This window comes from Microcaecilia unicolor, chromosome 2 (genome assembly GCF_901765095.1).
Source record: "Microcaecilia unicolor chromosome 2, aMicUni1.1, whole genome shotgun sequence".
Classification (NCBI taxonomy): Eukaryota; Metazoa; Chordata; class Amphibia; order Gymnophiona; family Siphonopidae; genus Microcaecilia; species Microcaecilia unicolor.
In genome coordinates this window covers 341098240-341170328 of record NC_044032.1, presented here as the reverse complement: position 1 = coordinate 341170328, position 72089 = coordinate 341098240, and positions in this window count along the sequence as shown.

Sequence of the window (72089 nt, the reverse complement as noted above, 5' to 3'; positions counted from 1 at the left end):
TTCAACCCTATTCAATGTAATGCTGATTTCCCTGGCTGCGGCTCTTTCAAAACTCGGCCTTCATCCATTTATCTATGCAGACGATGTGACCATTTACATCCCATTTTGTACGAATTTTGCAGAGATTGCTGATGACATCAGCCTTGGACTAAATACCATGCTGGCGTGGGCCAATGCATTCAAGCTAAAACTTAATGCCGACAAAACTTACTGCCTTGTCCTTGCCTATCCCTTTAATAAGTTCAGGCCCACCAACTTATCCATGCCAGGTTTTACCTTGCCCATCTCTGAAAGCCTTCGAATACTAGGTGTCGTGGAGGGGCATAATCGAAAGGGCGTCCAAGTATGCAATAGGACGTCCTTACGAAAACGTCCAAAATCAGGCATGTATAATCGGAAAATAGTATGGGCGTTTTTCGATAATCGATTATCCCTGTAGCAAAACCACCAAATGAGGAGCGCATAAGCGTGACTAAATTGGGCGCCCTAACATGTTCGATTATCGCAGGTGCAAACGACCAAATCAGAAAGTGTGTAAAAGAATGTACATAGGTGTCCCGCAAGTACAGTACATGCTGTTCTGGACATCCAGGTACGGGAAAATATGAGGAACGTTTATACGCGTCAACTACAGAAAGATCATGCTGCTCCACCGAATATTCCTCATATGTGCCCTTTCTGGATGTCCGGAACTGCATGCAGCTATATGCATATTGTGTATATGTGAAAAGGGTCGGGTGCTTCATACTCAGCTATATAAGGCAAGTTCCGCACGCATAACAACCAGGCATGCACGTCAAAGACGTCTATGCTTACGACGGCGTCCACGTGCTGATAGGGCCATATATGGGATGGTCATCCATATATGGAGCTGTGGACGAAACGACGTCCATCACGCAAGGACGTCCCTATAAGGCACTTGTTTTCCCACACCTATTCTCACTGAAAAAATGGCGCATTTAAGGAGGGAGCCAAATTTCAGTGAGGAGGAGAGCCTGCTGCTAGTGCAGCTATGCCTTAGGCACCGGCACAGGCTCTTCATCACCCACCACCACCTGCCCCCCTGGCTCCAGGCCATGAGAGCCTGGTCCCACATCAGGGAGAGGCTGGAGAGGTAAGTGTTTGCCCCCCCTCCTGTACTTACACATATAACAGCTCCCTCCCTCATCAATGTAGCCAGTAACTGGAGTGTGCATGCAAGGATAATGAGTACTATGGGTACATACACAATCACTAATAAAATGTATGTTCTTGAAAGGACGACCATTCCCACATCCCTACAATAATGTATTTCCTTATTTAATTATTTCTTGCCTGTGAACGCCACATTTTCCCACCCCTCTTTGCAGGCTCTATGTGGCTTACAACACATTGGAATAGTGGAAACATTATACCAATTAAACGTATACTATACTTGATAACAGGGTAATGATAACACATATAAAGTAGTTTTACAAGCATAAATTATAATGCATACAAACGGTACTTTCTGGCCTCATGGCCACCTCTATGGCATCATCTGCATAGGAGCCAACTCAGTGGCTGCTGTGGGTGCTTGAGCACCCCCAATATAGAATAAATGCCTTGTATGGATCCAGGGAGGGGTGATCTCCACTGGAGGTAGCACCCCCAAAAATTGTACAAAGGTGGCTTCTATGAATGTGGACCAATGGAGGTGATCCCCCCCCCCAACAGTGTTGATCCTCTCTCTGCTATTTGAATAACAAATTAATGTGTGTGCAGAGGGCAAGAAGGACCATCCCCTGACTCCTGCTCTACAAACTTATATCTTACAGACGCTTCGGTGTTCACCGGGACATCGAGTCCCTACGGAGGAGGTTCCGCCGTGTGAGGCGGGAGAGGCCCGAGCTCATCCGGGCAGTGCGACGGCACCTCAGGGCTCGCTGTAAGTATTCAAAAACAGGACACCTGTACTGATTTGTAAATATATTTATTGATTAATGCAAATGTCCTGTACAATATGTGGCTAATAGCCAATAACATATTTATTGGTCCCAGATCAAAGATGCAGGTTGCAGGTGCCCTCCCATGACTGTGGCTGCAACTTCCAACGACCATCCCCCCCCCCCCCCCCCTCAGATGAATGAGATGACATGCCTCACTTTAGTCTCCCCCTTTCTGGGGTGGGTGGATAGTGTGTCCTGGTAGACCTGCCTGAGGCCCTACTTTTACTGGATGTCATGGCCTCCCTCACATAAAAGTAATGTGCTAAACACCCTTCCCACCGCCCCCCCCCCCCCTTAAAAACAGCAAAAACAGGTCACCAAACCCTCGTCGCATCTCACAATGCAAACATGCTGGTCCCCAATGAGTGTGGTCTGCCAACATGTCCTGTGTGTTTTGTGTCAGTGCAGCTTCCAGGGATCCCTGTCATGTCATCTGATGCATCTCAGTCCCCCATGGGTATAGGCCACGCCTCCTCACACCTTCCCCCATCCTATGGCTCAGGTCACCCAGCTACAGCACTATGCAAGCCATGTTGCATGTGCTCATCTCATCCATACTCTGTTTACATACACAGGGCTCCATCACCAGCAGGAGGAGCAGGCTGACGAGGAGGGCCACCTGCAGGAGGAGGAGCCAGGCCAGGGGGAGGAGGAGGAGGCAGGCCAGGAGGAGGAGGAGGAGGCAGGCCAGGAGGGGCACCTGGAGGAGGAGGAGGAGGAGCCAGGCCAGGAGGCCCACCAGGAGGAGGAGGAGGACTCGGAGGAGGGGGTCCTCATCATTGATGAGGACATTCAGGAGGACCCCTCCCCACCTGTAGCTCCATCTGAGCCATCTCCCTCCCCTCGGCCATCTCCATCCCATGAGGCAGCTCCATCGCCTCAGGCAGCGCCATCGCCTGGGCCACCTCCATCCCCTGGGCCATCATCTGGGTTCCCTGGGCCACCTCCAGCCCTTGGCCCTGCGACTGTTGTGCGCCTCCTGCAGCACCTGGTAGATGGCCAGAACCAGGTGCTGCAGCACCTGGTAGATGGCCAGAACCAGGTGCTGCAGGAGCTACGACTCATACGGCAGGGTAATGAGCAGCTGCAGGGCCCACTTAGGGTGGTCCTGCTGCTGCTCATTACCCTGCTACAGAGGGCCTTGAGTAGAGGCCGTGGCCACCCATCCTAGACGGGGGGAAGGGGGAGGAGGGAGGGGAGGGGGTGACAGTGTGTATTTTGGGGGGTTGTTGGGTGGGTGGGGTTTTTGTATGTTGGGGGAGAGGAAATGTTGGAGGGGGGGTTGGGGGATATGTAGGGGTGTTGGGGAATTTTTGTGGGGGGGGGATTTGTAGGGGTGGGTGTGGGGGGAATATGTTGGGGTCTGTACATAAAGATTATTTTTCACATTTTAACTAACAGTGTGTGCGTTGTGCATTACATATAACCACATGGTGCTGTTGATGTGAGAGGAGGCAGGAATATGCATTGCATGAAATGTGAAGTGTGAATGAAAAAGCTGATGCATGTCTGTGCTAATGGTGCCCATACAGAAGGCCACCTGTTCATTCCAACCTCCATGGCCCTATGTGCAGGGGGGTGGGCCGCAGAGCCTGGATGGCTATTTACTGTTGAGGGACACAAATGGCCATCCAGCCTCTCTCCCTCCCATTTACCATACAGCCCCACAGCACAGAGTGGCATTCATAATAGATTTGTTGTCTAGCACTTGTGATCTGCCAAGTACACTCTTGCACACAACCCTAGGTAGCACATACATGATGTGTCCTCAGTGTGATCACCAGACACCCTTACCCACAAGCATACCAAATTGGTGGAGGGGGGGGGGGGGCACCAAGGACCTACAAACAGCTGCCTCATCTTTTCACATTCTATGCATCTGCAATGGTATATAGTGCTGAGGAGAAAAGGGAAAACAATGGCAAAACCATTAGATGGAGGCTTACTGCATCACAGTTGCAATATAATACAAGAGTTACAGAAGGGCACAAATAAATATGGTGTTCACTCACACCTTTTTTAAGTAGGAGGTCAAGGTGACCTACATTCCAGGTCTTTCCCTGTCCCAGGAGGACTGTAAGTTTGTACCTGAGCCAATGGAGAATTAAGTGGCTTGCTCTAGATCACAAGGGGCAGGAGTGGGAATTGAACCTACAACCTTGATGATTACAAGGCTGGTGATCTAACCACTAGGCCACAGCAGCCACCAGGTTATGGCTACCTGCAGGTAATTTGGGTTTGGACCTGTAACCACAAACTCTCTCCCTCACCATGTCTTAAGGGCTCAGTAGGCAGTACCTGTAGCCACCTTGAAACTAGTTTACAGCCTACATGTTAGAAATGTTGTTGTTCTAGAACTATGGAGGTTTGTAGGACTGTGTTCAATACTGTGCTAAAAACATGATTTGCCTATATAGTTCCCCCTCCCTCTCCTATCAAAAGTGAGAATGGGTGGCCATTTCATAAATGGGGACTGGGGTTCAGCACACAAACAAAGGATTGAACCTACCGGGAACCAATACAGCAGCTGCACCAGCTGGCCCACAGCATTGAGGACCTGGCAGAACCACACAGTACGGGGCTGATGGCCTCCAACCAGTGCACAGGAACCTGCTGAAAAGAAAGCTAAGACATGACTGCAGACTACATACAGTGAATACACACTCCTTGATAATGAGCAGAAAGAGAAGAGGTGGCAGAGAAATAAGAGCTTACCATGAACGTCTGTTTCTATCTTCTGGAACATTAGCTGGACATCTGCCTCAGTGAAATGACCCTTACCGAGGGAGGGGTGCCTGATTTGGCGCGATTGTAGCAATTTCTTAGCTCCCACAGACTGCCTGCTACAACCAGGCACAGAGAATGGGAGACAGGAAGAGGGCCAAAGGATGGATACGGAAGCGTTGTGGGCTGAGGGCAACCACAAATAACAACCCCCCATAATACACAGGTGTCCCGAAGCATACCTTGCCAAACACAAACCTTAATATAAATGTGGGTAACACGTGAGAACTCACGTGAATCAGAAGTCCCAGCGCATAAAATGGCGCTTTATATGGCAATCAAGAAGGGGAAGGCAGGTGGAGACGCCCATAGTTATCTACCCATAATCGAAATCAGGAGCGCCAAATCGTTATCTCAGCTGGGCACGTTTAGCAATTATGTGTATAATCGAAATTACAGCGTCCATATCAGACACGCCTATCCCCGACCAAAATGGGCGTTCCTGACGACGATATAAACGCCCACTCCATATTTTCGAAACCCCATTGGTACAATGCTGCCACGCCAGCCCCCAACCCGAAAGGGTAATTTCTCAGATGCCAAGGTGGAGCTCCTGATGCAGGAGAAACAGCAACGGCACACCAACCTGTTTGCTCCCACAGGGCAGAGACTGGCTGCGACCACCAAGCAGCGGGAATGGGAGGCGGTCCGTGACAGGGTGAATGCGGTCTTCTACTGTGCAAGGGATGTGGAGGATGTCAGCTATCGGTGCAAAGTTTAACCTATAAAATACCCTCACCCCTATAAGGCAGCTATGCACACACAAACACACTACTTTCCTTCCCATCTGATTTTTTTTAACTACTTTCTTCCCAGCATTTACATTTTTAATCTGGCATGGTAATTTGGTTTTCTTTTTTAACAGTCCCATCATCTACTTTGGAGCCACTCTAGTCTGGCAGGTTAATTTGAGCTTTGTATACCGGGCATCCTGGTACCAGTAGGCCTTAACCTCCCAAATGCCTGCATCCCTTATGCACTGTCCATTCTGCTCTAAGACGGGTAAGGTGGCATATTAAGGACTGCCCAACCTAAGACACGAGGTTTGGACTCATATTGGGATTTAAACATCTCACTACTGTGGAGATATGAATGAGCAGGAACAAATATAACTGGAGGTATGAGAACAGGAATAGTCTGTCACTACAGTGACAGATCAGATACCCAGGTTTGCTTCCATCTTGCCTCCCTGGAAAAAAAAAAAAAGAAAGAAAGTAAAAGAGGTGTGGAGATGTCAGGATTGCAGGAGGTCAAAATTATTGCTGGACATACTTATGAGGCAGCTTGGGCAGAGAAATCATATTTATTAATTTGGTGTTTAAAGTTTGGTTCAGTCCTGCAAGTGTCTTGATCTCATCTTCTCCTCCAACTGTTCACCTTCTAGTTTCCTTGCCTCTGATCATCCCTCCTCTGATCACCATCTTATAACTTTCACACTTAAATCTCCTCCCTCCCAGTCCCGTCCTATCCTATCTAATTTATCTAGGAATCTTCACGATATTGACCCTTCATCTCTATCCTCCCATGTTTCAAACCTCCTCTCTACTGTGGCACCATCCACGTCTGTCAACGAGGCTGTTTCTTCTTACAACAATACTCTATCCTCTGCCTTAGACACTCTTGCACCTTTGATGACCCGCCCTGTAAGGCGTACAAAACCCCAACCTTGGTTGACTTCTAATATCCGCTACCTACGTTCCTGTACCCGCTCCGCCGAACGCCTCTGGCGGAAATCTCGGGCCCTTGCTAATTTCTTACACTTTAAGTTCATGCTGACCTCCTTCCAATCTGCTCTTTTACGTGCCAAACAGGATTATTATATCCAACTGACCAACTCTCTTGGCTCTAATCCTCGACTTCTCTTCACCACATTGAACTCTCTCTTCAAGGTGCCCCCTCCCCCAACTCCCCCTTCATTATCTCCTCAGACCCTTGCTGAATTCTTTCACAACAAGGTTGAAAAGATAAACCTTGCTTTCTCTACCTCACCAGCTCTCCCTCCACTAGTCCGTTCCCCTCTCTCTCCTTCCCCTCATTCCCTTTCCTCCTTTCCTGAAGTTACTATTGAGGAAACTACACTTCTCCTTTCTTCCTCAAAATGTACCACCTGTTCCTCTGATCCCATTCCCACCCACCTTCTTATTGCCATCTCTCCTACTCTTATTCCTTTTATCTGTCACATTCTCAACCTCTCACTTTCCACTGCGACTGTCCCTGCTGCCTTTAAACATGCTGTGGTCACACCTCTCCTTAAGAAGCCTTCACTTGACCCTACATAAGTACATAAGTACATAAGTACATAAGTAGTGCCATACTGGGAAAGACCAAAGGTCCATCTAGCCCAGCATCCTGTCACCGACAGTGGCCAATCCAGGTCAAGGGCACCTGGCACGCTCCCCAAACGTAAAAACATTCCAGACAAGTTATACCTAAAAATGAGGAATTTTTCCAGTCCATTTAATAGCGGTCTATGGACTTGTCCTTTAGGAATCTATCTAACCCCTTTTTAAACTCCGTCAAGCTAACCGCCCGTACCACGTTCTCCGGCAATGAATTCCAGAGTCTAATTACACGTTGGGTGAAGAAAAATTTTCTCCGATTCGTTTTAAATTTACCACACTGTAGCTTCAACTCATGCCCTCTAGTCCTAGTATTTTTGGATAGCGTGAACAGTCGCTTCACATCCACCCGATCCATTCCACTCATTATTTTATACACTTCTATCATATCTCCCCTCAGCCGTCTCTTCTCCAAGCTGAAAAGCCCTAGCCTTCTCAGCCTCTCTTCATAGGAAAGTCGTCCCATCCCCACTATCATTTTCGTCGCCCTTCGCTGTACCTTTTCCAATTCTACTATATCTTTTTTGAGATACGGAGACCAGTACTGAACACAATACTCCAGGTGCGGTCGCACCATGGAGCGATACAACGGCATTATAACATCCGCACACCTGGACTCCATACCCTTCTTAATAACACCCAACATTCTATTCGCTTTCCTAGCCGCAGCAGCACACTGAGCAGAAGGTTTCAGCGTATCATCGACGACGACACCCAGATCCCTTTCTTGATCCGTAACTCCTAACGCGGAACCTTGCAAGACGTAGCTATAATTCGGGTTCCTCTTACCCACATGCATCACTTTGCACTTGTCAACATTGAACTTCATCTGCCACTTGCACGCCCATTCTCCCAGTCTCGCAAGGTCCTCCTGTAATCGTTCACATTCCTCCTGCGACTTGACGACCCTGAATAATTTTGTGTCATCGGCGAATTTAATTACCTCACTAGTTATTCCCATCTCTAGGTCATTTATAAATACATTAAAAAGCAACGGACCCAGCACAGACCCCTGCGGGACCCCACTAACTACCCTCCTCCACTGAGAATACTGGCCACGCAATCCTACTCTCTGCTTCCTATCTTTCAACCAGTTCTTAATCCATAATAATACCCTACCTCCGATTCCATGACTCTGCAATTTCTTCAGGAGTCTTTCGTGCGGCACTTTGTCAAACGCCTTCTGAAAATCCAGATATACAATATCAACCGGCTCCCCATTGTCCACATGTTTGCTTACCCCCTCAAAAAAATGCATTAGATTGGTGAGGCAAGACTTCCCTTCACTAAATCCGTGCTGACTTTGTCTCATCAGTCCATGTTTTTGTATATGCTCTGCAATTTTATTCTTAATAATAGCCTCCACCATCTTGCCCGGCACCGACGTCAGACTCACCGGTCTATAATTTCCCGGATCTCCTCTGGAACCTTTCTTAAAAATCGGAGTAACATTGGCTACCCTCCAGTCTTCCGGTATTACACTCGATTTTAGGGACAGATTGCATATTTCTAACAGTAGCTCCGCAAGTTCATTTTTTAGTTCTATTAATACTCTGGGATGAATACCATCAGGTCCCGGTGATTTACTACTCTTCAGCTTGCTGAACTGACCCATTACATCCTCCAAGGTTACAGAGAATTTGTTTAGTTTCTCCGACTCCCCCGCTTCAAATATTCTTTCCGGCACCGGTGTCCCCCCCAAATCCTCCTTGGTGAAGACCGAAGCAAAGAATTCATTTAATTTCTCCGCTACGGCTTTGTCCTCCTTGATCGCCCCTTTAACACCATTTTCGTCCAGCGGCCCAACCGACTCTTTGGCCGGTTTCCTGCTTTTAATGTATCTAAAAAAGTTTTTACTATGTATTTTTGCTTCCAACGCTAATTTCTTCTCAAAGTCCTTTTTTGCCCTCCTTATCTCCGCTTTGCATTTGGCTTGGCATTCCTTATGATCTATCCTGTTACTTTCAGTTGGTTCTCTTCTCCACTTTCTGAAGGATTGTTTTTTGGCTCTAATGATTTCCTTTATCTTACTGTTTAGCCACGCCGGCTGACGTTTAGTCTTTTTTCCCTTTTTTCTAATACGTGGAATATATTTGTCCTGAACCTCCAGGATGGTGTTTTTAAACAGCATCCACGCCTGATGCAAGTTTTTTACTCTGCGAGCTGCTCCTTTCAGTCTTTTTTTCACCATTTTTCTCATTTTGTCGTAATCACCTTTTCTATAGTTAAACGCTAGCGTACTTGATTTCCTAGTTTCACTTCCTTCAATGCCAATATCAAAACCGATCATATTATGATCACTTGTCCCTCTAATTACCGACCCATCTCCCTCCTTCCTTTTCTCTCCAAATTACTTGAGCGTGCTGTTCACCGCCGCTGCCTTGATTTTCTCTCCTCACATGCTATTCTTGACCCATTACAATCTGGTTTTCGCCCTCTCCACTCAACCGAAACTGCGCTTACTAAAGTCTCCAATGACCTATTACTGGCTAAATCCAGAGGTCAATATTCCATCCTCATTCTTCTTGATCTTTCCGCTGCTTTTGACACTGTCGATCACAGCATACTTCTCGATACCCTGTCCTCACTTGGATTCCAGGGCTCTGTCCTTTCCTGGTTCTCTTCCTACCTCTCCCTCCGCACCTTTAGTGTTCACTCTGGTGGATCCTCTTCTACTTCTATCCCTCTGCCTGTCGGCGTACCTCAGGGTTCTGTTCTTGGTCCCCTCCTCTTTTCTATCTACACTTCTTCCCTTGGTTCATTAATCTCATCCCATGGCTTTTCCTACCATCTCTATGCTGATGACTCCCAAATCTACCTTTCCACCCCTGATATCTCACCTTGCATCCAAACCAAAGTTTCAGCGTGCTTGTCTGACATTGCTGCCTGGATGTCTCAACGCCACCTGAAATTAAATATGACCAAAACCGAGCTTCTCATTTTCCCCCCCAAACCCACCTCCCCGCTCCCCCCGTTTTCTATTTCTGTTGATGGCTCTCTCATTCTCCCTGTCTCCTCAGCTCGAAACCTTGGGGTCATCTTTGACTCTTCTCTGCTCCTTCTCTGCTCATATCCAGCAGACCGCCAAGACCTGTCGTTTCTTTCTTTACAACATCCGTAAAATCCGCCCCTTTCTTTCCGAGCACTCTACCAAAACCCTCGTCCACACCCTTGTCACCTCTCGTTTAGACTACTGCAATCTGCTTCTTGCTGGCCTCCCACTTAGTCACCTCTCCCCTCTCCAGTCGGTTCAAAACTCTGCTGCCCGTCTCATCTTCCGCCAGGGTCGCTTTACTCATACTACTCCTCTCCTCAAGACCCTTCACTGGCTCCCTATCCGTTTTCGCATCCTGTTCAAACTTCTTCTACTAACCTATAAATGTATTCACTCTGGTGCTCCCCAGTATCTCTCCACACTCGTCCTTCCCTACACCCCTTCCCGTGCACTCCGCTCCATGGATAAATCCTTCTTATCTGTTCCCTTCTCCACTACTGCCAACTCCAGACTTCGCGCCTTCTGTCTCGCTGCACCCTACGCCTGGAATAAACTTCCTGAGCCCCTACGTCTTGCCCCATCCTTGGCCACCTTTAAATCTAGACTGAAAGCCCACCTCTTTAACATTGCTTTTGACTCGTAACCACTTGTAACCACTCGCCTCCACCTACCCTCCTCTCTTCCTTCCCGTTCACATTAATTGATTTGATTTGCTTACTTTATTTATTTTTTGTCTATTAGATTGTAAGCTCTTTGAGCAGGGACTGTCTTTCTTCTATGTTTGTGCAGCGCTGCGTATGCCTTGTAGCGCTATAGAAATGCTAAATAGTAATAGTAGTAGTAGTGATGGAAGAATGCCATCTGGTTTAGATTACTTAGAAGTCTAGCTTTTGCTAGACTAAAGGTTAGAAAGGTCAGAGAGAAGTAATTATTTACCACATCTGGATACCATTATAAGCAAGGTATATTGCAGGCAATTAAAAGGATTAGATTGAACGTTGTTTAGAAGGAGAAAGAATAAATAATTCTAGATGATTTAGAATTTGTCTTATAAGGAATTCTGATTTCTGCTTATTTTAGAATATGTTTTATTCTGTGTAATTAATAAGTTCTATTTCTATGTAGAATATCTTTTCAATTCAGTGTTACATCTTTGACTGACTTTTCAAGTGAAGCTTTGTCTGCAGTTTAAAGAGGTCATCATCTGGTTTGAATTATCCACAGTCCTAGCGAGTTCTGTGTATGAAACTAATAGGTGAAAGAGGTCAGGGAAAGTCTTGATTAATTATAGCTAAATGAAGGACTGGTTTTCTGAAAGTAATAAATATATGTGTGCCATTAAGCAAGACTGGCCCCTTGGCCCTTGACCCCTTAATGAATGCCAGAGTCCAGTTAGCAGTTAGTATGAAGTTAGCTGGGAACCTAAGAATTTAATAATAATAAAATGTAAGAGATAGGTGCCACATTGTCTAGTGTGAGAGGCCCCAGGTCATAGGTCAGTTTAGGAAATATCTCAAACCTATGTAACTGATATTTTGGAGTAAATGTATAGAGATAATTAGTTCAAGGCAGGGTAATCAATCTATTCTTTACCATCTGGTGAGAAAGGGGGGCTAGAGAGGTGTAGGACCCTATATAACTGAGAGCAGAAGCAGCTTACGTCAGAAGAAGAGAAGGAGCTGAGACAGAAGCCACAAGACACAGAGAGCTGAGAAAGAGAAGAAGAGACCTAGTGCTGATGTCCTACTTTGTTTGCTGGCAAATAAAGAAGATTTCTCTCTCATTCTGGTGTGTGGTGTTTGACTCCTGAAGTACCACAGATACTGCTAACAATAGTGGTAATTCCTGCAACACTTATATTAATATGAAATCAGTTTGACAATATTAAACCACCTTCTGACCTCTGATAAACTCTCCCCCCCTCTCCTGCAGGAACCATTGAGGATGAAATGGGCCAAATGGTGCTCAGAGAGGCCTGATAGCCCTTTGGTTTCTCAATTACTCTTGATTAACATATCTTTTGTTCCATCTGGGAGCAGGGCTTCAGAGCAACCAAAGCCAGACAGTGTGGCTCCAGGACAACCTGTGAAAGTTGTCACCTTTCCTGACTTCAGAAAGTATCTGGAGTTCTGTAAAGAAAATAACTGGGAAAAAGAAGTTTTTGATCTCTCGCTGCTCCTGTTCCCTCTCAGTTCTTATTAGGTATAAAGCAGAGCTCACTAGGGCTCTCCCTCTCTCTCTGTCTTTCTCTGTGCAGCAGAGCACAGAGCTCAGCTTGGGGTCTACTGCCCCCCCTTTCTCTGTCCCCGGGCACTTCTCTGTGTCCAGGGCACTAGGTCTCCCTCTTTCTTTCCTATGAAGAGAGGCTGAGAAGGCTAGGGCTTTTCAGCTTGGAGAAGAGACGGCTGAGGGGAGATATGATAGAAGTGTATAAAATAATGAGTGGAATGGATCGGGTGGATGTGAAGCGACTGTTCACGCTATCCAAAAATACTAGGACTAGAGGGCATGAGTTGAAGCTACAGTGTGGTAAATTTAAAACGAATCGGAGAAAATTTTTCTTCACCCAACGTGTAATTAGACTCTGGAATTCATTGCCGGAGAACGTGGTACGGGCGGTTAGCTTGACGGAGTTTAAAAAGGGGTTAGATAGATTCCTAAAGGACAAGTCCATAGACCGCTATTAAATGGACTGGAAAAATTCCTCATTTTTAGGTATAACTTGTCTGGAATGTTTTTACGTTTGGGGAGCGTGCCAGGTGCCCTTGACCTGGATTGGCCACTGTCGGTGACAGGATGCTGGGCTAGATGGACCTTTGGTCTTTCCCAGTATGGAACTACTTATGTACTTATGTACTTTCTCCCTGCAGCAGAGGGCACGGGACTCTGCTGGGCTGTCTTTGTTTCTTCTTCTTTCTCTGCACACCTCCATCTTTAGCCACCAGAGCACCTGGCTCTGCTCCCCCCCTTCTCAGACAGCCCTAGTCCAAGGTTTCTTTCTTCCTATGAACGAACACCCTATCCTTTCTTTCTCCCTCCCTCTAAACACACACCCCAAGACAGCTTGTACCCTTTTTCCTGTACTAAGTGCTGTGAGCCAATACATATATGCAAATATAATATACTTTATATATTCAAATCTGTGTGGATTGCATATTCTTTGGGAACCCACTGCCTCTGTGAAGTGGACCCCGGGACCAACCCTAGACAACGATAGCTGACATCTTGGGGAGCTCGTCTCGGTTTCAAAAAGAGGATCTCCAGCTGGGTAAGTAAGACATTGTTTTGCTTTCTGCATGTTTGCATATGTACTTCTAGGCTTGTTAAGGGGGATAGCTATCCCGCACCGCGGAGGACGCTGGCTCCCGCCCCCCCCCCCCCCCCCCCCGCGGCGGGAGAGCAGGTAGGAGCGCGGGACGCGACACTATCCTATGAGTGTGTGTAGGTTACTACTCTACTCTGTGGCACAACTTTGGGCCTCTTCCTTCCCTACTCCCTCCTATTTTCCTATTTCCCTGCCTATTTCCTTCTGTCACCTTTGTGCTCTAGTTAGTGTGAGCCACATGCGTGCAACTTAAGGAGCCTGTAATCGGGGTCATAAAGCAGTTCTAGGCAGTGTACCAAGTCAGTAGTAACACAAGACATGCTCAAATGTCCTTCACTTTAACTAATATACAACAAACAGCTTGTCCGGGTCCACAAAGTTGTGAGCGGTGTCCTTGTCTTGGCTGTCCGTCCACCAGCTGTATCCAGCTGCCTGTGGGGCTGTCGTTCACATGGGTCTCAAACCCAATTCTCCTCACCATCTCTTTGCAGTGTCATCAAGTGTGGGGCTATGTAGATGAATGCTGAAAGACAAAAGTGGGTTATTTTCACCAACACCCTTCCTCACCCTTGTGCTATACAGGTGATGACTCTGATGAGGCTGGCCCTAGTGGCCTCCAATCACAACAAAGGCCTACACCAGCAGGACAGCCTCAACCTCCACCGCCTGCAGCAGCAGTCCAGCCTCTACCACCACCACCACCACCTGCACCATTGCAGCCTCTACCTCCACCACCTGCACCAGAGCACCCTCTACCGCCACCACCTGCAGCAGCAGTCCAGCCTCTAACACCATCACCTGCATCAGTGCAGCCTCTACCTCCACCACCTGCAGCAGCAGAACCAGCACTAGAGGCCCAACCTCCACCAGCACCACCGGCAGAGGCGGCACCTCCACCACCGGTTGAGTTTTCTGATGCAGAGGATGCATATAGGGGGCCAGCTCCTCACCAGAGGCCCTCCAGCCAAAGGAGGCAACTCCTGTGGCTGGCCACTGATTTGCTGCGGCACAATGTGGGCTTGGAGGAGTACCGGCAACAAAAATTAGAGCTGCAGCGGGAAGCCCTGCAGGCGCAGCACCAAGCCCACCAGGAACTGCTCCAGACGCAGCGCCAAGCCCACCATGAGGTGCTCCAGCAACTGGAACAGCTGCAGCACTGCATTGAAGGCCTGCACCCTCAGGTCACAGCACCTACTCTACCAGTGGTGGTGCAGCAAGACCTGCCATCCACTTCCTCCTCCAGTGGGCAGCAACCACCACCAGCTAAGAGGTGGGCCTTGAGATCGGGCGCCTCCGCAGCCACTAGTGCAGCACCCACCAAACCAGCTCCCATTCTGGGTCCTGTGGCCAGGCTACAGCCAACAAGGTGGCCGGATTTCCACAGCGCAGCCGAAGCCGCAGGCTGCTGTGTGGATACGGAGGAGGACAGTGGGAGTAGCCCATCGGAGGAGTCTGAACAGACTTCCCCTGCAGCACCAGCTGCAAAGGAAGTCCGTGGGAGGGCTAAGAGGGGCCGGGGGAGGGGCCGGGGAAAGTGATGGCACATGCTGGAGGGTGAGGGTTGGTGGGTGGTGGTGGTGGTGGGTGTGATGTGATGGTAACACTTATGTGAGTATTACAAATAAATGTGCACTTACTTTCACACAAAACTTGTTTCTATGAGTCTTTGTCTGGCTCTGACGCCAAGCTGGTAAGCAGTGAGCTCTGCTCTGTGGGCTGGGGGTGGAGGGGGCTCCTCTTCCTGCTCATCTGGGGCCTCCTCTGGTGGCTGTGGCTCCTCTGGGAGGGCCTGTCCTCTGCGCTGGGCCAAATTGTGCAGCATGCAGCACGCCACAAAGATCTTGGCCACCTTTTCTGGATTGTAGAGCAGCTATCCTCCAGACCTGTCCAGACAGCGGAACCGGTTTTTCAAGAAGACAAAGGTCCGCTCAATAATCCCCCGGGTGCTCCGATGCCTCCTGTTGTAGGTTTCTTCTGCCCCTGGTTGTGGATGCACCACGGGGGTCATGAGCCATGTCCTCTGCGGGTAGCCTCGGTCACCTTTGGAGAGAAGCAGAATGAAATAGATGAGTGTGTATTGCTTGGAGCAGGTACAGGGGGGGAGGGGAGATTAGGATAGTGGGTTGTGGAGTGAGGTGGAGGAAGGCAGGGCGGAGGGTTGCCCAGTGGAGGAGATATAGTATGGGTACATCCATGTTGCACTTACCTAGTAGCCATCCACCGGTGAACTCCCCTCGCTCAAACCTGCGGAAGATGGCCGAGTGCTGTAGGATGTAGGCATCGTGGGTGGAACCGGGGTACCTGGCACACACGTCTAATATCTCCCCCTGGGCATCACACACAACTTGCATGTTCATGGAATGAAATGCCTTCCTGTTTCTGTAGGTGGCTTCGTGTGGCCGGGGGGGCCTGAGTGGGACGTGTGTGCAGTCAATCACACCTATGACCGAGGGGAATCTAGCAACAGCATAGAAGGCGGCCATGTTGTTGTGCAGGGCCTGGGGGGTGGTGGGGAAAGTGATGTAGTGAGAGGTGTGAGTTAGAAAGGCATCCAGGAACTGGGTGAGACAGTGTGAAATAGAAGCCTGGGTGAGCCCTGTGTTAGCAGCTAATATGGATTGGAAACTCCCAGTGGCCAGGACAGAGAGAGAGGCAGTGACTTTGAGGTGGACAGGGATGGGGTTATTCCTATGGGTCTGGGACTGAAGGAGGGGTTTCAGCTGCTCACAAAGCTGCACAATGGTCGCCTTATCAAACCTGAACCTTGTCAGACACTGCTGGTCAGTGAGTTGTAGGAAGGTGGTGCGGGGCCTGAACACTCGGGGCCGTGAATACCTCCTGCGGTGTGTGGCCTATTCCTCTAACATGGAAGCCACCAGTGAATTTAGTGCATCCATTTCCCCACCAGTGCAAGTATTAGTAGTAGTACTGGAACAACAGCAGCACACAGAATCTCACTCCGAACACACCCTCTGGCCAGTCACTCCCCAAACAGTACAGGGACCACAGAGACAAAGGGAAGTCAGGCAATACAATCTACACGTGGGAACAGTGAAGAGAGGGATAGGGGGAAGGGAAGGGGAAGGGACCGATAGAGCAAGGAGGAGGAGTAGGGAAAGGTCAAAAGGTAAGACACAAAAGAGGCAGGTGAGGGTGACAATGTTCCAACTAGGGCAGACAGACGAAAGTTACAGGTACTCCACACACTCAGCTTTCTCTGCAGCCACCAATTCAGCTCTCCCAACACCGATCAGGCCACTCTCCAACTGCACACAATCGCTATTGGGTCTAAAGACGATTTCCCCCTTGCTCTGGTCGCTTTTATTTTGGGTCTAAGCAATGACGCCCATGTTCGCGCCCACCCTAAGTCATTTCGCTATCCGTTATACGTTGTAGACGCCCACCTCGTAACACCGCCCTTAACATGCCCCCGACACGCCCCTTATTTGGGCGTTTGTATCTGAGCGTATGAGCGAAACGGACGCACTTAAAGTTTTGTTTCCATTATACTGACTTAATCGTTTTTATGAGATAAACGTCTATCTCCCAATTTAGGTCGCACTATAGGCGTTTTTCTCTTTCGAAAATAAGCAGGATTGTAGATCGGAACCTAACGCTGCTGGAACATACCATCTCAACCACCAAGAAAGCATTCTCCTCTCTATGGAAGCTAACGCGAGTGAAACCGGCATCTACACGGGGTGCACTAGCGTACTCTTAAAGAAGCTACAAACCGTCCAAAACACAGCAGCACGACTCATCTATGGTGTCTCCAAGTTCACAAGTTCCAGTCTACTCCGTGCGAAATTACATTGGCTCAGGATTGTTTGTGGGCTGCTAATATTGGAGTTTTACTGTCTGTCTATTAATTACGTTTGCTTTTGTGTAACCCACCCTGGACTTATTATAAAGATAAGACAAAAACCCAAATAAATTAATAAAACATAAATTAATGCAGTTGTTTCTGCTGGCATAAAATTTAGCAACAAGAACTACTGAGCTTTTCATTACTGTTCAAGAAAATCAATAGACTCGCATGTAGTTTAGCTGCCTGTATTTGTGGATTCTATTAAGCTAATTATGTAGCAAATATGCACTATTTTGGAGCAACATTTGAGTGGGACATGCCCAAAATGCAAGCAACATCTGCAGCCCTTGTGCTGAGGTATTGCTTGGAATCAGCACTAATGGAATTGTGCTATGGCCTTTCAACAGCTTTCCAAGCGGCAGAATGACTCCAGTTCAAAAGGTGGGATACCAGGTGAAGAGACTACACCTGTTTAGAATCCTTGCCAAATTTTTGGCAGAGAAGCACCAGAAAGTTTTGGTGCTTCTCCTGTCAGGATGACCCCAGAGTGAAGAGGTCAAGAGCACTGCACAAGAGCTACAAGAGATCCCATTTATTTACCTGGCAGCTGCCAAGGAGAATACATGCCTAGCAAGTAATTGGTGCAGAGCAGTGCTTCTCAACCCAGTCCTCAGGGCACAGAGCCAGTTGGGTTTTAGAATATCCAAAATGAATATAAATGAGATTTGCATATTGAGGAGGCAATGCATGCAAATCTAATGCCCCCAGGACTGGGATGAGAAGTACTTCAGTAGAGGGTATGTCTAAATGATCGTAGAACAGCCCTGGGAATTACTTCTTACAGGCTCAACATCATTCTGGGATGTTTCTTTGAGACAGTGGCGTAGCTACAGGTGGGCCTGGGTGGGCACAGGCCCACCCAGCGGCAGCATCTCACATCAATATCTCTCCTCCACGACATCCCGACATCTTCCTGCCCATCGCTGAACCCCTCTCTCCCTGGTGTACCGTACAGGCATCCCTGGCGCCTGCAGTGATTCATTATTGCTGCCTGCGCCGGCCCTGCAGACTTCCATCGACTGGCGCTTTCGTCATTTACTGTCTGGCATGCACACCCGGGGGGGGTTCTTTCGCGGGAGGTCGCGCTGCACCCCGGGGAGTTATTTCACTTGGGGGGGGGGGGTCGTGCTGTTCCGGGGGGGGGGGGGGGGCACTGCGCATCGGCGATCCGCCCCAGGTGTCAGCGCCCCTAGGAACGCCACTGGTGCTCATTATTGCTTGTTAAGTGCTGTTAGCAGAGCTCAAGTTGCATGCATTTGTATAGAATCTTTGCAGATTTTGGCACGGATCTCTAGGTGCACTATATAGAATTCAGGGGTTAGCAGCTAACCAGTTTTATCACATGATATAACTAGCTATCCACGAATATTCAGCTTTGGCCGCTGGAAACTTAAACCAGCCAGCGTTGAACATTAACGTAGCTGGTTTATAATGGCCAACCACCCCCCCCCCCCCCCCCCCCCAGATATTCATTGCTGGTCATCAGAAATGGCCTGGCATTGTATATCCGTGCTCAGTGCTGTCCATGAAACTTGGCCAGCCTGCTTCTGGTGGGATGAATATTGGCCTCACTGTCTCTGTTGTGTCCTTTGTGTCAGTCTTAAAGTGCTGGATCACTCCAATTTCAAACCTGTTCTGTTCCTGAAGTTTCCTTTAAGCACCTTTATTGTACAGTTATTAAGAAATACATAAGTATTGCCATATGGGACAGACCAAAGGTCTATCAAGCCCAGCATCCTGTTTCCAACAGTGGCCAATCCAGGTCACAAGTACCTGGCAAGATCCCCAAAAAAGTACCTTTTATACAGCTTATCCTAGAAATAAGCAGTGGATTTTTCCCAAGTCCATTTTAATAATGGTCTAAGGACTTTTCCTTTAGAAAGCCACCCAAACCCTTTTTTTAAACCCCGCTAAGCTAACTGCTTTTACTATATTCTCTGGCAACAGATTTTTCGCCGATTCATTTTAAATTTACTACTTTGTAGCGTCCCCCCTAGTCCAAGTATTTTTGGAAAGAGTAAACAAGTGATTCACATCTACCTGTTCCACTCCACTCGTTATTTTATAGACCTCTATAATATCTCCCCTCAGCCGTCTTTTCTTTTTTGAGATGCGGTGACCAGAACTGAACACAGTATTCAAGGCAGAGCTAAGACACATGCAAAGGCAGTCTGAAGCGCCGCTCAACTTCACTGTGGACACCGTACCCCAAGGTAAGAATTTTTAAAATACAGTCAGCACTTAGGAAGGTGAGGGGCTGTTGGAGGACAGGTCATGCTTGGAAGGCAGAGAGAGAGAGGGGGAGGGAGGCGCGGGGAAAGTTAGAGGAGAGGGGAGCGTGGACCTCGGAGGGAGGGAGGGGCATCCTACAAGTCGAAAAGGAGGGGAAGGGGGTCCTGGAACTCGAAGGGGAGGGAGGGGGTCCTGGAACTCAAAGGGGAGGAAGGAGGGGGCCTGGAACTCAGAGGGGAGCGAGATGGAGGGAGGGAGGCCCTGGATATGGGTGGATGGAGGAGAGGCCAGGGGAGAATGCAGAATTGATGCACATGTAGGGGAGGAGGGCAAGGGACAGAGGAGAACTGCTGCACCACGATGGATGGAGGGGGCAGGGGAGAGATGCTACACATGGATGGATGAAGGGGGCAGGGCACAGAGGACGTTTGCTGCATATGGATGAATGCAGGGGAGAGAGCATAATTGGTGCACATGGGACACACACTACACTCTCTCACCCAGCAGACACACACATTCTGTCTCTGAATCACACACTCTTTCTCTCTCTCTGACACATACTCACTCTCACACATACTCTTTCCTAACAGTTCCCTTAAAAACATAATTGCCATTAGAGGACAACCTTGCTAGCGCCCGTTTCATTTCTTTCAGAAATGTCCTTTTTTACTAATATATATATATATTTTTTTTCTCAGTCTTCTCCCCACTTCAGTAATTAATCAGCACTCTTCCCCCTAGAACCAACCCAGTATACACCACCCTCCATAATCTTAGCATGCTCTCACTTCTCCCCTCTCTGACCCCAGCACTCATTCCCTTACTAGGCATGGGAACATCTCACTCAGCAGTTTAGTGGTTTTCTGTTTCCTTCAGCCTGTGAGACAGTATGCAGGGAGTAACAAGAGAAGGGGTGAGACCAAGGTTTGAGCAGATAGAGAAGAGCCACTCTGCTTAATAACCCAGCTTTCTCTTTTCTCTCCTCTGCAGTGGTGCAGAGGGGAGGTTGAAGTGGACAGATCAGAGCAAAGAAGATCTCAGTTGCATGCTCTTTCATACCCTCTTCTTTTTCCCCCCAATTCCCTGGCAACCTGCAAGGAACAGGCGGCGAAGGGCCACCATCCAGAGAGTTCATGGAAATTCCTGAATCTCCTTCACCCAGAAAATTCCCAGATATGGAGAAAAGGGGGAATCTGGGGATAGAGGGTTGAAAATATACAGATTGTATATGGGGCTTTCGAGGCAATGTGAAAGACAGGTATTATTTTGGAGCTGTCAGAGCATAGGGAAAGAAGGGATTTTGGGTAAGGTGGTACCTTGCTGTTTGGGTTTCCAGGGATGACATTGTGTAAAAGAAGAGGCAGCAGCCTGAATGGCTGCTGATATTACCTACTAGTGAACACAGTGTAAGCAAGTGCCACTGGGGAGTTTTAGAGAGAGAGAGTAGAGTGGGGTGGGGTGGGGTGGGGGTGGGGAGTGCTTGAGAGAGAGAGAAAGTGTTGTGGAGGTTATATGTGAGAGGGAGTGTTTGAAAGAGAATGTGTTTACGTGAGAAGGAGATGTTGGGGATGGGGGAATGAGAGAGAGTGTGTGTGTAGAGCAAGAGTGGGGGAGTATTGACAAAAACAAAAGAGGTTGAGAGAGAAGAGCAATGGAGACTAGGTGGGAACTAGGTACAGCCCAGCGATGAATATCCAGGTACTGCATTCAAAGTTGTTAAATCACAAAAGGATTGTGAAGAATTGCAAGAGAGCCATACGAGATTGGAAGACCAGGCATCCAAATGGCAGATGGTGTGAAGTGATGCATGTCGGAAAGAGGAATCTGAACTATAGCTAGGTGATGTAAAGTTCCACATTAGGAGTCACCAACCATGGAAAGGATCAACAAGACAGAATATTGTAATGCCTTTGTATCGTTTCATGATGCAACTGCACCTTGAATATTATATGCAATTTCAGTCACCACATCTCAAAAAAGATATAGTGGGATTAGAAAAGGTACAGGGAAGGGCAATAAAAATGAAAAGAGGATGGGACTACTTCCATATATGGAAAGGCTAAAGTGGCTAAGACTCTTCAGCTTGGAGAAGAGACAACTGAGGGAAGTTATGATAGAGATTTATAAAATACTGTGTGAAGTGGAATGGGTAGACATCAATCGCTTGTTTATTCTTTCCAAAAATATAAGGACTAGGGAGCAGACAATGAGGATACTAAGTAGTACATTTTAATAAATTGAAAAAAATATTTCTTCACTCAACAAGTAATTAAACTCTGAAATTCATTGGTACAAGCAGTTAGCTTAACAGGGTTTAAAAAAGGGTTGGCAAGTTCTAAAAGAAAGGTCCATAAGCCATAATTAAGATGGTCTTGGGAAAGTCCACTACTTATTCCTAGGATAAGCAGCATAAATCTATTTTACTCTTTTGGGATCTTGTCGGGTATTTCTTGTCTCCTGGATTGGCCACTGTTGGAAACAGGATATTTGATGGACCTTCGGTCTGTCCCAGTATGTCAATGCTTATGTTCTTATGTAAAATCATAGTGGCCAGCATATAGAAAGCTCTCCAAGGACAAGCAGGCCAGTTGTATTCTCACATGTGGGTGACATATTGCCAGTGGTGTGCTGGTAAATGTTTAACAACAGGCTCTCTCCCCGGTCCCCCTCTGCACCACCACCCCCTGTCCTCCTCTGCGCCCCCCCCCCCCCCCTCCACAAATTGCAGAGCTGGCTATAGCCGGGGAGAGAGCCTGGTGGGGGGGTGGCAATGCATTACTCCAGGAAAAAAAAATTAAATGATCCCAGGTTCCAATCTAATTTATGTTTAATGTGCAATAAAATGCCATAAATAAGTAAATAAATATAAACTTTTAATGTTGAGCACCTGATTCTCAAAGTGAACATATTCCAAACACTATAATGAAAATAAAATGATTTTTTTCTACCTTTGTTGTCTGGTGACTGTTTTTCTGATCATGCTGGCCCAGTATCCGATTCTGCTGCTATCTGTCCTCTTAACTCCGTTTCCAGGGCTTCCTTTCCATTTATTTCTTTCCTCCTTTCTTCTTCATTTCTGGTCCTCAGCTTCTGCCTATTTTCTTCATTCATGTGCAGTTTTTCTCCTCTCTTCCTTTTCCCTCATCTCATCTCCTTCCTCACTCTTCTCTCCCCTCCATCCATGTCCAGCGTTTCTTCTCTCTCCCCTCCTCTCCCCTGCCCTGCATGCACCCATGTCCAGCAGTGACCCTCCTCTCCCCTGCCCTGCATGCACCCATACCCAGCGACCCTCGTCTGCCCTGCCCTGCATGCACCCAGATGTCCAGCAGTGACCCTTCTCTCCCCTGCATGCACCCATGTCCAGCGACTCCCTTCTTTCCCCTGCCACCCCTCCCAAGTTGTTCACCAGCGACTTCTCCTCCCTCCCTCTGGATCCGTCCCTCACCGACCTGTCCTTTGAATTCTTCGGGGCAGGCAATCTTGCCTGCCTGCTACCAGCGCTGACTTTCCCCTCCCGGTTCGCGCTTCAAAATGGCCACCAAGACCAGCAGAAGTCTCATGAGGCCGCCTCTGGAAGTCTTGGCGGCCATTTTTAAAGCGCAAACCAGCAGGGGAGAGTCAGCGCTGGTAGCGGGCAGGCAAGAATGCCTGCCCCGAAGAATTAGAAGAGTAAGGCCGGTGATGTGAGGGACCGGATCTGGCGATCGATCGATCAGGCGGGGCGGGCGGGAGGGAGGAGAGCCAGCTTGCACTAGGGAACAACCGGCTCGCAAGTCGGTACAAAATTTAACAACTGGCTCTTGCGAGCCGGTGTGAGCCGGCTCCAGCACACCATTGCATATTGCTAAAAGAAATTCTAGATGTGTCCCACCATGCATGTGTAGGTGCCTTCCCGCCCAACATATGAGCATGAGTCCATCAGTCTCTTCTTTTCCATGGAGTAAAGAGTGCCTTCCTGTGCGGATTACACTCCTTTCTACTTATTTTTCTCAACATTTTATTTTCTATACTTTTCCCTGTTAGATCTTAGATATTTTCAGCCCTTCAAGGTTTCTTTCTTTTTTTCAGGTTCACTAGCCTTAATTTGAGTTTAGCCCCTTTTCACTCTCAAAATTGAGGAGTTTAATTTGACCGCAATTCTTTTCTTGAAGTCTAAGAAGACCTCCAATGGCTTCACAAGGTGCACCCAATGTACTCTCTGTCATGGACCCATACAATTGGTGCATCGGGTGCCTAGGGCCTAACCACTATGCTTACTATTTTGTTTTTCTGTTTAAAAATGCAAAAGAAATGTGTAATCCTGTCGCTTGCCCCTGGGGAGGGAAAAACACTTCAGCCCTAGGGGCTGGAATAAGAGAGACAATCAGACTTAGATATAGGCGCAACCAGTAAAAATCTTTATTGGTATCTCACTAAACCAATACAAAATAATTGTTCTCTCTGGAGCAGGATGGTCATATATGGATTTTCCTGTTTCCTTCCATCACACAATATAGTAATATACAAAAATGGCAATTTCCTATATTGTACCATCCTCTCCTACTTGTGTCCACATGCACACTTTGTGGCAATTGGCTAATTCCTTCTCAGTAACGCGTGCTCACAGCGTGCCAAAACCACGTAGCAAGCAAGTTGATATTATAAAACACCTGGTGTCTTTCCTCTCTGTACACATATTTCCGTTGGAACATCTTGGGCTCGCAGGGTCCTCAGTCTCTCATCACCACCAAGGTTATATCCATATGTTTCTGCCATATATGGACCACATAGCCTCAGTTCCTTCCAAGTGTCACCTTGACATGTAACATGTACTTTCCATTTCCTGAGAAAGCACTGTAACTCACATGCAGCTGCAGGAAGAAACTAAAAATATGCTGAGAACAGCAAGGCTAGGAAAACTGAGGGCTAGCAGGGCCATATTACAGGTCTAGTATAGGAAGGAATATATATAAGATACAGAAAGCATATCAGATACAGCAGGAGAAACATTTTGGCTACAAGAAGGCCAGTTCGTTGACATCGGCAACAGAAGCATCGACCTCAAGGGCTGCCCAGACTGCATTAACCACTGAGAGTGTACTGGCATCAGGAGATCACCTCATTCAACATTGGGCACTGATAGCAGGCCCCGGGACCAGCCAGCATCAGACCCAACACCAAGGACGAGTATGAGTTTGATGTCATCCTTGTTGGTACCAAGGGACCTTGATGCAGAGAATCAAGGGAAGCCTAAGATCATCGGCATTGGTCCTCTTTGAAGAGCAGTGCAGGGAACATGGGTCATTGGCATCACCAGTAGCTGAAAAGCATCAGCACAGAGGGGAATACTCCCCCTCTATACTGGAGGTGCAGATGTGCCAATGAGCAGCCAGGTTCCTGCTTCCAGTTCAACACCATTGCTTCCCCAGCAGGGGCATAGCTACGTGGGGCCACGGGGGCATGGGCCCCCACAGATTACGCCCTGGCCCCCTCTACATTTGACCCTCCCGCCGCCTGCTCCCCGCCGCATCAGGTACCTTGTTAACTGGCGGGGGTCCCCAATCCCCGCCAGCCGAAGAGTCTTCTTCAGCGCCGGTCGACTCCTGCGCCTTCGTGGTGTGATCATCTGTTTCTGACGCCTTACGTCCTGCACAGGGCTACATGCACGGTGCAGGACGTAAGGCATAATAAACAGATAATCACACCACAAAGGCGACGGAGTCGACCGGTGCTGAAGAATACTCTTCGGTTGGCGAGGATTGGGAACCCCCGCCAGCAAACAAGGTACCTGATGCGGCGGCGGGGCAGGAGTCGGGCGGCGGTGGTGGTGGGGGGGTTGCAGTTGTGGTTGTGGTGGGGGGGTCCAAAGTGGCGGGGGGGGGGGGAGGTCGGCGGCTAAACAGTGTCCCCTCACCTCAGGCTCTGGCCCCCCTCCTGCCGAGGTCTGGTTACACCCCTGTTCCCCAGGCTGTCTCTGAAATGGCACCCCAACCTTTGCCAATGCCTGCTCTCGATGAGCGGTACTAAGCCATGCTCAGGGAGGAGTTTGCGTAAATGTTCCAGCTGCACTCTGCTCAGGCATCAAGGGTGCTTGTGCCAGCTGAAGCTCAGCCCCAGCGCCTTCCTGAGGCACAGACTGCTTGTGGATTAGTCTTCGATGCTGGTGCCTCAACGGGCATCGACATCATAGGCGCCCGGTATAAGAGGCTTGGGGAGGCTAAGCCTCCCCAGCCCGAACCATGACGACTTCTACCTTCCTCCCATTGCTAACTCTCTGACTGCCACTGCTGCCGGATTAGAAGTACGACGTCGACAAGTAATAGTAAAAGAGAGCCGCGGGATCACACTCGCATCCTGCATTCACTGCACGCATCTGCTGACTTTGCCAGCCTCTCCCGAACGTCATTTCCTCTCCCAGCGACTGAGAGCAGCAGAGTCAGAAGACGTGTCTGACCTGCCTGCAGCAGCCACTGAAGTTCCGGTAGAGTGAAGGGGAAGAGGAAATACAAGCAGAGAGAGAGAGAGACAGGGGAGAGACTCAAATTGCCTGCTTGGTGTGTGGAAGGAGGAGAGGGGGCAAAGGGTAAGGAAACCTATTTTGTTATGGCGTTCCTTTCCTTTATTTTGTTAATTTATTTTCTACACAGTAAAACTTGTAGGCGAACCCTTTCACATGCAGCGTGATTCACTAAAACTGGTTTGTAAAGTACTGGGAGCAGAGAATGGAAATTCACCTCATCAGCTTTCCAGAAAGCATTTTCTTCTTGTTTGAATCTTTTTAACTGATTCCTAAATTGTGGAACAATAAAATCCTGCCAGAAAACATTTTTTAAATTTTTATTTACATGTGTATTTAAAAGAAAATGTTTTCTGGCAGGATTTTATTGTTCCACAATTTAGGAATCAGTTAAAAAGATTCAAACAAGAAGAAAACGCTTTCTGGAAAGCTGATGAGGTGAATTTCCATTCTCTGCTCCCAGTACTTTACAAACCAGTTTTAGTGAATCACGCTGCATGTGAAAGGGTTCGCCTACAAGTTTTACTGTGTAGAAAATAAATTAATCTTTGTTCAGTGGTAGCTTTTGAAATATTATAGTAACAAATTTTCAGATACTGGCAGTATACAATGTTTTGATTTATGGCTTTAAGTATTAAATTTAAATATTTATATATGCAAAGTGAGCAAGCGTCTTTAACAGTTGCGCCTTGCAAGACACAACAAGAACCTGTTACAAAACAAATTACCTTTTGTATAAGTTTATAGAATTTTAGATAAACAAGTTCTCCTCTTATGTCATTTAGAATTATAATGAGTAGCAAGAGTGCGGTATTACTAATCAATGCCAATACATATATATAAAAACAAAGAAATTATTTATTCAAACCAAGATAAAAACAGTACCCAACGTTTGAATAAATAATTTCTTTGTTTTTATGTATGTGTATCGGTCTACTTCTTATAATAGATTTTTATATAGCAAGTAGACTGTTGCCTTTTTTGTTTTCTTTTTAGTAATCAATGCCTACATTACACTACATTTTCTTCATTTTATCTAAAATATCATCCAATCCACGTTGTACACTATCGTAATAGCCTAGAGTAGTGGATGTAAAAAAAAAAAGGTTGCGATTGTGCTTAGAATATGCTTTGAACAACCACTTTATTCTTTGACATATGATACATATCTAATATCTAAATTTAATAAAAGATATTAACTGTAACTATTTTATTTTTACTTATTTTTTTTCTGTGTTGTCAGACAATGATGGATGTAAGCTCCACCCCTGGCTCCACCCCTAATCCCGCCCCCTTTAGCCTCCCCAAACAGTTGGGCCACCGACCGCCTATGATCGACATCAACCTGTGCAGTATCGCCCTTGACATCAGAATCTGAGAGTAGGGCTGTGGGCATTACTACTACTACTTATCATTTCTATAGCGCTACTGGGCATTGTCCCACTGAGCCGGGGCAAGTGCAGACTCATTCTTCCCATCCAGAATATTTTGAGGAGTCTGATATGGCATTTGGTTGTGGGAGGAGCCAGCATTTGTAGTGCACTGGTCCCCTTCACATGCCAGGACACCAACCGGGCACCCTAATGGGCACTGCAGTGGACTTCAAAAATTGCTCCCAGGTGCATAGCTCCCTTACCTTGGGTGCTGAGCCCCCCAAATCTCCCCCCCAAACCCACTAACCACAACTATATAACACTACCATAGCCCTTAGGGGTGAAGAGGGGCACCTATATGTGGGCACAGTGGGTTTGGGGGGGGGGGGGTTGGAGGGCTCACATTTTCCACCACAAGTGTAACAGGTAGGGGGGATGGGCCTGGGTCCACCTGCCTGAAGTGCACTGCAACCACTAAAAACTGCTCCAGGGACCTGCATACTGCTGTCATGGAGCTGGGTATGACATTTGAGGCTGGCATAGAGGCTGGCAAAAAATGATTTTTAATTTTTTTGGGGGGTGGGAGGGGGTTGGTGACCACTGGGGGAGTAAGGGGAGGTGATCCCCGATTCCCTCCGGTGGTCATCTGCTCAGTTGGGGCACTTTTTTGAGGCTTGGTCCTAAAAATAAATGGACCAAGTGAAGCCGGGTACTTGTAATAAGCTGTGGTAAAAAGTGGACTTAGCACGCCCTTATGCAGGCTCCTGCCTGGTTAAATCACTTGGGGACAACTAACTGCTGATATTCAGGGGCACTTAACCTGTAGTGCTGCTGAATACCGGCACAAACTGTCCCTGTACTATCTGTTCAGTGCTGGGGCAGTCAGGGGTGGGGGTGGAGTATGGGCAGAGCCAGCTCTTATCCAGAAACTGGTGATATTCAGTGCTGATGCCTAGATTTATTTATTTATTGCATTTGTATCCCACATTATCCCACCTTTTTGCAGGCTCAATGTGTCTTACAGGGTGTTAGTATGATATAGTCATTACATAGTCTTAGATACAGTCGGTAATAAGCTGAGGGTAAATGAGGGTTTAGATGGAAAGGTGTTAGTTAGTTAATTAGTTAGTTAGTTAGATAGTTAACCAGGAAGACAGAACCACATAAAAAAAATCAATCCTATTTTGGGCTGGCTAGCTACATGGGCACCAGCACTGAATATCGGCTGGTGCCCAGATAACTTCTGGATAGCAGCTTGAAGGGTTCTATTGGCACTCTCCCTCCTCCCCCACCCCCCTCCCCGTGAGCAAAGTCTCGCTCCATTGCGATCCCCCTCTCTTCCTCTATAAGAACATAAGAATAGCCATACTGGATCAGACCAGTGGTCCATCTAGCCCAGGGTATCCTGCTTCCAACAGTGACCAATCCACAAGTACTTGGCAGAAACCCAATTAGTAGCACCATTCCATGCTACCAATCCCAGGGTAAGCAACGGCTTCCCCATGTCCATCTCCATAACAGACTATGGACTTTTCCTCCAGCAACTTGTCTAAACATTTTTTAAACCCAGATACTCTAACTGCTGCTACCACATCCTCTGGCAATGAGCTCCAGAGTTTAACTATTCGTTGAGCGAAAAAATATTTCCTCCTATTTATTTTAGAAGTATTACCATGTAATTTAGAGTGTCTCCTAGTCTTTGTACTTTTTGAAAGAATAAAAAATAGATTCCCCTACAACTAAGCCAAGTACATAAAAACATACATAATAAAATCAGCAAACAAACTGTTCATAGTCTATCTACACAGAAAATCAACCCCATGCTTTAACAAAGAAGTATGTTTTTAGACTTCCTAGTCTGCTCCACACTCCTACATAACCTCAGATAGCCGGGCAGCCCATTCCATATTGTAGGCCAAGCAATTGAAGAAACTGCTTCTTGTGTTTCTGCATATTTTACAACCATCAATTTATCATTTGAAAGTAGCTTAGTGGATTCAGATCACAAGGCCCTGGCTGGTCGATAAACAGTAATCACTTGTTTGAAATACCATGGAACAGAAGTTGAATATAATATCTGATGAATTAATCTCACAATCTTATATTGCAGACGAGAAGCAATTGGCAACCAATGCAGAGATTTTGACACTGGGGACACATGCTCAAACCTCAATATTCCTCCTAACAATCTGGCTGCAGCATTCCGTATCATCTGTAATACTATGAGGGTGACATAAAATAATCCGGAGCTAGATGATGTGTAGGTCATACAAAGGTTTATTCAAACATCTAATAGACTCAACATGTATTGTGTTTCAGCCACAAAGGCATGCCTCAGGAGTCTCTAAACAGTGAGGGATACATACATATATAAATAATTAAAAATCATTTTAAAAAAGAAGAATTAAAAAGAAAGAAAACTTCAAAATAAAAATGAAACAATTATTAAATGGATAATTTTTAAAGGAACGTAAAGCAATAAAATCATTATACTTCACTATAACCCAAATAAAACCATATCTGACATGTGTAAGAAATGTAAAACAAAAAAATCATTATACATCACTATACCTCAAATAAAAACATATCAAACATGTAAGAAATAAAAATACATGCTGGTGAGATCAATTTAACACAATATAGCCACATCAAATAGTTTATTTATTGTTTTATTTATTTGAAGCCATGTGTATATCTGTAAGAAAATATATTGGCCAAAATGATATAGAAAATTTTGGAGTACAGTAGATGGAGATCGATTATATATTGGTGCTATAGAAATAAAGAATACTAGACTCATGCCGTTAAATAAAATAAAAAATATTAGACTCATACTGTGAAATACGACAGCTTTGCTGAAATGGGATTCATGCTGTAAAACAAAATGATGCCTTTGCCGAAACAGGAAAAAAACTTCTAATATTAAGTATCCCTGTCTCTATCTCTCTCTCCCTCCACGTTTAGTATCTGCCTTCTTGGTGTCCTTATCCTCCTCTATTTGGTGCCAGAGGATGATCCTGACTATTTCCTGACCAATTTTGAACAAACCACCCACCTTGTTGGTTGGCCAGAAGCATCATGGACAGCTTATTTGGGGAATTTACTGACCGGTAGCAGCTAGATGGCATTCCAAGATATTAATTTTGCTGGGACGGCCACATATGCGGAAGTAAAAGCTGCCATTTTGGAGAGGGCGGGCAGCACCCCAGAGATCTATCGGCAGCAGTTCCAGAAAGGATCCCTACAAGTTAAAGAAAAAACACAAAGTTTCTTCAACCGACTCAAGGAGGGCACTTGGAGATGGCTGCAACTGGAAGGCAAGACAGGCCCAGAGATTGCAAGAGCTGTCATTCTGGAACAGTTTTTTGAAGGATTACCCTTGCTTTTGAATCAGTGGGTGAGGCAGCACCCTAAATTGATCCCCAAGAGTACTTTAGGAGCAGGGCCGTGCCAACCCGGTAAGCGAGGTAAGCACGGCAGGGGGGCGCCTCATCTTCAAGGGCGCCGCCACCGCCGCTGCCGGCCGAGTCAGTGTTGTGTCTAATAAAATTAAAAAATACAAACCTGGCTCGCGTTGGCGCCTATATGCGCATGCGCTTCTGGCTCTGGCTGCTGCCTTCCCGTTCGCTGCGCTCGTTCGTCTGTTTAGGCTTAGCACCGCCCCAGCGTGACGCACGGCGTGACATCATCACGCCTGGAGCCTCGCAGGCAGTCCGACTCCGAAGGAAGGACGGGTGTTGGCGACGACGACGCGTTGGAACTTGGAGTAGTGCTGTGACTGTGAGAGGGGAGAGGAGAGCCGGCGCCGCTGCTTGGATCATTAGATGATCAGCTGCTGCTGCTGTCCGCTCCCGCAGCGCTCCGCAAGTCCGCATTAATTTTGTTTTTTGAGAGGGAGTCAGACTGGTGGACAAGGACATCATTGGTATTGGTAAGGATGGTTTCGCCTTGTTAACTTTTCATTATGGCTGGCTGGCTGGCTGGCCTACACTTATCATGGCCTACATTTGAGGCTGCAGGTTGGGGGAACTGGAACCAACCAGGCCAGCTGGGGAAGAAAAGAAAGACAAGTCAAGGAGGAAATGTCTGGGGGGGGGGGGGGGGGGGGAGAGAACAAGCTAGCTAGAATCAGGCAGGGCAGGAAAGGAAAATAAGAGCTGATGGAACAGAAAGGCAAAGAGGAAGATAGGAAAAACAAGGCAAGGAAATTTCTGTGTGTTGGGGGGGGGGGGGATAAAGAAAGTTACATTTGAGGCTGCAGGTTGGGGGAACTGGAACCAACCAGGCCAGCTGGGGAAGAAAAGAAAGACAAGTCAAGGAGGAAATGTCTGGGGGGGGGGGGGGGGGGAGAGAACAAGCTAGCGAGAATCAGGCAGGGCAGGAAAGGAAAATAAGAGCTGATGGAACAGAAAGGCAAAGAGGAAGATAGGAAAAACAAGGCAAGGAAATTTCTGTGTGTTGGGGGGGGGGGGGGGGGATAAAGAAAGTTACATTTGGGGCTGCAGGTTGGGGGAACTGGAACCAACCAGGCCAGCTGGGGAAGAAAAGAAAGACAAGTCAAGGAGGAAATGTCTGGGGGGGGGGGGGGGGGGGGAGAGAACAAGCTAGCTAGAATCAGGCAGGGCAGGAAAGGAAAATAAGAGCTGATGGAACAGAAAGGCAAAGAGGAAGATAGGAAAAACAAGGCAAGGAAATTTCTGTGTGTTGGGGGGGGGGGGGGATAAAGAAAGTTACATTTGAGGCTGCAGGTTGGGGGAACTGGAACCAACCAGGCCAGCTGGGGAAGAAAAGAAAGACAAGTCAAGGAGGAAATGTCTGGGGGGGGGGGGGGGGAGAGAACAAGCTAGCTAGAATCAGGCAGGGCAGGAAAGGAAAATAAGAGCTGATGGAACAGAAAGGCAAAGAGGAAGATAGGAAAAACAAGGCAAGGAAATTTCTGTGTGTTGGGGGGGGGGGGGGGGGGATAAAGAAAGTTACATTTGAGGCTGCAGGTTGGGGGAACTGGAACCAACCAGGCCAGCTGGGGAAGAAAAGAAAGACAAGTCAAGGAGGAAATGTCTGGGGGGGGGGGGGGGGGAGAGAACAAGCTAGCTAGAATCAGGCAGGGCAGGAAAGGAAAATAAGAGCTGATGGAACAGAAAGGCAAAGAGGAAGATAGGAAAAACAAGGCAAGGAAATTTCTGTGTGTTGGGGGGGGGGGGGATAAAGAAAGTTACATTTGAGGCTGCAGGTTGGGGGAACTGGAACCAACCAGGCCAGCTGGGGAAGAAAAGAAAGACAAGTCAAGGAGGAAATGTCTGGGGGGGGGGGGGGGAGAGAACAAGCTAGCTAGAATCAGGCAGGGCAGGAAAGGAAAATAAGAGCTGATGGAACAGAAAGGCAAAGAGGAAGATAGGAAAAACAAGGCAAGGAAATTTCTGTGTGTTGGGGGGGGGGGGGGGGATAAAGAAAGTTACATTTGAGGCTGCAGGTTGGGGGAACTGGAACCAACCAGGCCAGCTGGGGAAGAATAGAAAGACAAGGCAAGGAGGAAATGTCTGGGGGGGGGGGGGGGAGAGAACAAGCTAGCTAGAATCAGGCAGGGCAGGAAAGGAAAATAAGAGCTGATGGAACAGAAAGGCAAAGAGGAAGATAGGAAAAACAAGGCAAGGAAATTTCTGTGTGTTGGGGGGGGGGGGGGGGGATAAAGAAAGTTACATTTGAGGCTGCAGGTTGGGGGAACTGGAACCAACCAGGCCAGCTGGGGAAGAAAAGAAAGACAAGTCAAGGAGGAAATGTCTGGGGGGGGGGGGGGGGGGGGAGAGAACAAGCTAGCTAGAATCAGGCAGGGCAGGAAAGGAAAATAAGAGCTGATGGAACAGAAAGGCAAAGAGGAAGATAGGAAAAACAAGGCAAGGAAATTTCTGTGTGTTGGGGGGGGGGGGGGGGGGATAAAGAAAGTTACATTTGAGGCTGCAGGTTGGGGGAACTGGAACCAACCAGGCCAGCTGGGGAAGAATAGAAAGACAAGGCAAGGAGGAATGTCTGGGGGGGGGGGGGGGGGAGAGAACAAGCTAGCTAGAATCAGGCAGGGCAGGAAAGGAAAATAAGAGCTGATGGAACAGAAAGGCAAAGAGGAAGATAGGAAAAACAAGGCAAGGAAATTTCTGTGTGTTGGGGGGGGGGGGGGGGGATAAAGAAAGTTACATTTGAGGCTGCAGGTTGGGGGAACTGGAACCAACCAGGCCAGCTGGGGAAGAATAGAAAGACAAGGCAAGGAGGAAATGTCTGGGGGGGGGGGGGGGGGGGAGAGAACAAGCTAGCTAGAATCAGGCAGGGCAGGAAAGGAAAATAAGAGCTGATGGAACAGAAAGGCAAAGAGGAAGATAGGAAAAACAAGGCAAGGAAATTTCTGTGTGTTGGGGGGGGGGGGGGATAAAGAAAGTTACATTTGAGGCTGCAGGTTGGGGGAACTGGAACCAACCAGGCCAGCTGGGGAAGAATAGAAAGACAAGGCAAGGAGGAAATGTCTGGGGGGGGGGGGGGGGGGGGGGGGGGGAGAGAACAAGCTAGCTAGAATCAGGCAGGGCAGGAAAGGAAAATAAGAGCTGATGGAACAGAAAGGCAAAGAGGAAGATAGGAAAAACAAGGCAAGGAAATTTCTGTGTGTTGGGGGGGGGGGGGGATAAAGAAAGTTACATTTGAGGCTGCAGGTTGGGGGAACTGGAACCAACCAGGCCAGCTGGGGAAGAATAGAAAGACAAGGCAAGGAGGACATTTCGGGGAGGGGGGGGGAGAGAACAAGCTAGAATCAGGGAGGAACGAAGGAGGGGAGAGTAAGGGCAGGAAAGGAAAATAAGAGCTGATGGAACAGAAAGGCAAAGAGGAAGATAGGAAAAACAAGGCAAGGAAATTTCTGTGTGTTGGGGTAGCAAGGAGGGTAATCAATCACGTGATAGGCTTTCAGTTTTGTATAGTACTACTACTACTATTTAACATTTCTAAAGTGCTACTAGGGTTACGCAGCGCTGTACAAGTTAACAAAGAAGGACAGTCCCTGCTCAAAGGAGCTTACAATCTAAAGGACAAGAATGCAGTCAATCAAATTGGGGCAATCTGGGTTTCCTGGTTAGTCCAATGGTTAGGTGCTGAAAGCCAAAGCGACATTGAAGAGGTGGGCTTTAAGCAAGGATTTGAAGATGGGGAGGGATAGATCCTGTGTAGTGTTGTTATTTAGTGTTTAAGATGGATGATTATGGTATGCCTTCTTGAAAAGATCTGTTTTCAGTAGCTGTGTGCAGATGTATAAGAAACTGGCTTTTAGAAAATTGAAATAAAATATGAGCCTTTTTTTTTTTTAACTTTCCACATAGGCACCCTGTTATAATCAGGCTCTTTATATTTATTATATGTAGATTGAATGTAGGTACTTTTACACCTCATTACTAACTTGACTGGCACCAACTAAAGTTCATTTAAATGTCATGTTGACATTCTAAAGCTGTGTTATTCTAGATCTGTAAAGGGACCGGTGCTATATTGTACTGATCTGCAAATGGGAATGATGAGTGAGGAAATTAAATTTGCAGGTGGCACAAAACAATTCAAATCTGTTAAAATGCATGTGGATTGTAAAAAATTGCAGGAAGACCTTAGGAAGTTGGAAGACTGGGAATCCTAATAGCAGATGAGATTTAATGTTGGCAAGTGCAAAGTGAAACATAAAGCTAAGTGGTTGTAACATAAAGCTAAGTGGTTTATTTGTTCAGCAATCCCACAAAGATGCACTCTATCTTTCAGCTCCTATTTCCTTTGCATCTTGTGCCAAACCGGGGGGTGGGGGGGGGGGTGGGCGCCAACTGATAGTCTGCAGGGGGGCACCAGAGACCCTTGGCACGGCCCTGTTTAGGAGCAACCGAAGCCTTCTACCAAGCATATCCAGAGTCAGAACTCTATAAAGAAAAGAAGTAGGCTGGAAGTTCTGGGAGGAAAAGAGAAAAGGCTGGACTGGACAACCAGAAGGATCAGAAACCAACATCCAGCCCAGGGTCTCCAAGGAAGGGGTCAGATTGATAGAAGCCCTTGTCCCCACAAACATACCGCGCACCTCTACCCCGGTCGCAGGATCTATACTCCCCAACCTGTTTCAGGTGTGGGGGAAGAGGTCATATAGTTTATTGAAACTTGCTAAACTGCCCAGGATAACTCGCAGATCAGGGCGGTTTACAATCTAAAATAACATTTAACAGAAATTTTGAAAGGAACTATAATATAAATGATAGGACAGGTTCTAGCATACACCAGTAGTGTCAATAAAATGTCGAAGACAAATAAGTATAATCCAAGAGGAAGGAGAAAAGAAAAAAAAAAGGAGCAATCTGTGGCAGCTGAAGTGACACACTCCCAAACGAAGCGATCTGCTTAACTAAAGGTTTGCTGAAAAAGCCATGTTTTTAGGGCTTTTTAAAAACTTTTTAAAAGATGTTTCTGCATGGATGGGAAGTGGAAGATGTGAAAATGTGTAAATATATTGCTTTTCACTTAACATAATTGCAAAGATAGAATATATTTGTGTAGGCCCTTTTGAACAGAGATCATCACATTATAGCTTTCTGAATTACTAACAAAGGAACTCTGTTAGTTTAAAGAGACATGTGCAAATTGATAAGAAGCTGAGAGAGGAAAGAGAGAAAAGTGTGTGTGTGTGTGGGGGGGGGGGGGGGGGGGAGTAAAAAGCCCAAACTGCTAAGATCCAGAGAAGCATGAAAGCTTCAAGGACAGGCCTTAGAGCTAATATAAAAATGTAGCCAGGCATGAGATCAACTGCAAGATAAACTGTAAAAGGGAATAGAAGAAGGGGGGAGTTGGGGGGAAGGTGAAATATGCCATGCATGAGACTGCTAAGGCAGAGCTCTCACATGGAAGTCTGAAGATAAGAAAATGCAAACTGAGCAGAAGAACTAACAATGGATGGAGGCTTAGGCTTCAAAGAGGGCTGTCATATGATAATTAGCAATAAGTACATAAGTATTGCCATACTGGGAAAGACCAAAGGTCCATATAGCCCAGCATCCTGTTTCCAACAGTGGCCAATCCAAGTCACAAATATCCGGCAAGATCCCAAAAATATACAAAACATTTTATACTGCTTATCCCAGAAATAGTGGATTTTCCCCAAGTCCATTTAATAATGGTCTATGGACTTTTCCTTTAGGAAGCCGTCCAAACCTTTTTTAAACTCCACTAATCTAACCGCCTGTACCAATTCTCTGGCAACGAATTCCAGAGTTTAATTACACGTTGAGTGAAGAAAAATTTTCTCCAACTCGTTTTAAATTTACTACATTGTCGCTTCATCGCATGCCCCCTATTCCTAGTATTTTTGGAAAGCGTGAACAGATGCTTCACATCTACCCATTCAACTCCACTCATTATTTTATAGACCTCTATCATATCTCCCCTCAGCCGCCTTTTCTCCAAGCTGAAGAGCCCTAGCTGCTTTAGCCTTTCCTCATAGGGAAGTCGTCCCACCCCCTTTATCATTTTCGTCGCCCTTCTCTGCACCTTTTCTAATTCCACTATATCTTTTTTGAGATGCGGCGACCAGAATTGAACACAATATTCGAGGTGCGGTCGCACCATGGAGCAATACAAAGGCATTATAACATCCTCATTTTTGTTTTTTCCATTCCTTTCCTAATAATACCTAACATTCTATTTAGCAATGATGTCCTAGGGGGGTAAAACTTAGGGACAGATACCTAATGTGACCAGAAAGAAAGGGTATATAACCTGTAAATCTTAAGGAAGGGTATGCCTGCTTGGTGGGATACCGGTGTCGGAAATGGTATTTCAAGCGGACGAGTCGGAGAAACTTACTGACTTCACAGTAAACCTGGAGGACGTAATGGGGCAGTTCAGCAAACTGAAGAGTAGCAAATCTCCTGGACCGGATGGTATTCATCCTAGAGTACTGTTAGAAATGAAAAATGAGCTTGCGGAGCTACTGCTAGTGATATGCAACTTATCCTTAAAATCGAGCGTGGTACCGGAAGATTGGAGGGTGGCCAATGTAACGCCCATTTTTTAAAAAGGCTCCAGGGGAGATCCGGGAAATTATAGACCGGTGAATCTGACGTCAGTGCCGGGGAAAATGGTAGAGGCTATTATTAAAAACAAAATTACAGAGCACATCCGAGGACATGGATTACTGAGACCAAGTCAGCACGGCTTTTGTGTGGGGAAATCTTGCCTGACCAATTTACTTCAATTCTTTGAAGCAGTAAACAAACATGTGGACAGAGGGGAACCGGTTGATATTGTGTATCTGGATTTTCAAAAGGCGTTTGACAAGGTACCTCATGAAAGGCTACAGAGGAAATTGGAGGGTCATGGGATAGGAGGAAATGTCCTATTATGGATTAAAAACTGGTTGAAGGATAGGAAACAGAGAGTGGGGTTAAATGGGCAGTATTCACAATGGAGAAGGGTAGTTAGTGGGGTTCCTCAGGGGTCTGTGCTAGGACCGCTGCTTTTTAATATATTTATAAATGATTTAGAGATGGGAGTAACTAGCAAGGTAATTAAATTTGCTGATGACACAAAGTTATTCAAAGTTGTTAAATCGCGACAGGATTGTGAAAAATTACAAGAGGACCTTACGAGACTGGGAGACTGGGCGGCTAAATGGCAGATGACGTTTAATGTGAGCAAGTGCAAGGTGATGCATGTGGGAAAAAAGAACCTGAATTATAGCTACGTCATGCAAGGTTCCACGTTAGGAGTTACGGACCAAGAAAGGGATCTGGGTGTCGTCGTCGATAATACACTGAAACCTTCTGCTCAGTGTGCTGCTGCGGCTAGGAAAGCGAATAGAATGTTGGGTATTATTAGGAAAGGTATGGAAAACAGGTGTGAGGATGTTATAATGCCGTTGTATCGCTCCATGGTGCGACCGCACCTTGAGTATTGTGTTCAATTCTGGTCGCTGCATCTCAAGACAGATATAGTAGAATTGGAAAAGGTGCAGAGAAGGGCGACTAAAATGATAGCGGGGATGGGACGACTTCCCTATGAAGAAAGATTAAGGAGGTTAGGGCTATTCAGCTTGGAGAAGAGACGGCTGAAGGGAGACATGATAGAGGTATATAAAATAATGAGTGGAGTGGAACAGGTGGATGTGAAGCGTCTGTTCACGCTTTCCAAAAATACTAGGACTAGGGGGCATGCGATGAAACTACAGTGTAGTAAATTTAAAACAAATCGGAGAAAATGTTTCTTCACCCAACGTATAATTAAACTCTGGAATTCGTTGCTGGAGAAAGTGGTGAAGGCGGTTAGCTTAGCAGAGTTTAAAAAGGGGTTGGACGATTTCCTAAAGGACAAGTCCATAAACCGCTACTAAATGAACTTGGGAAAAATCCACAATTCCAGGAATAACATGTATAGAATGTTTGTACGTTTGGGAAGCTTGCCAGGTGCCCTTGGCCTGGATTGGCCACTGTCGTGGACAGGATGCTGGGCTCGATGGACCCTTGGTCTTTTCCCAGTATGGCATGTACTTATAATGAACTTGCTGAAAATTCTGGTATTGACATTTCTTGGACAGGATGGTTGGATGGAGTGTTTGGGAAGTGGAAAAATTTCATCCTCACTGGTTTAACCACTATGATTGTTGTCATTGCTGTCTTTGAACTCGTAGGCTGTTGTATAATCCCCTGTGTTAGAGGTCTAGTACAACGCTTGATTGAAACTGCTTTAACTAAGAGAGAGCCTACAGTGCAAGCATACACACTGTAGGAGGAATTACAAGTTAATGAAAATGCTGATGTGTATACTTAAATGCAAGCTGCTCCATTCACTGATGCTTCTGCCTCCTCTACAGGGACCATATATGTTAACAAACATCCTAACCCATATGCTTATTATGCTAAGTCTCATGCTACCCCTGTTTAGACCCTCATTTTATCAAGTATTGTAATCACAGTCACCTTTCTGTGGAATAGCACAGAGGATCTAACTGCTGTTCCATGCCCTGTGTCTACTCACTTGTTTCCTCGCTATTCTATGATATATGGCCTGTTTCCCCTTTTGGGACCCCCCCCCCCCCCCCCCGATTTCCCTTTAATGCTGAAGTGATACTGCGTTCCTTTTATGGTGACCCCACTCTGCACTGTCCAGCTCTTAGTGCTCACAAGGCCATACGGCCATGATGGGTAAGACAGGGACATGGGTCCCATCCTGCTAAGAGACTCCAGGGACCTGCAACCTAAGACAGCCTGTGGCCTGGGCACTAGTTATGATTACAATCATCAAAATCTGAGATGTGAGCACAAGTCGATTGTAGTTTATTATTTCTGATTGTTCAAACTGATTTATCACGATTGAAGTTTAATCTTATACCCTTTTACTTCTCAGCATGAAAATGAACTTTCTTTACCTGAATATCTAATCCGCTCTGCCACCTTCATCTTAACTATGTATTTTCTCTTTTCCGGAATTGGTGATCACCATTACGGAAAAATGTAAGCCACATTGAGCCTGCAAATAGGTGGGAAAATGTGGGATATAAATGCTACAAATAAATAAATAAATAAGTCAAGGTGCAGGACCTGATTTGATGCCTAACACTGTTATCAAGTGTGAAGCCTTCGTGAGGCCTTCAAGGAGGGAGAAGTATATTATGAACCATTCTCTACACTTTGGTTCAGGGTATGAAAAAGACAGCAGAATTGACAGGCCAAAGGCTGAAGTGACACTAACTTGAACTCCAGCAATGGAAAGAGTTGCGACACCCTTGCGGTGATGAGAATGAGGAAGGGGGGCTGTAGGTGCAAGGTCTGCAAGTACAGTTTAGCGTTGTGTGGCAACCTGGTGGTGCAGGTGTTTCGGAGAAATGCAGAACTGGGAAATTCCTCTGAAAGATGACAGTCAGGCTTATTTTTGAAAGTGATCGCCGGCCATTTTCCGACATAAATCGGGAGATGGCTGGCGATCTCTCAAAAGCGGCGAAATCGTATAATCGAAAGCTGCTTTTTTGACACCTTCGCCGCTTTCCCATCGCCGAGCTGGCAAAAGTTCAAGGGGGCGTGTCGGCGGCGTAGCGAAGGCGGGACATGGGCGAGCATTGGCGTGGCTACCAGATGGCCAGCTTTCGCGGATAATGGAAAAAAAAGCGGTGTTAATCAGTATTTCGCTGGGTTTACTTGGTCCTTTTATTTTCATGACCAAGCCTCAAAAAGGTACCCCAACTCACCAGATGACCACTGGGGAGAATCGGGGGATGACCTCCCCATACTCCCCCAGTGGTCACCAACACCCTCCCACACTAAAAAAATAAAAATAAAAACCTTTTTTGCCAGCCTGTATGCCAGTCTCAAATGTCATACCCAACTCCCTGACAGCAGTATGCAAGTCCCTGGAGCAGTTTTTCATGGGTGCAGTGCACTTCAGGCAGGCAGACTCAGGTCCACCCCCCCCCCCTATCTGTTACACTTGTGGTGCTAAGTGTTGAGCCCTCTAACCCCCCCAAAACCCACTGTACCCACATGTAGGTGCCCCCCTTCACCCATAAGGGGTACGTTAATGGTGTAGAGTTGTGGGGAGTGGGTTTGGGGGGGATTTGGGGGGGCTCAGCACCCAAGGTAAGGGAGCTATGCACCTGAGATCTATTTGTGTATTTTTTTTTTAATTTTTAGAAGTGCCCCCTAGGGTGCCCGGTTGATGTCCTGGCATGTCAGGGGAACCAGTGCACTACAAATGCTGGCTCCTCCCATGACCAAATGCCTTGGATTTCGCCGGGTTTGAGATGGCTGGCATTTTTTTCCATTATCGCTGAAAAACAAAACCGGCGACCTCAAACCCGGCGAACTCTGGCATTTGGCCGGGCCAAACCGTATTATTGAAAGAAAAGATGGCCGGCCATCTTTTTCGATAATACGGTTACGGTCAGCTGTTGCGCCGCTGCCAAAATAGATCGCTGGCAATCTATTTCGCCAGCGCTGTTCGATTATGCCCCTCCACGCTTACTAGGAACAGTAAAGCTCATTTAGAGTTTCTAAGAAATAACAACATATTAGCCTAGCCAATTAGTAAAAACCACTATATTATACTATCCAATGGGTATTAACCACTGCATTATAATATGTATTAACTGTTACCTGTATAAAACTGCATGATCTTAACTAGGGGGGAATCTCAGACACCAGCATTACGGCTGTGTTGTGGCTCTGAAGCCCCCCCCCCCCCCCCCCTATGAGAAATTAAACTTTTATAATTGTATTCTTCTCTTGGTAAGTAATAACATTTCTAACTTCACTTTCTCATATATGTAGCCTTGTATTTTGTCTCTCCAGAACTGTTATATTATATATGATAGTCTGGAGAGGGGGTGAAAATGCTAAACACCACTGGTCTTTCAGCACTCCACATTACTAAGTAGTGGATATTTGGAACACTGGAGTGAAAGTGGAAAGACAGCGATATTCCTAGAGTGGAAAAGGGGAGTCCATTATTAACACTTTGCGAGTTATGGGGTCAATATGCCCCCTTAAACCATGCTGAGCTGGCTGGCTACTGATACTCAACAGCACTTAATGGGTAGTGTCGCAGAATGTTGGCTCTAACCGCTTAAGCACTGCCTGGTGCTCCATGGTGTGACTGCACCTTGAATATTGTGTGCAATTTTGGTCACCGCATCTCAAAAAAAGATATAGCAGAACTAGAAAAGGTACAGAGAAAGATGATGAAAATGATAAAGGGGATGGGACGACTGCCCTATGAGGAAAGGCTGAAGCAGCTAGGGCTCTTTAGCTTGGAGAAGAGACAGTTTAGGGAAGATATGATAAAAGTCTATAAAATACTGAGAGGATGTGGAACAGGTAGACATGAATCACTTGTTTACTCTTTCCAAAAATACAAGGATTAGAGGGCATGAAATGAAGCTACTATTAAATTTAAAACAGAAAATATTTCTTCACTCAATGTGTAATTAAACTCTGGAATTCGTTGCCAGAGAATGTGGTAAAAGCAGTTAGACAAGTCCATAAACCATTATTAAGATTTACTTGGGAAAAATAATTGCTTATTCCTTGGATAAGCAGCATCAAATCTATTTTATTCTTTTGAGATCTTGCCAAGTATTTGTGACCTGGATTAGCCAATGTTGAAGATATGATGCTGGGTCAGATGGACTTTCGGTCTGTCCCACTTTGGCGATGCTTATGTGCTTTTGTTTAAGGCTGGGACGGTCCGTGGATGCACATGCCATATTCAGTGCCGGTACCCATATAGCTAAATTGCCAAATAGTACCACACAAAATGCAGTCCTGACTTAGGCTGCTCAGCTAAGTAGGTGCAGGCACTGAATATTGTCCAGCACCTACATATCTTCTCCCCTCTGAAACCCTCACCCTCTCATGAGTAACCCCCCCCCCCCCTCAGGATCCCCCACGAGCTACCCTCCTTCCACTGGGGATTACTATGGAGGGGCATTTTCAAAAAGTCATCTAAGTCTGAATTGGGCATTTTGCTGATAACATCCAAAAAAAGGCCAACTGACAGTCATTTTCAAACAGGAAAAATGTCTGGCTTTCCTATTTGAAAATGAGCTATGAGAGAGACATCTTAGCCTGAAAACACCTAAAAAGAAGAGTCATTTTCAAAAGTGAAATTCCAACTTTTGGACTCCAAGAAAGCAGACACAAAAACGTCCAACTGGCATCATTTTAAGAGAAATGGCCACACATATGTTGCTGCAGATAAGATGGCCAGCCTAATAATCAGTGCAGTGGACTTTAAACAATGGCACCCAGGTACACTACAACTCCTGTGAATGTATTGTGACCATGGGCATAGTTTTGGGGTGGGGGGGCGAGCCCCCCCAAATGAGCCGCTTCTACCTGGCAGCCTGGAGGAACCGCGAACTTACATGCTCTTCCCTTTCCTTCTCTGCCTCTCGCTCGTTCACTCACTCCCTCTACTGCAGGCAGTCGATGCCACAAACAAATAGCGCTCTTTCCTTTCGTCGCTCTCCCCCTCCTATTCATCTGCTACAGCCATTGTACTACTGGGGTGCTGGAGCCATCGGCTGGCTCCCGGTACTCACCCATCACTTGTATCGGGCTCCGGGCTCTGATCTAGGACAGAGGAAGACAGAGGGGGCAGAGAAGGGTGCCTGGCCCAGTGAGCTCCATCTCTCGGTGAGTCCGGGGCTCTGCTGCTGCCTCTAGCACTGACACGCCAGACGGCTCCTTCCCCTTCTCAGCAGGCACACAAAAACACTCCAACCCCTCAACAAAACAAAAAAAAAAATGACGGGGAAAAAAATGTGTGCGACTGGCCTGTTTCACCGGCTGCAAAATGCAGCTGCTACTGACCTAAATCCAGCCAATTTGGGGGGGGGGGGGGCATTCTGATTTTAAAATCTACTTCTCTCTGCCTGCCAAACGACAAAAAAATGCTAAATTTCTCCCTGCGCTGTCCGCTTCCTGTACAATGCAGAGAATTACAAAGGAAGTATTTGAAGGGGAGAGGAGGCGAGTGAGGGGTGGTCGTGGGGAGTATCTGCAAAGAGCGAGCCAGGCAGGAAACTGCTGCATGATTCATATTTCGCCAAAGCCGCTATGCCCATATCAGCCCTCTTCTGAAGTCACTTCACTGGCTCCCTATCCGTTTCCGTATACAGTTCAAGCTCCTCTTATGAACCTATAAGTGCATTCACTCTGCTGCCCCTCACTACCTCTCTACCCTCATTTCTCCCTACACTCCTTCCGAGGAACTCCGTTCACTAGGCAAATCTCTCCTAATTGCATCCTTCTCCTCCATCGCTAACTCCAGACTCCGTTCCTTTGATCTCACCGCACCTTATGCCTGGAATAGACTTCCTGAGCCATTACATCAAGCTCCATCCCTGGCTGCCTTCAAATCCGGGCTAAAGGCCTACCTGTTTGATGCTGCTTTTAATTCCTAACTTGTCACCTGCTCATAATCTTATCTTGTCTTCCTCTCTTCAATAGTCCCTTTTCCCTATGTGTCCTATCTGTCTGTCCTCCCCTTATCCCTTATTTGTCCTGTCTGTCTGTCCTGATTTAGATTGTAAGCTCTTTCGAGCAGGGACTGTCTTTTCTTCATGTTCAACTGTGAAGCGCTGCGTACCACTGGTAGCGCTATAGAAATGATTTGTAGTAGTAGTGGTAGAAACTGGGAACTGCAGAGACCATTCTAGGGAATGTGAACAAACAGTCCAAAGGCAGCCCGCAGCTGGCAGAATGGTACTTTCCTAGCTCTTCCCTTTCCTTCTCTGCCTCTCGCTCACTCACTCACTCACTCCCTGGCAAAGCATAATGCAAACGTGCGCGGGGCCGTACTCCTGCTGTGCGCGCCACTGACGGCCTCCCTCTTTTTCCATGGACAGGATCTTCTAGCCACACCTCTGAATATACGTCACAGTGACGTGACTGACCCAGCTATCCAGTAGAAAATGCTCTAAAAGTTAAAGTGAGCAAATTAGAGGATTTCCGCCCATACCTATAGTATATATAGCGAATGCTACATACCTGTAGAAGGTATTCTCCGAGGACAGCAGGCTGATTGTTCTCACTGATGGATGACGTCCACGGCAGCCCCTCCAATCGGAAACTTCACTAGCAAAGTCCTTTGCTAGTCCTCGCGCGCCCATGCGCACCGCGCATGCGCGGCCGTCTTCCCGCACGAACCGGCTCGTGTTTGTCAGTCCCGTATGTAGCAAGACAAAGACAAGGGAAGACACAACTCCAAAGGGGAGGCGGGCGGGTTTGTGAGAACAATCAGCCTGCTGTCCTCGGAGAATACCTTCTACAGGTATGTAGCATTCGCTTTCTCCGAGGACAAGCAGGCTGCTTGTTCTCACTGATGGGGTATCCCTAGCCCCCAGGCTAACTCAAAACAACAAACATGGTCAATTGGGCCTCGCAACGGCGAGGACATAACTGAGATTGACCTAACAATTTTTCCAACTAACTGAGAGTGTAGCCTGGAACAGAATAAAACATGGGCCTAGGGGGGTGGAGTTGGATCCTAAACCCCGAACAGATTCTGAAGCACTGACTGCCCGAACCGACTGTCGCGTCGGGTATCCTGCTGCAGGCAGTAATGAGATGTGAATGTATGGACAGATGACCACGTCGCAGCTTTGCAAATCTCTTCAATAGTGGCTGACTTCAAGTGGGCTACCGACGCTGCCATGGCTCTAACATTATGAGCCATGACATGACCCTCACGAGCCAGCCCAGCCTGGGCGTAAGTGAAGGAAATGCAATCTGCTAGCCAATTGGATATGGTGCGTTGCCCCACAGCCACTCCCCTCCTGTTGGGATCAAAAGAAACAAACAATTGGGCGGACTGTCTGTTGGGCTGTGTCCGCTCCAGATAGAAGGCCAGTGCTCTCTTGCAGTCCAATGTGTGCAGCTGATGTTCAGCAGGGCAGGAATGAGGACGGGGAAAGAATGTTGGCAAGACAATTGACTGGTTCAGATGGAACTCTGACACAACCTTTGGCAAGAACTTAGGGTGAGTGCGGAGGACTACTCTGTTATGATGAAATTTGGTGTAAGGGGCCTGGGCTACCAGGGCTTGAAGCTCACTGACTCTACGAGCTGAAATAACTGCCACCAAGAAAATGACCTTCCAGGTCAAGTACTTCAGATGGCAGGAGTTCAGTGGCTCAAAAGGAGGTTTCATCAGCTGGGTGAGAACGACATTGAGATCCCATGACACTGTAGGAGGTTTGACAGGGGGCTTTGACAAAAGCAAACCTCTCATGAAGCGAACAACTAAAGGCTGTCCTGAGATCGGCTTACCTTCCACACGGTATTGGTATGCACTGATTGCACTAAGGTGAACCCTTACAGAGTTGGTCTTGAGACCAGACTCAGACAAGTGCAGAAGGTATTCAAGCAGGGTCTGTGTAGGACAAGAGCGAGGATCTAGGGCCTTGCTGTCACACCAGACGGCAAACCTCCTCCATAGAAAGAAGTAACTCCTCTTAGTGGAATCTTTCCTGGAAGCAAGCAAGATGCGGGAGACACCCTCTGACAGACCCAAAGAGGCAAAGTCTACGCTCTCAACATCCAGGCCGTGAGAGCCAGAGACTGGAGGTTGGGATGCAGAAGCGCCCCTTCGTCCTGTGTGATGAGGGTCGGAAAACACTCCAATCTCCACGGTTCTTCGGAGGACAACTCCAGAAGAAGAGGGAACCAGATCTGATGCGGCCAAAAAGGAGCAACCAGAATCATGGTGCCTCGGTCTTGCTTGAGTTTCAACAAAGTCTTCCCCACCAGAGGTATGGGAGGATAAGCATACAGCAGACCTTCCCCCCAGTCCAGGAGGAAGGCATCCGGTGCCAGTCTGCCGTTGGCCTGAAGCCTGGAACAGAACTGAGGGACCTTGTGGTTGGCCCGAGATGCGAATAGATCTACCAAGGGGGTGCCCCACACCTGGAAGATCTGTCGCACTACTCTGGAGTTGAGCGACCACTCGTGAGGTTGCATAATCCTGCTCAGTCTGTTGGCCAGACTGTTGTTTATGCCTGCCAGGTATGTGGCTTGGAGCACCATGCCCTGACGGCGAGCCCAAAGCCACATGCTGACAGCTTCCTGACACGGGGCGAGATCCGGTGCCCCCCTGCTTGTTGATGTAATACATGGCAACCTGGTTGTCTGTCTGAATTTGGATAATTTGGTGGGACAGCCGATCTCTGAAAGCCTTCAGAGCGTTCCAGACCGCTCGTAACTCCAGGAGATTGATCTGCAGATCGCGTTCCTGGAGGGACCAGCTTCCCTGGGTGTGAAGCCCATCGACATGAGCTCCCCACCCCAGGAGAGACGCATCCATAGTCAGCACTTTTTGTGGCTGAGGAATTTGGAAAGGACGTTCCCAGAGTCAAATTGGACCAAATCGTCCACCAATACAGGGATTTGAGAAAACTCGTGGACAGGTGGATCACGTCTTCTAGATCCCCAGTGGCCTGAAACCACTGGGAAGCTAGGGACCATTGAGCAGATCTCATGTGAAGGCGGGCCATGGGAGTCACATGAACTGTGGAGGCCATGTGGCCCAGCAATCTCAACATCTGCCGAGCTGTGATCTGCTGGGATGCTCGCACCCGCGAGACGAGGGACAACAAGTTGTTGGCTCTCGCCTCTGGGAGATAGGCCAGAGCCGTCCGAGAATCCAACAGAGCTCCTATGAATTCGAGTCTCTGTACTGGAAGAAGATGGGACTTTGGATAATTTATCACAAACCTCAGTAGCTCCAGGAGGCGAATAGTCATCTGCATGGACTGTAGAGCTCCTGCCTCAGATGTGTTCTTCACCAGCCAATCGTCGAGATAGGGGAACACGTGCACTCCCAGCCTGCGAAGCGCCGCTGCTACTACAGCCAAGCACTTCGTGAACACTCTGGGTGCAGAGGCGAGCCCAAAGGGTAGCACACAGTACTGGAAGTGACGTGTGCCCAGCTGAAATCGCAGATACTGTCTGTGAGCTGGCAGTATCGGGATGTGCGTGTAGGCGTCCTTCAAGTCCAGAGAGCATAGCCAGTCGTTTTCCTGACTCTTGGGAAGAAGGGTGCCCAGGGAAAGCATCCTGAACTTCTCTTTGACCAGATATTTGTTCAGGGCCCTTAGGTCTAGGATGGGACGCATCCCCCCTGTTTTCTTTTCCACAAGGAAGTACCTGGAATAGAATCCCAGCCCTTCTTGCCCGGATGGCACGGGCTCGACCGCATTGGCACTGAGAAGGGCGGAGAGTTCCTCTGCAAGTACCTGCTTGTGCTGGAAGCTGTAGGATTGAGCTCCCGGTGGGCAATTTGGAGGTTTGGACACCAAATTGAGAGTGTATCCTTGCCGGACTATTTGGAGAACCCACTGGTCGGAGCTTATGAGAGGCCACCTTTGGTGAAAAACTTTCAACCTCCCCCCGACCGGCAGATCGCCCGGCATGGACACTTTGATGTCGGCTATGCTCTGCTGGAGCCATTCAAAAGCTCGTCCCTTGCTTTTGCTGGGGAGCTGAGGGGCCTTGCTGAGTCGCACGCTGCTGACGAGAGCGAGCGCGCTGGGGCTTAGCCTGGGCCGCAGGCTGTCGAGAAGGAGGATTGTATCTACGCTTGCCAGAAGAGTAGGGAACAGTCTTCCTTCCCCCATAAAAACGTCTACCTGTGGAGGTAGAAGCTGAAGGCTGCCGGCGGGAGAACTTGTTGAAAGCAGTATCCCGCTGGTGGAGCTGCTCTACCACCTGTTCGACCTTTTCTCCAAAAATATTATCCGCACGGCAAGGCGAGTCCACAATCCGCTGCTGGATCCTATTCTCCAGGTCGGAGGCACGCAGCCATGAGAGTCTGCGCATCACCACACCTTGAGCAGCGGCCCTGGACACAACATCAAAGGTGTCATACACCCCTCTGGCCAGGAATTTTCTGCACGCCTTCAGCTGCCTGACCACCTCCTGAAATGGCTTGGCTTGCTCAGGAGGGAGCTTGTCCACCAAGCCCGCCAACTGCCGCACATTGTTCCGCATGTGTATGCTCGTGTAGAGCTGGTAAGACTGAATTTTGGCAACGAGCATAGAGGAATGGTAGGCCTTCCTCCCAAAGGAGTCTAAGGTTCTAGAGTCTTTGCCCGGGGGCGCCGAAGCATGCTCCCTAGAACTCTTAGCCTTCTTTAGGGCCAAATCCACAACTCCAGAGTCGTGAGGCAACTGAGTGCGCATCAGCTCTGGGTCCCCATGGATCCGGTACTGGGACTCGATCTTCTTGGGAATGTGGGGATTAGTTAAAGGCTTGGTCCAGTTCGCCAGCAATGTCTTTTTTAGGACATGATGCTTGGGTACTGTGGACGCTTCCTTAGGTGGAGAAGGATAGTCCAGGAGCTCAAACATTTCAGCCCTGGGCTCGTCCGCCACAACCACCGGGAAGGGGATGGCCGTAGACATCTCCCGGACAAAGGTCGCAAAAGACAGACTCTCGGGAGGAGAAAGCTGCCTTTCAGGGGGGGAGTGGGATCCGAAGGAAGGCCATCAAACTCCTCGTCAGAGAAATATCTGATGTTCTCCTCCTCCTCCCACGAGGCCTCACCATCGGTATCAGACACAAGTTCACGAACCTGTGTCTGAAGCCGTGCCCGGCTGGACTTTGTGGAACCACGGCCACGGTGGGAGCGTCGAGAGGTAGACTCCCTCGCCAGCACCGGCGAAGCTCCCTCCGCCAACGTCGTCGGGGAGCCTTCCTGGGAGGCGACCGCAGTCGGTACCGCAAGCGGCACCGATATCGGAGACCTCACCCCGGGCAAGGGGCCAGCCGGCGCCTCACTCGACGGTACCGGTGGCGCAAGCACCCCCGGTACCGGAGGGGAAGGGCGCAACAGCTCTCCCAGGATCTCTGGGAGAACGGCCCGGAGACTCTCGTGCAGGGCAGCTGTGGAGAAAGACATGGAAGCCGATGCAGGAGTCGAAGTCAGAGTCTGTTCCGGGCGTGGAGGCTGTTCCGGGCTGTCCAAGGTGGAGCACATCGACACCTCCTGAACAGAGGGTGAGCGGTCCTCCCGGTGCCGATGCCTACTGGGTGCCGACTCCCTCGGCGACCCAGAGCTCTCGGTACCGACGCGGGAAGGAGACCGGTGTCGATGCTTCTTTGACTTTTTCAAACGAAGCATGTCACCGGAGCTTCCCGGTACCGACGAGGAGGACGTAGAATCCAACTGTCGCTTCCTCGGGGCCGAGGCCGAAGAAGGTCGGTCTCGGGGGGGCTGTACCGCAGGAGCCCTCAGGGTAGGGGGAGACCCACCCGAAGGCTCACCGCCACCAGCAGGGGAATGGACAGCCCTCACCTGCACTCCAGACGAAGCACCACCGTCCGACGACATCAGCAGAAGCAGAGGTCCCGGTACCACCGACACCGACGCAGCCTTCCGATGCCTTGGCCCCGACAATGCAGAGGGTCGATGCCTCGATGCAATCGATACCGTCGCGGCCGAGGGCGGAGGTGTTGACGCTGTCGACGTCGACGCACTCGATACTCCCGGTGCCGATGCCGACGAAGAGCTCGAGAACAAAACGTTCCACTGGGCCAATCTCGCTACCTGAGTCCTTTTCTGTAAAAGGGCGCAAAGACTGCAGGCCTGTGGGTGGTGGCCAGCCCCCAGACACTGAAGACACGACGCGTGCCTATCAGTGAGCGAGATTACCCGGGCGCACTGGGTGCACTTCTTGAAGCCGCTGGGAGACTTCGATGACATGGGCAGAAAAATCACGCCAGCGAAATCAAAACTCGTAATAGCGGTAAGGCACCAAAAAGATGAGGAGAAAAAAACTCGACCCGAGGCCTCAAAGGGGCCTACCCCGAAAACGAAAGAAAACTTAACGGGGCCAAAAACTAGAAATAGGGGGAAGGGTAAAAGACCAAAAGGCCCTTCTCCGGAATCCCTTTTTTTTTAGCGAAAAGTCAAAAAGATGCGCGAGGGTCAACTTAAGGGGCGCGAACGGCGCAAAACACGACCGTACCGAGCGCGGACAAAAGAAGACTGACGAACACGAGCCGGTTCGGGCGGGAAGACGGCCGCGCATGCGCGGTGCGCATGGGCGCACGAGGACTAGCAAAGGACTTTGCTAGTGAAGTTTCCGATTGGAGGGGCTGCCTTGGACATCACCCATCAGTGAGAACAAGCAGCCTGCTTGTCCTCGGAGAAACAAAGTGACATTACAGATAACTCAAGTTTTATTTTGCCCACAGAAACGGAAAGACCTGTGTCTATTTATTTCAGTCAGTCAGTCAAAATTTAAGAATTCAATTTATCAGAGATCTTATTTAATATGTCTAACCAAAAGACAGGATTTAAGCGATGTGCTACTTGCAGATGTAAATTATCTATTACTGTCCGTCACATACGATGTCTCCGTTGTTTAGGGAAACATCATGATACACTTAATTGTTTTTCTTGTAGGAGCATGTCACAGAAGTCACTTGTAATTAGAGCTCTAAAGCTGAAGCAATATTTAGCTACTTCACATTCGGAAACTTCATCGGCAAGTTTGTTGAAGAAAAATTCTACTGCTCAATGTTTACCTTTATCAGCTGATTCAGCTCCACAAAATGACACTTCAATCCCTGCGCTTCCCCTTGCCTCAGTGCCCGGGGATCAGGTGCCTTCATTTCCTGCTCTCCCCCTTGCTTTAATGCCCGGGGATCAGGACTTCTCTTCAGGAAATCTGCAAAGCTTGTCAGTGTCAGCTGAATTGCCTGAGGTAATTTTTGCTGATTCTCTGCCTGATGCCGATACTTCCACCTCAGCTTTACATTCTTTGAAATCAGCTGTTTCAACAAGACCAGTTTTTTCTCACAAATCAGCTTCTCGACATCGACATCTACATTCCTCGACGTCATCATCAAATACTCTCACTTCAGGTTGACGTCGAGCTTCCTTGACCTCTTTCTCATCATCTTACATTCCCCGAACTAAATGGAGTCGAGCTCACTCTCGGCATCGACATCATAAGTCTGCACAATGTCGGCACTCCAGGCATTCATTATCTTGTGCCTCTTCTAAATCTCATAAAAGCAGGGGAACTAGATCTCAATCATCTTCCTCTAATGCACAGTTACAGTTAATTAATTTACTTACACAGATTCTACAAAATCAGCAGCCTGTTAAAGAGGCTCCTTCTGTTCCTTCTAAAGCTAAAGAGGTTATCCCACCTCAGTTGCTTTCATCTAAAACATCCTCTCACCATAAATCTCCTCATAGACAGGAATTATGGTCTGTCTCTCCTTCAAATTCTGGAGAAGATGTTCTTTCTGTAAATTCACCACCAAATTCATCAGTTCATTCTCAAGTTTCCTCAAATCATACTTTACAACCTATGCAGCCTGTTTACACTCACCTAAACAAGATGTACTTCCATCTGTACAAGATGATTCTTATTCAAGGATTTTAGTTAAGTTAGCTAACTCATTGAATATTCCTCCATCCTCTCAGAGTTGCATTTCTGATGACAAAAGATCAGTAACCAAATATCTAAATATTGTTAAGGAGTCTATTGCAATTCCTGTAGCTTAAGTACTCCAAGACCACAATAAATTAATCTGGGCAAATCCTTATTCTATAAGACCTACTCAGAGAGCTTTAGAAAATAAATATAAGGTACAGGACATTTTAGGTCATGGCAAGAATCAACGTTCTCACGCATCACTGGTAGTTAAATCAGCAATGCGTCGAAATAAAATGCAAAAGGCTATAACTAATCATCCTCCTCCAAAAGACTTAAAACGTATGGATACAATGGCAAGAAAGAGTTTTCAATCTGCTATGCTTTCAGCTTGTATTTCAGTTCACACTTTTCACCATGTAGAATATTTATATACAATTATGGATGATTTATCAAAGTTGCAGTCCCTCTTGCCTCAGGAAAACATTCCTCTATTTGTATCTATTATGGCAAATTTAGAAGAATGTTCTAAACGAATGATCCGAATGACTCATGATCATTTTGATACCTCTATAAAAGGTGCAGCAACTGCAATAGTAGCAAGACGTTTATCCTGGTTGAGAGCTTCAGCTTTAGGAGAAGACATTCATGAAAAAGTAGCTGATGCTCCTTGTTCAGGTGATTCATTATTTGGGGACAGAGTTAAGGAGTTAATTGAAGGTCTCAAAGAAGATTGTACAACTCTTGATACCTTAGAACAGGAAAAACATCAACCGTCCAAATCAAATTATAAAAGGTTGTCTTACTACGCCTCTAGAAATAGATTTCAACATCGTAAATCATTTTCTAATCAGCTTACATCTTATAACTTTTAATCTCATAATAACTGTTATAATTTTCATAATAGAGGAGGAAGGGAGAGACGTGCTCAGAAACCAGTTACTACTCAACAACAGCAAAAAGTATCCTCTAGTTTTAGACATCACATCTCAAATTCAGGATCCAGTGGGGGGCAGAATTCAGAAGTTTTTGAATGCTTGAAGTTCAATAACATCAGACAATTGGATTTTAGGGATAATTCAAAAAGGTTATTCCCTTCCCTTTACACATCCCCCACCATTACGACCACCTACACATCTTCATGTCCTAAGGTCCCAAATTCCACAATTACAACAGGAAGTTCACAGACTACTTCAGGAGCAGGCTATAGAGTTTGTTCCTGTTCAGGAGAGAAACAAGGGTTTTTATTCCCGATACTTCCTCATCCCCCAAAAAGATTGGGCTCGCGAGCAATTCTAGATCTAAGAAGACTCAACAAATTTATTTCAAAACAAAAATTTCAAATCACTACATTGCCTGCAATACTTCCACTGTTACAGCAAAATGTATGGTTCACAGCCCTAGACCTTCAAGATGCTTATCTTCATATTCCTATCCATCCATCCTCCAGAAGATTTCTTTGATTTGTACTTCAAAGCTAACATTACCAGTTCAAGGTTCTGCCATTTGGTTTAACGTCAGCCCCCAGAGTATTCACAAAGAGGGGCATAATCGAACGGAAACGCCTATCTCCATGGGCGTTTATCTCCGAGAACGGGTCCGTGAAGGGGCGGGCCGAACCGAATTTTCGAAAAAATGGACGTTTTTGAGCTGGGCGTTTGTTTTTTTTAGTGATAATGGAAACTAAAAACGCCCAGCTCAAAAACGTCCTAATCTGAGCCATTTGGTCGTGGGAGGGGCCAGGATTCGTAGTACACTGGCCCCCCTGATATGCCAGGACACCAACTGGGCACCCTAGATCAGTGCGGTGGACTTCAAAAAAAGCTCCCACATGCATAGCTCCCTTACCACGGGTGCTGAGCTCCCAACCCCCTCCCCCAAAACCCACTACCCACAAATGTACAACACTACCATAGCTCTTAGGGGTGAAGGGGGCACCTACATGTGGGTACAGTGGGTTTTGGAGGCCTCCCATTTATCAGCACAAGTGTTACAGATGGGGGGGGGGGGGCCTGGGGCCACCTGGCTGAAGTGCACTGCGGTACCCACTAAAAGTGCTCCAGGGACCTGCATACATGCAGGCCTCTAGGACTGGTTGCTGCTATATAACATTGGCACACCAGTTGACACCTGAAGACTAATCTCTCCAAAAACGTCCTTTATTTGAATAACCACCTTTACTCACAGTTAACTGCAGAGCAGAGGTTGTGCCCCACTGGCAACGAGTCTCCCTGGTACTGAGATGAGCAGTAGGTCAGAGCTGGCAGAATGCTGTACAATGCCCTCTTTCAGCCACATTCAAGTTAAGAACTAAGTTGTCTAACGTGGCTACCACAGGAAAGGGAACTAAAACTGGCTTACAAAAATGTCCACTACCGCATGGACTACAACAGGAAACACAACAGGGCACACTCTGACCCAGTAGGCAGGGGGAAAAGCACCATGGGAGAAGAGCCTACCAACTACCAACATCGTGAGACTGTAACACAAGCTAATGAAATCACGCAGCCCAATACCCTACACCCACCACAATGCAATGCTGATGTGACCCTGTACTGCACCCGAGAGCCACATCTGACCCAGGGAAAGGCTGTGAGAGGATCAAACACATTCTGCTGTTATGGAGGTGGGTACGGCATTTGAGGCTGGCATACAGGCTGGAAAAAAAGTTTGTAAAGTGGGGTTTTTTTGGTGGGAGGGGGTTAGTGACCACTCGGGGAGTCCGGGGAGGTCATCCCCGATTCCCTCCAGTGGTCATCTGGGCAGTTGGAGCACTTTTTTGGGACTTGTTCGTGAAAAAAAAGGGTCCAAAAAAAGTGACCCAAAATCGAGGTCAAAACGCCTTTTTTTTTTCGATTATCAGCTAAAGATGCCCATCTCTCCTCGGCTGATAACCACGCCCCAGTTCCACCTCCACCACGCCTCCGACACGCCCCCGTCAACTTTATTCATTTCCGCGATGGAGTGCAGTTGGAAACGCCCAAAATCGGCTTTCGATTATACCGATTTAGGCGCCTTTGCTAGACAAACGTCTATCTCCCGATTTAGGTCGCACTATAGACGTTTTTCTCTTTTGAAAATAAGCTGGAAAGTGTGTTATAGCACCAGTAGCTCATTTACATCAGCAGGGAATCATGCTATTCCCATATCTCGATGATTGGCTAATAGTAGCTCCTTCTCCACAGCAAAATCTTCAGGCTTTACAGCTCACCATTCATCTTCTCAAAAGGTTAGGTTTTCTAATAAATTACAAAAAATCAAATATGATCCCAACGCAGAGATTAACATTCATAGGAGCAGACCTTATTTCTCAGGAATCTTTTGCAAAACTACCGTTATCTCGAGCCCAACTGTTGATGCATTTAGTATACCATCTGCAATCAGTACAAACGACAACTGCTCACACTATCGCAACTCTTTTAGGACATGTGGAGGGCCATAATCGAACGGGGCCGGCCAACTATAAGGGCAGCCATCTCTAATGACGGCCCCGTAAAGCAGCATACCTGACTGTATTATCAAAACAAGACAGCCGGCCATCTTTCATTTCGATAATACGGTCGGGGCCGGCCAAATCTCAACATTTGGGCCGCCCTTAGAGATCGCCAGCGTTAGAGATGGCCGCCATTGTTTTTCGCCGATAATGGAAACTAATGGCAACCATCTCAAACCCGGCCAAATGCAAGCCCTTTGGTCATGGGAGGAGCCAGCATTTGTAGTGCACTGGTCTCCCTCACATACCAGGATACCAACCGGGCACCCTAGGGGACACTGCAGTGGACTTCACAAATTGATCCTAGGTGCATAGCTCCCTTACCTTGTGTGCTGAGCCCCCCAAACCCCACTACCCACAACTGTACAACACTACCATAGCCCTTAAAGGGTGAAGGGGGGCACCTACATGTGGGTACAGTGTGTTTCGGGTGGGTTTTGGAGGGCTCCCATTTACCACCACAAGTGTAACAGGTGGGGGGGATGGGCCTGGGTCCGCCTGCCTGAAGTGCACTGCAGTACCCACTAAAAACTGCTCCAGGGACCTGCATAGTGCTGTGATGGAGCTGGGTATGACATTTGAGGCTGGCATAGAGGCTGGCAAAAAAATGTTTTTTTTTTTCCGGTGGGAGGGGGTTGGTGACTACTGGGGGAGTAAGGGGAGGTGATCCCCGATTCCCTCCGGTGGTCATCTGGTCAGTTCGGGCACCTTTTGAAGGCTTGGTCTTGAACAAAAATGGACCAAGTAAAGCCGGCCAAATGCTCGTCAGGGCCAGCCTTCTTTTTTCCATTATCGGTTGAGGCTGGCCATCTGTTAACCACGCCCCCGTCCCGCCTTCGGTACACTGCCAACACGCCCCCTTGAACTTTGGCCGGCCCTGTGGCAGAAAGCAGTTGAAGCCGGCCAAAATCGGCTTTCGATTATACTGATTTGGCCGGCCTTAGGAGAAGGCCGGCCATCTCCCGATTTGTGTCAGAAAATGGCCGCCCTTCTCCTTTGAAAATAAGCAGAATGGCCTCCACAGTCAGTGTTCTTCCACTAGCACGCAAAGATGCGCCCAGTACAATGGTATTTAAAGAAAAGATGGGTTCAATATCTACATCCTTTTTCTGCAAAGATTTTTATTTCCAACCATATAAAACTACAGCTTTGGTGGACACAACAGCAGAATCTGTTGGTGGGAGCTCCTTTTCAGTCACCTCACCCTACCCAGATTATAACAACAGATGCCTCCAAAATAGGTTGGGGGACATATCTAGACAATTCCTCAACACAAGGACATTGGACAGTTCAGGAGAGAACGTATTGCATCAATCTCCTAGAATTAACAGCAATCAGACTAGCTGTTCAAACTTTTCAACATCTCCTTCATTCTAATGTTATACAAGTTCGAACAGACAATCAAATAGTTCTATATAAACAAGCAGGGCGGTATAGGTTCACATCACCTTTGTTGTGAAGCTGTCAAGTTATGGACTCTAGTTCTGTCCCTGGATTCCACAATTCAAGCGATTTACCTACCAGGGTTTGACAATCAAATAGATTAATTAGGCAGGAAATTACAACCACACGAGTGGTCCATCAAGACCACAGTTATTCAAAACCTATTTCGTCTTTGGGGCATACCGCACGTAGATCTCTTTGCATCCCCACAGAACAGCAAGTGTCACAGATATTGTTCCAGGTGGCCCACTCAGAACAGGATAGCCGCAGATGCCTTTGCTATTCCTTGGACAAATGCCCTATTTTACGCATTTCCTCCAATTCCTCTAATTCCAAGGATATTACAAAAGGTTATTCAGGACAAATCATCTCTAATTCTTATAGCACCATATTGGCTGAGGCAAACTTAGTTTCCAATACTCAAAACATTAGCTATCCTTCCACCACGGACTCTTCCTTTTCTTCCAGACCTCATATCTCAAAACAAAGGTCTACTTCTGCATCCAAACGTAAGGAAGCTTCGTCTCACAGCTTGGTATCTTCAAGAAATACATTAAATACTACAGTTTTTTCACAACCAGTCATTAATGTATTGTTAGCTTCTAGAAAGCAGTCAACTAGAAGTTCTTATTCTTCCAAGTGGAACATATTTCTGTTATGGTGTAGACCACGTAGCATTAATCCAATCTCTTGTTCAATTTCTCCATTATTAGATTATTTTCTATACCTTTCTAATTCTGGATTAGCTTGTTCATCAGTTAAAGTGCATGTTGCAGCTATATCGGTTTTTCATGATCCTATTGATAACACAACAGTAATAAGACATCCTATCACCAAACGTTTTCTGAAAGGATTACTTAATCTCAAACCTCCTATTCAATCACCTCCAATAGTGTGGGACTTGAATTTAGTACTGGAGGCGTTAATGGGGACTCCTTTTGAACATTTGCAGTCTGCCACCATCCAATTTCTTACCTGGAAGACATTATTCCTAATTTCCATTACTTCAGCTTGTTGGTTGGCGAGGTTCCCGAGGTCCTGCCAGCAGAAGACGTCTTCCTTCAGTGCTGCTCTTCTGCCGATTGCCCGCCCTTGTAGCTGCTTTTTCTCTCAGGGCATGCTCAGTTTCAAAACAGAGCATGTGTCCTGAGAGGAAAAGCCACCGCTCAGCTGGGCAGAAGAGCAGCACTGGAGTTGCTCCTCCGGGTCCTCCCCAGCTGCAAGGGGGGCCTGGCCACTGTTCTGGAGTTTTCTCTCTCCTGCTCCTGTTGGGACGCAATCACTCGGGTCTTGGCAGGAGCGAGAGAAAGAGAGACCCTAGCGCTAGGCCCCCCCTTGGAAGCCTGGGCCCAGGGAATTTTGTCCCCCCCTCTCGACTGCCCTGCAAGAAAAAGATGGTGACAGCGCCTCTGTATAAGTTTCTAGTAAGACTCCATTTAGCATGCTGTGTACAATTCTGGAGACCACACCTTTCAAAGGCAAACTGGATGGAGTTGGTCAAGAGGACAGCTATTAAAATGGTCAGTAGACTTTGCCATAAAGCATATGGGGACAGACAAGACCTCAATTATACTTTGGAGGAAAGGCAGGAGAGGGAAGATGTGATGGAGATATTTAAATAGCCCCATGGCAGAATTGCACAGGAGGCAAGTCTCTTTCAACTAAAAGGAACCTATTGAATGAGGGAGCATAGGATAAAGGCAAAAGAGTGTAGACTCCCGTGTTATCTAAGGAAATACCTCTTTATGGAAAGGGTCATGTTTAGGTAGAATGGTCTCAAGGTGGGTGGAGACAACAATGTCTGATTTTGAGAAAGTGTTGAACAAGCACATAGGATCTCTTAGGGAGAGGAAAAGATACTACATGGTACGAACACACACATACACGTTACAAAAAAATTCCATGAGCCATGCTCTGTATGTTTTCTTCACTTATTCAAATAAAAGGTTTTTTTTAGGGGGGGGGGGGGGGGGAGAAGGTCTGAAGATGGATTTTTGTGAAAACTGAACATGAAAATAAATGCAGTGTGTAGTTTAAGTACCTGAGTCCTGCTGCGATTTTTTTAATTATTATTATTATTAAGGTTTTTATAGTTTAAATTCCAAATAGAATTCAGAAATTAACATCCATAACAAGAATATATACATAGGAAAAAGAAATAAAAATATCAATTTCTATAATAGTAGTCTGATGTACTTAGTCCCCATCATGGGGAGGGAGAAAGCAATAACGAAACAGTAAGATGATTCAAAACAAATCTATCTGGTGGTACATTCGTATTTCTGACTTATCTAATCCCCAATGCTAAATAGGAAAACTATACTATTTTTTTTGTCATGAGAGAGGTCAAAAAAGACAAATTGATTCCCTTGCCAAGATACCAAACATTTATAGGGGAATTTTTTTTAAAGGTTCCCCCTACTTGCAAAACCTTTAATTTAAAATACAGAAACTGTTTCCTCTTCAGCTGTATGGCTTTCTTGCCATATTCAGGAACATCTGGATTTTTTGACCACAAAAAAGGAAATAGGATTCAACACATGCATTTTATCCTTCTCTGCTGAAAATGTGACGAGAAGGATGACTCGAGTGGAAATAACTGTAGAAGATTCTACAAAATAAGTTAAAATAAGAGAGCCACCCTCTAAGAAGTCAAAGGCCACTTTATAAACATTAACTGCCCAGATCTTAGAAGGAAGATAATAACACTGAGCAATTTTTTATATCTTCAGACAATAGCAGCACTTATTTAAAACATTTAGAAAGGAAAATAGGAAAAGTCCTGCTGTAATTTTAGGGAGTCTTTTTTAGTAAGCCAAAGTAGCATTTTTAGCTATCTTGGCTTAGTAAAAGACCCCCTTAATGTTCTAAGTCATTAACAAGCACAGCAGAGAAATGTGAGTCTCTTAGAATTTACATATTTTACCAATTCAACCAGCAGACCCAAGGTATGGATTTGTATTTGTGTTTGTATGGGCTTTCTGTCATCAGGATAAACTTAATTGTCTTAAGTCTTTTCTTTAAAGAAAAACACAAAACTAACCCCCTTGTTTACTAAGCCGTGTTAGTGACTGCCCTGCGCTAATGCTGACACATCCCATTCACTTTGAATGGGCTGTGCCTGCATTGCAGGGCAGCAGCCGTTAGCATGGCTTAGTAAACTGGGAGGGTAAATTAGGTTTAGAAAAATATGACAGTACCTTCACGGTTGTCTTTGTCTCAAATTTAAAAGCTTTGGTCTGTCCATTTTCCAAGTACACCTTGAGAACATTGGGCATGAATAATAGTAAATTTCCCTATAAAACAAAAAGCTATTACATTATTCAGGATTCATACATATCATGATATGGTTGTTTGCTGAGAAATATGATTAGTAAATAATTTTACATTGTACTGAATCAGATTTGATTATGATCAAAAAAAGGTAGTACAATATTCTTTAATGTCAGGTTGATTGCATAATATTGAAATAGCACATTCTGGGCATAATGATTTATAGGATAATTTTATAACTGCACAAAGCACATATTTTTCTCAATTTTCAGATTTTCAAAGTGAAAATTACCCAAGGAAAATTATGCACACACATTCATACCTGCTCTTTGGTATGCACAAATGTTCAGAGTTATTGTAGACGTATATGACAAGTTTTCAAAAGTATGCAAGTATAAACCGCTAGTAAATCTCACCCCTGGAAAAGCCTTTGCTTAATCCAGGAAAACTTACACACACAAGATTTTGAAACATAAATTTATATGGGGAAAGCGTGTTTACCCATAGAAATACTTTTAGAAATTACTTTCCATCCCTTTCCTGGAACTTTAGGAACGTAAAATTAAATCCACAATAAAAAATGTTGAATGTAAAATCTTGTGCCAAAAGCATTATGGGTGCAACATCATGAGAATTTTAACAACTCTTTGTGCTGTTTTAAATTCTCTATGCTGTGCACAGCTCATTCAGGCCATTAAGTTAGTGCTTCCATTGCTGGCCTATGGCAACCCTAGCAGCCAATAGGAAGGAAGAAACTGCCTGCACTTTATTTCCAGCTCTCATCTCTAGACTTCTATCCCTGATTTGAAAGACAGCTTAGAGCCAGCCTCAGTCGTATCCTTTGTGAACCTGTTGTTTTTCCTGTTCCATCACCTATCAGCAGTGGCGTTCCTAGCTTGGATTGCACCTGGGGCGGATCGCCGATGCGCCCCCCCCCCCCCGCCTGTAAAATGACACCTCCCCCCCCCCGCGGCGAAATGACACCCCCCCCCCCGGGTGCACGCTGCTGGGGGGGGGGTGCCGCGGCGCGCGCCTGTGGGCTCCGACTTCGCTAACTTCCCTTGTTCGCTGCAGCTCCCTCTACCCCGGATCAGGAAGTAACCTGTTTCGGGGCAGAGGGAGCTGCAGCGAATGAGCGAAGTTAGCGAAGTCGAAGCCCACAGGCGCACGCCGTGGCACCCCCCAGCGGCGTGCACCCGGGGCGGACCGCCCCCAGCGCCCCCCCTTGGTACGCCACTGCCTATCAGGAAGTTCATTCTAGATGTTTCCAGAGAGGGTAGAAGACTCTGGAAGTTGACGGAACAATAGCAAGGCTTATGATAATTTGGGGAAGGGTCTGGTGGCAGCAGTTACATCCCCCCATGTATTATAATTTCCTTCTTTGCCCAAAAAGTTTGTCTTGGGTTCCATTTCTTGCCTCTGACCCATGTCAACAGGGAGATCCCTCCCCTTGTCCAGCCTGATGCAGAAATTCTGATTTCTGAATCAGCCTCTCATACTCCCACAAGTTGGCACTAATAAGTGTTCTGCTCCCAGCAGCCCTATGCTGGGCTTTATGGCATAGCTTCAAAATGTGCTATTCTTACATCTTAGGATTTTAGTACTGCAGTTGTTTCTTGCGGTTGTGGTATGTGAGCAATGCACTGTGTGTAATGTAGTCTCATACGTACTGCAGCCACTCCTGCTTATCTGTATAAGCTTTACTACTAGTGGTCTTTTCTCCTGCAAAAGCTTCCTCTTTCTCTCAGCTTAGGGTTACCATATGTCTGGATTTACCCGGACATGTCCTCTTTTTGAGGACATGTCCGGGCAACCGGGCGGGTTTTGCCAATCTGCCCGTTTGTCCGGATTTCTGGACAAAACGGCAGGCGGGCGGGCGGGCGAGCCATCCTATGCTAGCCTCCTGGCCCTCCCCTCCCCTTACTTACTACTCTACTGCCCTGGTGATCTAGTGACCTCTTCCGCCTTCGGGGCAGGAAACAGCCCCTTCTTTCCTGCCAGAAGCACTGCCCTGCATCCTGTTGCTGATCTAGGCGCTGATTCAAAATGGCCGCCGAGAGTTGAAGCGACCTCGAGAAGATCAGCAACAGGATGCAGGGCAGCACTCCGGGCAGCAAAGAGGGGGCTCTTTCCTGCCCCGAAGAGGTCACTAGACCACCAGGGCAGTAGAGTAAGGTAAGGGAAGGGGGGTGACGGGGAGGGGAGGGGAGTGGAGGGGGGTGACCTAGTGTATGACAGGGGGGAGGGGAATATGTGAGAGGGGGCGGTATAAGGGTGTGAAAGGGGGTGGGGTGGGTGTGAAAGGGGTGGGGTGGGTGTGGTGGGGCGGGGCATGTTTCCTCTTTTTGGGTGACCAAATATGGTAACCCTATCTCAGCTGAGCTTGAGTCCTTTATCTACCTGCTGTCATGACCTGATTATTTTTACTATCTTTGCCCTGATGGGTCAGCATGAATATGACCTCTCTCTCTCTCTCTAATCAAGGATTACCCTCTATGACCTCCTTTGTAACCTGTTCTCAGGCTCTGTCCCTACTGTTCCTTTACCTCGCCCTATGGCCTTGTGGGTGTTCTTGGTCCCTCTCTCTCTCTGCGAGCTCAGACACTTGTCTTTTTACCAATATTGCACAACCCATCATCTCACCTCTGAAACTTACTTTCATCTACCTGCCAATTATTCCACATCTGCCATAAAGCTTTTTCTCTTCAAAACTCCACCCACTGTTGCAGAATTCAGAACTATGAAATCTCTTGTCTTAGGCCAACAAGCCTCTCAGAACTACAAACTGTGAGTAAATTTCAGAAAAGAACAGAGACTTCTTGTATGTGCTGATGTGCTAAGGTTATACTCCCTGGATAGTGGAGCATGTGTATGCTTTAAGAGGTCCAGGACAGTAAAAAGACACATAATTACTAAAGGGGAATTTAAGAAATCTTAACAAGCTTAGGGACCCTTTTACTAAGCCACGTAAGCGTCTATGCGTGCTCAACATGCACCAAAATGGAGTTACAGCTTGGCTACCGCGTGGCTCTTGTGGTAATTTCATTTTTGGTAAACGTCTAATATGCGCATCTGAAAAATAATAATTATTTTCTCACGCACATATCAGACATGCGCCAAGTAGCATTTGACGTGTGTAGGTTATTACCGCCCATACCGCTGGCGGTAAGGTCACAGACCCAAAATGGACATGGGGCAATTTTGATTTTGCCGCACATTCATTTTCGGTAAAAATTTTAAAAACACCTTTTTTACAGGTGCGCTGAAAAATAGATCGTTGTGCGCCCAAAACCCGCACCTACTCTACCGCAAGCCATTTTTCAGTGCACCTAAGTAAAAGGACCCCTTAGTGTGCTTCTAAGAATTCTTTCTATAGTCTGTATCAGAAGTGAGAGGCTATCAAACTAGAAATAAGTAAATGTGCTGAATCATTCAGAGATCCAACCAGTCTGTTTGGAAGTGAATTCTGAGCCAAGTCAAGCAATATTTTCTGAATTGAATTTTTTTAATAAAGTAACTTAAGTGTATTTATCAGGAAAGCTAAAGTTTGTGCAGATTTAAAACCACCACCACCAACTCCAGGCTCCGCCCTTTCTGCCTCACCTCACCCCCTGCTTGGAATAAACTCCCTGAGCCCATACGCCAGGCCCCCTCCCTGCCCATCTTCAAATCCTTGCTCAAAGCCCTCCTCTTCAATGTTGCCTTCGGCACCTAACCACTACACCTCTATTCAGGAAATCTTGACTGCCCCAATTTGACATTTCGTCCTTTAGATTGTAAGCTCCTTCGAGCAGGGACTGTCCTTCTTTGTTAAACTGTACAGTGCTGCGTAACCCTAGTAGCACTCTAGAAATGTGTAGTAGTAGTAGTAGGGCTGCATTTTGATTAAAAATTTTAATCGCAATTCATTGCTGATGCAATGGTCAGCAGATGTAATAGAGCTCAGATCAGAAAAAAACAGGACTCCCTTACAAAGGAGCAAATGGTTCCTTGAAGAGGCTTGCCACACCTGCTTAAAAGGGAGCCTGCCAAAGATAAGTGCAGATAGCATGCTAATATAGTCAAACGGATGTTAATGAGATCATTTCCTGTTCCCTTCCAATGCTCAGAGAACAGTGCACAAAACTAAGCCACCCTTACTGCTGAAAAAATAACGCCAGCTCAGAGCAGGTATTAGGGAGTTTGAAGAAAGAATCATGAGAAATCCTCTCTTTAAAATCTGCAGGTTTTTCTTTAATTTTGAAGTAGAAGGAAGCTCGTGCAAGCCCCTATGCGCCAATAGTGAGAAACAAATGTGCGCAAGTGTGAGCAAACCTGAAAGTGAAAGCACATGTTGGCGCTTGTTTCCTGAGTTTAAATATAAGCCTTCCAAGTAAAAAAAAAAATTGAAAAGCTTATTTTTAAAGATGCAGAATACAGATGCCAATGTATGCTTAACGTTCGGGTTTGCCTGGCGCATGCACATAGGAGCTGGGCTTCACGCAAAACTCATCCGCTATGTTTTAACAGGTTTTAAAGCAGAGTATTTGCAATGAAGGATCCTTAGTCTAATGTCAATATCCATCACTAATCCCTGTTTTGTTTTATTCCAAGCACATCCCCCCTTCTTGCTTTTGCTTTAACAGTGTGCATCTAATATTAACGAGCTAATTTTCTGCGCTGTTCCGGCGGTATAGTATCTGTGCTGTTGGCTTACCGCGGGAGTTCTGAGCATCGGAGCCTCAAGTATTAAAGTGAATAAAAGTACCCAGAAGCAGGTAATCCATTCAGAAGGCATGTTGTGCCTCTTAATCCATCATGTTCACAGAGAATTACCCAGAATAAAGGTTTTAACATGGGTGAGAGTTTACTTTGCATCAGTTCTGCTCTAGTTACAAAACAAATTGTGGAAGTGTCCACAGAGGTACTCAGTGGTGTAGCCAGACCTGAGATTTTGGGTGGGCCCAGAGCTAATATGGGTGGGCACTGTATATATAGTAGTGTTTCTTGTGATACTATAAAACAATGCCTTAGAATGCCCTTGATAATGGATTTCTAAGTAGTCTGCCCAACAGCTGCCCTACATCAACATAACCACATACATATTTAATGGAAAAATTGATATTTTTAAATATGATTACACTATCCCATATCTTAAAATTGACCATACATAAGTCTACTACAACGGCAAACTTCTCAACACACATGGCAGGATCCTGCAATATAATTACATAGGAAAAATGTATTCAAATTCTGGTAGCACCTCAATAATAGCAATACAAAAGCCCTTCACTGCCAGGTACTTGGTGAAGTAACACTAAAGGCTGCAAAGAAGCTCCATAACACCAATTCTGAACACGTTTACCAACAACAGTACTTTTATAAAGGCAGAGATGAATATACATAGCAGCAATACACATTCCACTGGAAAATTCAGAAGTCAGACTCATACCACACAAACTACATACCAGCAGAATCTCTCACTTCAGTCACATGCACAACACATACCAACCCTCATCAATTACAGAATAGAGGACCAAAAATTAAAAATTGTCCTCTAGCCCGGCATCAGCCCTTCTCTGCCCTTCCCTACCCCCTAATCCATCCCCATAGCCCGGCATCAGCCCTACCCTTCCCTTCTTTCCCCCCCCCCATCCATCCTCATAGCCCAGCATCAGCTCTATCCTTCCCTTCCCCACCATCTATCCTTGCAGCTAGGCATCAGCTCTACCCTAACTCCCCCACCTCTCCCTGTAGCCTAGTGTCAGCCCTGTTCTACCCTCTACCTATCCCAACATAGTCTGGCATCTACCCTGCTCTTCCCAATCTCCCTCTCCCTACACCCTGAATCAAACCAGTATTAAATATAAAACATTTTATTTTTTAATGTCTTGGGCGCTGCAGAGATCACCCCCACCCAACAAAAAACAGAATCTTTTTAAAATTATTATTTTAATCGGCACTGAGCCCATCCATGTCTAGAAACCCACCAACATACCTTCCCCTCCCTCCCCCCCTTGCAGGGAAGACAAAGGGGGGGGGGGGGGCTGGAGAGCTGAGGGAAAAGGAGGAGGCCGCACCCTGGGAGACCAGGCATCTAATGGGATAAGGATGGTGGGTCCAGCTGGGGGCACAAATCAAGGACACAACTGAACAGGGCAAGGACCATTTCACCAAGCTACTCAGGGTGGCTAACGCCGGGGCTCTCACTCTTACCTCGAGATGGGATAAACCGGAGTGGCAACGCACTCACACCACTTTCCCTCGTCATGTTTCTCTCTCTCTCACCTTTCATCCACCTGCCATGCAGCACGAGATCCCTCCCATTGCACCTCGCCGGGTCCACGCTAATAAACCACCAAGCAGTGGCGTACCTAGGATAGTTGACACCCGGGGCTGGTCATTTTTTAACACCCCCTCCAAAATCCAGTACTAGGCATACCGAGAATACAAAACACTCAGGACCTATAGAGCAATTCTAGCATACCATAAACAGTAATTTCTACAAGTCACACAAGGAAAAGGAAAGCATCTTAAACACTACAGTGAGCACTAGAACATCAATTCACCTATTGTAAAACGAAACCAGACAGAATAGTACAGATCGTCGATCCTGCACAGTTAATACCAACTGAAAGCCATGTCTTTTTCACAAACATAGATACACCCTAATCCACTATAGAATAAGTAATAATAAACTTTCTATTTAGACAAAAATTAAACTGAATCCCCAAGATGCCAGACTCTGCATACAATGCAACACCACAGAAACAGAAAATGTCCCCTAGTACTGTGCAAAATATAAAGACAGCAGATGTAAATTTGAAAAAAAAACTAACAAATACCAATCACCACTTTACAAATTAACAAATAGAAATAAAACAAATATAGAAAATAAAATAATACCATTTTATTGGACTAATACACTTAGCTTTCAGAGGCCAAAACCTCGTTCCTCAGGTCAATACAGTATAGTGCTGTTACAGTATCCTATCCTGACCTGAGGAAGGGGGTTTTGTTCTCCGAACGTTAGTCAAAATGTATTAAAATTAGTCCAATAAAAAGATTACCTTATTTACATGTTCTATTTATAAACATTTATTAACACAATACTACTTTATCCTAAAGCAAAAAAATAAAAATATATATTTTATTTACAGTTTGTTGTCTCTGGTTTCTGCTTTCCTCATCTTCTTTTCACCATTCTTCCTTCCATCCAGCATCTGTCTTCGCTCTCTCTCTCTGCCATCCAGTGTCTGCCCTCTCTGCCGTCCCTTCCATCCACTGTCTGCCCTTTCTCTCTGCCCCTTCAATCCACCATTTGCCCTCCCTCTCCCATCCATCCAGGGTCTGCCCTCCCTCTCACTACCCCTTCTTTTCAGCCCCCAGTTCCAACCACATTATCCCAGCCCTTTTCTCCCATCAGTCCCGAGCTTCAGTCCCCAGCCACTTTTCCCTGTCCCCTTTTCAGCCACCAGTCCCCAGTTTCAACCCCAGTACTTTTCTCCCACCAGTCCTGAGCTTCAGCCCCAGCCACTTTTCCCTGTCCCCTTTTCAGACCCCAGTCCCCCCAGTTTCAGCCCCTGCCCCTTTTCAGCCACCAGTTCCAGTACTAGCCCCCTTATCCCACCTACCCTCCTTTTCAGCCCCCAGTTCCCCTTCATCCACATGCCTTGCATTAGGGCCCCCCTTTTCAGCCCCATTCTCCCACCTGCCCCAGACATGGCCCTATTCTCCCTCCTGTCCTCTTCTCAGACCCCAGTTCCAGCTCCAGGCCCCTTCTTCCATCCGAGCGCCACCTCCCAGACCCAGTCCCCTTCTCCCATATGAGCCCACCCCACCCAGACCCAGTCCCCTTCTCCCATCTGAGCCCCCCACCCAGTTCCCGTCCCCGTCTCCCATCTGAGCGACCCCAGACCCAGTCCCCTTCTCCCATCTGAACCCCCCTCCCCGACCCAGTTCCCCACCTGCCTACCAGCTCCGTCGACGGACAGATGACCCTCTTCTCCTGCCACCCGGCAACCAGCCTTAAAAAATAATCTGTGAAGCACCTTGCATCTGCTGCTCTGCTGTAAAGGAAGCAAATCGCCTCATCGCATTGGCCCTTCCTTCACTGTGTCCCGCCCTCTGATGTAACTTCCTATTTCCACGAGGGCGGGAGACAGTGAGGGAAGGGCCGACGTGACGAGGTGATTTGCTTCCTTTACAGCAGAGCAGACGCGAGGCGCTTCACAGGGTTTTTTTTAAGGCTGGGTGCTGTGTGGCAGGAGAAGAGGGTCATCTGTCCATCAACGGAGCTGGTAGGCAGATGGGGACTGCGGCGTCAGCGGAGCACCCCCACACACACACCTGCTGACACCCGGGGCGGACCGCCCCCACCGTCCCACCCTTGGTACGCCACTGCAACTAAAGCAGAGGCGCTGGACCACGGCTCTCTGCCTGCCACTACTGTTTCCTGTGCTGGTCATGCCTCTTCTGAGGTAAACTTCCAGGCCGGCACAGGAAGCAGTAGCGGCAGGCAGAGAGCCGCGGTCCTGCACCTCTGCCTTGGTTGTTTATTAGCGAGGACCCAGCAAGGTGAAATGGAAGGGATCTCGTGCTGCATGGCAGGTGGATGAAAGAGGTCACAAAAGCCTGGGTGGGCATAGGCCTACCCAGGCCCACCTGTAGCTACGCCCCTGGTGCATAGGCTGACTGGTTGGTGGATGTCTACGAACCATTGTGCATGCACACACTATCAGAAAACAATGCGTCCTTTTTGCATGTAGTACACACTCTCTCACCTTAAATTAAGAAAAGAGAGTTAGGGAGTTGCACCTAGGTTCAGTGGGGGCCACCATTGCAGTGAAGAACAATGCACTATCTGGATGCTGGTGCTGAATGTCCAGATTTTTGCCCATGGCAGCTGGTGTTAAAAAAAGAAAAACAGTGACCGCTGTGCACTCAATATCCGGGGGTATGTCTCTTTCTCATTTTTTGTACAACAGCATCAGCCATCCATAAATACAAAGCTAAAATGTTTTACATTTTCATAAAAGAAAGGATACAACATGTAGATTGGTATAACCTTAAAAAAAAGAGAGAGAAAAAACACTGCACAGTCTACTAATTCAGGAAACACACTAGAATTGTCTTCTTAATAGAATGTGTAGTAGAAATATATATTGTATGGAAACAGCCCATTGGCTCAATAATGGTGTTCAAATGAGAAACTGCAATTGAAGTGCATGAATTGTTGAAGAGAATAACACTTTCAAACTCATTTTCCAGCATGTTTTTTGTTGTTATCCTTGTGGGCAAACCATATAATGAGAGCACTTTCAAGAGTAATTTTGAGGTACATCATGAGTATTTATATGTAGTGTAGGTCACTGCTGCAGATAAAAGCATTTAAAAAAAGCAGAAGAGCCAGACTACATTGAGCTGCTGGATGCATATAGAACTTCATTCACCCCAATGGTTTTGGGTCCTGTAAGGAAAACATCTTGTGTTAGTTGGATTTTACTGACTGGCAACTCCCCAAAATGGGATATTCAGGAAGTATTTGAAATAGTAAAATACTGGTCAGGTTTGAACGATAATTGGGATAAGCAAGTAGAGGAATCACAGAGGCCCCATTCATAGGCGCCCTGTATAAGAGGCTTGGGGAGGCTAAGCCTCCCAAGCCCAACCGTAACTTTACTGCTACCCCCCCCCCGCCCCCCAAACGCAGGGCTGCCTGGCACTGCAGCCAAGCAGGTCTCGGAAGTTTCCTCGCTCCGATCCTTCCCGCCCTCAGCTGAGCTTCCCGATGACAGCCCTCCTCTCTCCATTCCCCCCCCCCCCCCCACTCTGGCGCGTGTTTACTGTTTTACTTTTAGTGACAGCGAGTGGCGACGGCAGTGATGAAAAAGAAAGCACTGTGGGCTCCTCCAGCTTCTCCCTTCCCTTCCCTCACACGTTGTCCCGCCCTCGCGGAAACAGGAAATACATCATCGCAGAAGGCGGGACACGTGTGAGGGAAGGGAAGGGAGAAGCTGGAGGAGCCCGCAGTGCAGTGTTGCCAGGTGGGCGGTTTTACCGCCAAATTGGGCGGTTTTCCACGACCCGCCGCGGGAAATTTTTGCCCGCGGCGGGTTGCAGTTTTTTGGGCTTCAGGGCGGTTTTTTGTGCGGCTTTTTCGGCCGCGGGGGGCGGGGTTAGTGACGTTTTTGGGCGGGGTTAGTGACGTAGGAGGCAGGGCCGGTGACGTAGGAGGCGGGGCCGATGCCGTAGGAGGCGGGGCCGATGGCGGGGGAGGCGGGGCCGGTGACGGGGAGGCGGGGCCGGTGACGGCGGGGGCGGGGTTGGTGACGGTGGGGGCGGGGGTGATGACGCGGGGGTGGGGGTGTCAGGGGCGGGGTTTGAGTTTGGGCGGGTTTTGGGCGGTTTTTGTGCTGGATTGGGTGGGAAAAAAATTTTCCACCTGGCAACACTGCCGCAGTGCTTTCTTTTTCATCACTGCCATCGCCACTCGCTGCCACTAAAAGTAAAACAGGTAAACACGCGCCGGGGGTGGGGGGGGGACCGAGAGAGGAGGGCTGTCATCGGGAAGCTCAGCTGAGGGCGGGAAGGATCGGAGGAAACTTCCGACAGCTGCTTGGCTGCAGTGCCAAGCAGCCCTGCATTTGGGGGGGGGCAGCAGCAGCAGATAATGACCTGGGTGATGGCACACACAATGAATTTCTCTTTTTTGTTCTGGGTTTTTCCACACTTTGTGGGGTTCCTGCAGAGATTTGGTCTGGATTTTATGCAACGAGGTCACTGCATGAAGGAACTGAGTAAAAGGTGTTGAGAAAATTTTAGCTACTCGGTTATTCTCTCTTCCTTGGATTGCCTCCTCTGTGAATGGACGCGAGCATTTCACAATGTGTCCGTGAACCCTGCTTTAGGTTCATACAGATAATGATTCAGCATAGACATTGTTCTTTGTAAAGGATTTGTTCTTTTTCCAGACCTTGTTGCAGTCTTAGCCTCTTAGCCATGTCCAAGTCAAATATTAAGTTCAGGATGTCCAAATATATATGTTTGAAAGCATTCCCATATTCATGGAAGTCAAAGTAATTATTTAAAATTACAGAGGAAATACCGACTTTATTTCTATAGCAGTGGTTCTCAAGCAGGTCTTGGAATATTGTAATATATGGTAACATATATTAAATGTTTTTTTCCTGGGGCTCTGGGGGGGGCTGTTCCAGGGTTTTGGTGAATGTTGCTGGCTGGAAAATGTTTAAAGTTGGTTTGGAAATTATTAATGGAGTTAGGTGAAGTGTGAGATGTTTCTTAAATGTGGTTTTATTTTTCAAGGAATAAACCATGATTAAGTGGGGATTGTACTTTTAAAATGTTCCTTTCTGTTTTGGGTACAAGTCAGGTTAAAATTGACTTTGAAATTCTCTGTATAGGAAGTTTTGCATTTACTTCTATGGGGGAGGGAGATTCTAAACAGATCAGAGGAAAAAAAAACTCAGTCTTTAGCTGACAAGCTGATTGGTTGAGGGACATCAGGTGTTCCTCTAGAGGGAGTGGGTTGCCAGGGGGACTGGTGAACTGAAGTCCAGGGCCAGTG